Source organism: Leopardus geoffroyi, chromosome C1 (assembly GCF_018350155.1).
Source record: "Leopardus geoffroyi isolate Oge1 chromosome C1, O.geoffroyi_Oge1_pat1.0, whole genome shotgun sequence".
Taxonomy (NCBI): Eukaryota; Metazoa; Chordata; class Mammalia; order Carnivora; family Felidae; genus Leopardus; species Leopardus geoffroyi.
The window spans coordinates 118,143,090-118,204,904 of NC_059328.1; the positions used below are offsets into that span (position 1 = coordinate 118,143,090).

At 53.4% G+C, this 61,815-nt stretch overlaps 1 protein-coding gene and 1 long non-coding RNA gene across 3 annotated transcripts in view; both read right to left on the reverse strand.

The window, feature by feature from the left end:
* Window positions 1-22,382: 22,382 nt before the first annotated feature.
* LOC123596731 lies at window positions 22,383-25,532 on the reverse strand. Of its 2 annotated transcripts, none has more exons than XR_006711832.1 (3): window positions 25,244-25,532; window positions 23,789-23,895; window positions 22,383-22,727 (listed from the first exon to the last, which is right to left on the reverse strand). It is a non-coding gene; the product is annotated as an uncharacterized LOC123596731 (long non-coding RNA). The 2 variants fall into 2 exon arrangements; XR_006711833.1 differs by lacking the exon at window positions 25,244-25,532 and adding an exon at window positions 23,982-25,017.
* A 31,257-nt stretch (window positions 25,533-56,789) lies between these two features.
* The window catches only part of INHBB (inhibin subunit beta B), a 5,832-nt gene continuing 806 nt past the window's right edge, over window positions 56,790-61,815 (reverse strand). Inside the window, exon 2 of the mRNA XM_045479499.1 lies at window positions 56,790-59,567. Coding sequence (XP_045335455.1) covers window positions 58,792-59,567 — 776 coding nt within the window. The 3' untranslated portion in view covers window positions 56,790-58,791. The remainder of the gene's footprint in view (window positions 59,568-61,815) is intronic.

Sequence of the window (61,815 nt, forward strand, 5' to 3'; positions counted from 1 at the left end):
CTGTGATGGGTGGTGGGACTGCATGTCCAGCTTGGAGGGGAGGCATTCTAAGTGGAGATGATATAAGAGTGAAGATGTGGATGTGGAAGTCAGACTAGGCTCAGGGGAGGAACAGTCAGAATCCAGCCAGTCTGGGGAAATCAAGCACATGGAGGTATAATAGCAGGTGATACTGGGTTAACTAAAAAAGCAGGAAAGCACTTAAAACACAAAAAGCACAAGAAAAAAGAATGGTAAATTTAAGAACATTGAAATCAAAGATATTTTAAAAGTGAACAGATAAGCCACAAAGAGAAGATATTTATGATGCATATATCTGACAAAGGATGGGTATCTAGTAATATAATAAACTCTTACAAATAAATTGGAAGAAGGCAGACAACCCAACTGAAAAATGTGCAAGAGATATGAACAGGCAATTTGGAGAAAAGGAAACCTAAGTGGCCAATAAACATGTGAGAAGACATTCAATTTCATTATTAATCATGTTGTATTATGAATAAAATGAAATAAATTAAAACCAGAGTAAATTACTATTTCTCAAAAAATAAAAAAAAAATTAAAAAAAGGAAAAGTCTAACAGTAGTAAGTGTCAGTGAGGATATGGGCAACCAGAAACCCTCACATCATGCCAGTACTTCCACTTGGAAGAACAATTTGACAATACCTGGTCCAGTCGAAGATGCCCATGCCCTACAGTGTAGCTGCTGTGCTCCTGAGTATATAAGTGAGGCAGTTTCTAAGAATCCAAATTACTTGCCACTCTTGTTATCCAGAGGTCGGCTCTATGTTCCTTCCCTTGTAATCTGGATGGGCCTATGAGTACTTCAATCAATGAGTTCAGTGGAAGTGATGTTAGGTGACATTAAAAGTCACATGGCGTCTGCCTTGCTTGCTTGCCCCCTGGGGCCCTGAGCCACCATATAAGAAGTCTGACTACCCAAAGACCGCTATGCAGAAGAGACCAAAGATGGGTTCTCTGGTCAACAGTCCTGCTGAGCTTAGTCTTCCAACCATTCCTACCAAACCACCTTCCAGACCAACTCAGAGTGACTCCATTGAGTGACCCCAGTCAATGCCATGTGGAACAGAAGCATCTCCCAGCTGAGCCCTGCCCCAAATTCCTGGCACACAACGTTGTGACATATAAAATGGTGTTGTTTTAAGCCACTAAGTTTGGGGATAGTTTGTTATGCAGCCACAGATAACGGAACCACATCCAACAGAAATCCATGCACACGTGCACCAAAAGATAGGCATAAGAATGTCTATTGTATCACTGCTTGCAAAAAAAAACCCAAAAAACAAAAAACAAACAAACAAACAAAAAACAATTGGAAATGACCTGAATCTCCATCAAAAGTAGATTTAAAAAATCATGATATATTCATACAATGGAATGCATTTCAGCAGTGAGAATGAACGAATTGAAGCTACATGTGTCAACATAGACCATCTCAAAACAATATTGGGCATAATAGCAGGTTGCAGAAGGGTATGTGCAGCTTGGTAGCATTTATGTAAAGTTTCAAATTATGCAAAACAGTGCAATGCCTTGTTTACAGATACTTACCTATGTAGTAAAAATATAACCACATGCAAGGGAAGGAAGAACAACGAATTCATTATGGTGGAGACGGAGTAGGAAGGGGGTCCATAGGGAGCTTCAATGTTCCCAATTGTTTTATAGAAATAAAGCAAATCTGGAATAAACACAAAAATATGTTCTTCTCTGACAAAGCTGAGAATGGGTCCTACAGGAGGATATTTGAAACGTGTAACAACTCCTAAGAGAGTGGCACCCAGGTGTGCCCCACATCCCACCCCTGGGCTGGGCCAGGCATTAACCCTTTAGTTGCCAGGTGGAAGAGAGGTCCAGGAGGCCCTCGTTTTGGAAAGCAGAGTAACCCAAGGGCTCAGGGTGACAGCTAAGTACCAGCCTGTATGAATGTAGCTCAGTGTTTTAACAACCCGGACATCCCAGCTGAATCGAGCTTGGGATCATGAGTATTCATTACATGAATTAATTACATTATTCTTAACTCTTCTGCCTGTTTGAAATGCTTCGTGCTTTTTTCAAAGAGTGTAGGCAGAAAGGGTACTGACCATCACAGGAGTAGAAGACAGGGAGGCAGAGCCGCCTGGCCGTGGCGGAACAGGAGACATGGCGGGAAGTATGCTCCTGCCCTGAATCCCTTATAGCTCAGGCAAGGAACGTGCCTGTGTGCTGTGGACAAGGGGGTGACAGGGTGCCGGCCACAGGAGGTGGAGCTCTAGACCAGGGAAAAGGGGCGGCTGGGTAAAGGGTGATAAGGGGCCTGTAGGGGTGAATTGCGCCAAGAGGGGGAAAGGCTGAGCAGTGTGATAGGGTGTAGAACACAAAGGGGTGAGGTATGGGAGGGCTCTCCCAGACACCTGCCTTCTTAAAGACAATCAGCAGGCAGAGCAGGGCAGGGCCACCAGTGAACTAGCCTGCCAGCAGCGGAATCAGCGGTTGGGTGAGCCTTGGAGCAGGCATCCGCCAGGGACCTTCCTTTCAATTCTGCCGGCATCTGGGAGCCCGGGAAGACTCTAGCCATCTCTGAGGGGCCTGGGCAGAGCTGCGGGCCCCGTTTTGAGGCATCTGGGGTGTCAACTCAGGCAGGGCACTGCTCACAGCTGGCCCGCAGAGATATGAGGTATCCGCGGCCTGCTTGAGCCTTACCTGGCAGGGCGGAGGCGGGGCGGGAGAAGCCCAGGGGTGTGCAACCCAGAGCTGGGCCCACCACTTGGAGGGCCACCCAGAACATCTTCTCTCATCCCGGCAGTAGGGTCCATCATGCTGCAGTAGTGGGGTACGGGTGGGAGTGTGGATCCTCCACTCTGATCAGCTTCAGCCCAGGGAACCTGGGTCTGTCTGAGAGTATCCGGCTCCTGTCCAGGAGTTGAAAGCAGTCCAGGAAAGCAGGAAGGGATGTGGTGAGGGCTGACTCTCTGCACCCTTGGCCCACCATCCAGGATTTGAGCCTAGATGAATTCACAGCTCTGCCCCGGTTAGGCCTCATCACTTCTTACCTGCCCGCACACACGCGCACGCACGCTCACACACACACACACACACACACACACACACACACACACACTGGCCTTCTTGCCTCCTGAAAAGTCCTGGCCAGTCATGCTCCACTTAGCAGCCACACTGGACCATCTTCTTATCCCACTTTTTTTTTTTTTTTAAGTTTATTTTAAGAAAGAGAGAGCAGGGTAGGGGCAGAAGGGGGCGGGGAGCCAAGAGAGAATCCCAAGCAGCCTCAATAGGACTGTGAGATCGTGACCTGAGCTGAAACCAAGAGTTGGATGCTTAACTGACTGAACCACCCGGGCGCCCCATATACCACTTTATTTTATAGCATTTTTGTACCTCAGGTGCAGAGACCCAAGGTAATCATAATCCTCAGTAGAGCACACACAGATTTTTTTTCTTGTTTCGTTTCATGTGTTTTATTTTCCCTTTTATCCCATCCCCCTCCCATTTCCCTCTTGAATGCCACAGGCACTGACCCAATATATTTGGTCTACAGCCTTGATATGCCTGAAGGATAAAATCTGTAGTGAAACTTTGCGTGTATTTATGTATTGTCAATAAACACTTAATGCAGCAGTTCTCAAAGTGTGGTCTAGAGATCCACAAGGTTAAAACTATTTTCATAATACGAGGATGTTATTTGCCTATTTCCTTTCATTCTCTCATGAATGTACAGTGGAGTTTTCCAGAGTCTACAGGATGTATTATATCACAACAGTGAATCAATCCATAAGCAGATGTAAGAATCTAGCTATTTTTTTTTCATTTTTTAAAATTTATTTACCAGCTATTTTTTATAAAGCCAGATATTTAAGAGATTTACAAACTGTTAAGCAATGGCACTTCTCACTGTATTTCTTCTTTTGGAAAACAAACCCTTTTTTTTTTTTAATAAAATGTTAACATGCAATGGATTTGTCTTTTTAATGAATTCATAAATGGTTTAAAATGTTCAGTTTCTGATTTTGATAAATACAGAGATATAACCCACACAAATATAATCTCTTTGGAGTCTTCAATATTTTTTAAGTATTTGGTTCTGAGACCAAAGTTTGAGGATTGCTGGTATAATGTAATCAGTTGCCTCTTTCCATGATTTTGCACTTGGCACAGGACTCAAGACTCCTCCCTGGGCTGTGTCATTCATTGCTCCTAAGGCTGCTTCTGCTTCCATGGTGGCCCATTGCATTCATGGATCTACTCCCTCTGAATGCACAGCCAGGCTGCTGGTGACTTCTGGCTACCACAGCCAATATCATTGTGAACAACCTCATCCATGCCCCCATTTGAAGAATTTTGCTGGGACATATACCCAGGAGCAGGATCTCTGAGCCAAAGAGCACACACATATTTAATTATAATAAAGAATTTTTTCCAGACTGGCTGTACCTGTTCACACTCCTACACTCCGTGTGCCCAAAGTCCTCAGCTCCCCACACACCTATCCACGCCTGGTATCCATCATCCACCCTTCTAATTTGCCATTCTGATGGGTACAAATGGTAACTCCTGCTTTTGATGTGTTTCACTGGTTGTTGGGGCATCTCCTCACATATTTCGGTCATTTGGTATTCCTCTTCTGAGTATTGCCCGTTCATATTCATCACCCATTTTTGTATTGGGCTTCCTGTTTTTATCTTGTTGATTTGGAGTTCTTTGAATAGTCTTAATCAGTGCTGCTCAAAGAGGGGACCAGTTGCCTGTCTAAGAAATGTTTGTTAAGTCAAGACACTTTGCTTCCTTCATCAAGAAATTCTTGCTATTAAAAGCAAAAATCTCAGCTAAACTAAACAGAGTGCTTAGTGACCATAGTCTATTGACATCTCCTTGCAGACCAGAACTTTTGCATACTGCATTTCTAGATAGAATTCCTTGTTGAGTTTTCTAATCTGCCATTTCTTTTTCAATGTCACTTTGGTGTCCTTTACTGAATAGAAATCTTTAATTTTGATTTTTTTGTCTTATGGTTTGTTCTTTTTAGATCTTGTTTAAAGAGTCTTTGCCATTTGAACTCAAGCTGAATATGAGATAATAATATTGAACAGAGGGGCTGTCATCATTTTTTGTGTGGATATAAAAATTTAAAAAATAAAATAAAAAGGTCTTTTCCCATTCCAGAGGTCACACACACAAAAATTCTTCTACACCTTCTACCATTAACCTTATAAATCTGTCATTCTCATTTAGATCTTCAATTTGTCTAGTCCACTTTCATATATGATTTAGGGTATGGATACAACTTTATCCTTTTCCATATAGTCAGTTGTTCCAGGATGATCTACCAAAGTCTATTCTTTCCTGGTGTTCTGTGTTGCCATCTGTATCACTCTATCTTGTCCCTGTATACTCATGAGACTATTTCTGGGCTCCCTGTTCTGGTCTATTGTCTGTGTGTGTATTCCTGCTCCCATCTTATTACTATAGCTTGTAGTATTCTTATTGTGTGGAGGAAATAATACCCCATCAAATGGGATATTGTTTTGGCTGTTTTCACAAAGATCATAAAGCAAGAGTTTCAGCAAAATAAAAGTTAATTATGTTCTACATAAATTCCTGAGCTGGTAGGCAGTTCTGCACACGGGCACTCAAATTTCCAGGTTCTATCAACTCCGTTGCTCCTCTGTTCCCTTGAAGACGATCCTCATCCATGGGGGGAGAGTGGCTGATTGTTCAAGCATGTGAAAAGGAGAGAGATGTCCTTTTAAGGACATGGCCCCAAAGTTGCTCACATGTGTAGTCACATTTCATTGACCTAAACTTGGTTACAAGCCACATCTAGCTGCAGAGGATTCTGGGAAATATGGTGGCTGACTGGGCAGCCATGTGCTTGGGCTAAAACTGTGGAGTTTTATACTAAGAAAATGTAGAAAGAAATGTAGAAAGAATATGGAGGGAGGGAAAATGTCTTGCTATTTTTTTTTCAAAGTTGATTTACTACTCATGGACCTTTATTTTTCCACATAAACTTTGGAATGAATTTGTTGACTTCTTTGAGAAATCCAGCAAAATTTTGTGTTAAGATTGCTTTTTAATTTACAGAAGACTATGGAGTTTGTTAATATCTTTCCTATGTTAACTCATCTCATTTGTGGATACAGAATATCTCTTTATCTTTTCATGTCTTTTAAAATTTCCTTCAGAAAACAGTCTGTTCTCTCTAAGAAAGTCTTGTTTGTTTTCTGTTAGATTAATTCCTAGATAGTTCTTAGGTCCTATGATGTGAATAGTTATCTCTGTTTTGATTATATGTTCTGGCCACTATTGCAGTGACAGACCAGGGAGTGGCAAACTATGGCCTGCAGCTCAAATCCAGCCTATGGCCTGTTTCTGTATGACCCACGGAGATAATAATTGTTTTCATGCTTTGAAAGCGTTGTTAAGAAAAGAACGAAAAAGAAAAGGAATGTAGGATAGGAACCATCTGTGCCCCGCAAAGCCTAAAATCATTACTATTTGGCTATTTATAGATAGTTTGCCAACCTCCGGTGTAAAGGAATGCTGATATATTTTTTTAAGTTTATTATTTTGAGAGAGAAAGAAAGAGGGAGCAGGGGAGGGGTAGAGAAAGAGAGAATCCCAAGCAGACTCCACACACTCAGTGCAGAGCCCAACGTGGGGCCCAAACTCACAAACTACAAGATCATGACCTGAGCTGAAGTCAAGAGTCGGACACTTAACTGACTGAGCCACTCAGGCACCCCAGGAATGCTGATATTTAAAAAAAAAATTTTTTTTAATCTTTATTTTTGAGAGACAGACAGAGTGTGAGCAGGGGAGGAACAGAGAGAGAGGGAGACACCGAATCTGAAGCAGACTCTGTGCTGACAGCTCAGAGCCTGACGTGGGGCTCGAACTCATGAACCGCGAGTTCATGACCTGAGCCAAAGTCAGGCATTTAACTGACTGAGCCACCCAGGAGCCCCTTTAAGTTAGACATTCATCTTGCCACCTCATGAGTTTCTTACCAGTTCTCATTATTTTTCTGTTGATTTACTTGGGCCTTCCACGCAGTTTATAGTGTCTTCAACAAATGATCGTCTTTTCTCTTCCCTTTCAATCCTTATGTTTTGTTGCCTTTTCTTTGTCTTATAGCATTGGCCATTTGCTGTAATACTATTTAAAAAAAAAAAACACAGTAGTGACAGTGTAAGTATAACTGCCTTGCTCTAAATCTTAATGAAAATGAACCTAAAGTTTCTCCAATAATTATGATTTTGCAGTAGGTTTTTGGGATATAAACTTTATCAAGGAAACCCCTTTCTATTCTTGGTTTTCTTAGAGGTTTCAAAACAGAAATAGCCACTAGAATTTCTCAAGGGCTATTGAAATAATCATACGATTTTGTTCTTTCATTAATAGGAAGAACTGCATGATAGATTTTTCTAATGCTAAACTATCCTCCAATTCCTAGAACACACCCCATGTCTACTATGCTCATAAGTTAAATAAGTCTACAATTTCCTGTACTGTCCTTATCATGTTTCAGAATCTAGCTTATAACCAGCATTATTAAATTAATTGTTATCTTTCCCGCTTTGTCTAATTCTGGAACGAATTTTGTCAGAGAGCAAACTTAATAAAACTCACTTATAAGACAGTCTGGACTTAGACTTTTTTGTAAAAAGAATTGTGTTTTCATTTCAATTTTTTTTTTTAACGTTTATTTATTTTTGAGACAGAGAGAGACAGAGCATGAACGGGGGAGGGGCAGAGAGAGAGGGAGACACAGAACCGGAAGTAGGCTCCAGGCTCTGAGCCATCAGCCCAGAGCCCGATGCGGGGCTCGAACTCACAGACTGCGAGATCGTGACCTGAGCTGAAGTCGGCGCTTAACCGACTGAGCCACCCAGGCGCCCCTCATTTCAATTTTTTAAATAACTATTGACCTGTTCAACATTTTTATTCCTTCTTGAAGGAATTCCGTTGCTCCGTGTTTTCCAGGAATTTAATCATTTTGCTCAGGGGAATCAGTTTATGATCATGTGGCTATTCTTACCATTATTATATTCTTAGACTATCATTTATTTGTAGTAATTTTCATGTTTTATTATATCTTATATTTGTATATTTATTCTATTTTTTTTTTATCAGTCATATTGCTTTATTCGAAGGAGCAACTTTTGGCATTCGGTGCCTTGTCTTTTTTTTTTTTTTTTTTTTTTACCTCAAATTCGTTTCCTCAAATTTCTACCTTCTCAAGCTGAATGCTTAGCGTGTTTGTTTCCTTTTTTCTTGTTTTCTGATAAATGGATCTAAAGCTATATATTTTCCTGCGAGTCTTTTTTTTTTTTTTTTTTTTTTTAACTGTGTCTCAAAATGTGGCCATACAGAATTTTTATGGTCATTCAAGTCTAAGTATTATATAATTCCCCCTGGTGATTTCCTCTTTAATCCGGGTGTAATTTACTAGGATGTTATATAGCTTCCAGACATACAGAATGTTTGCGGTCATTCTTCAGCCCCTGATTTATTATTTTATTGCGTGGTCATCAGAGAACATAGTTTGTATGGAGTTGATTCTAAAGCCTACACAGAGACTTCCTCTGAGGCCCAGAACAAGGATGATTTTTGGAAATCCTCCGTTCATGCTTCGATAAAACTTGCACTCTCTGTTTGTGCAACATGTTATGTGCCTATGTCAACTTCAGTTTATTCATCGTGTCTATCAGGTTTTTTACATCATTTTTGGTCTGCCTGCTCTATGACTCGCTAAGATGTAGTGAAACTGATGATCGCCATCGTTGGTTTACCAAAACTGTCTTTCCAACGCCAAAATCCAACTACATCAGTCCCATTGCTTTCGAAGAAAAAAGAAAGAAAAAGGAAGAAATTCTTGGCGGGGCTTGGGTTCATGCCATGCTCATGCCCCTCTTACCCAGACCCAGCTCACCTCCTTCATCATCGGTTCAACTCTGCTCCATCAACAGCCCCCTCCCGACACATGCCTCACGTTCCCACCCCAGGGAACCCCTTGCTGTGCACAAACAAGAGGGACGCCCTCCTTTCACACCCTGTGCCTGCGCGCTGTGACTCTTCCCCCTGGAATTTTCTCCTGAGGCCTATCTGGCTCCTTATAAATACTCACTTGCCCTTCAAGATTCAGCTCAGGTTTCCCACCACCGTGGCCCCGCAGACACCTGGACTGCAGCCAGGCCTTGCCACCTCCAGCTCCCCTCGGGTGCCATACCCTCTTCTACCTCTGAGCCTCTGCCCAGGTGGCCGCTCCTCCTGGGGAGGCACTTCTCCAGATGCTTCTATGTCTGCCACGTCTTCATGACCTTAGCCTGGCCTCCCTTTCTCTTAAAAAAAATTCCTCCCCCTGTTGCACGTGTTTCCTTCAGCGACATCTTGCAAACATTTATTGGGTGTCCCTCCTCTCTCCCCCCCCCCCATTCTCCCACCTCCCTACCCCCATGTGCTACGCTTGTGGTTGACACTGAGTAAAGGGATAAATGAGACTCCAGGCGCCTCCCTGGAGGAATTTCTACTCTGGAGCCTGGAGTGGCCCAACTCAAACGCCAACGGGCTCCAGGGAGGTACCATAAACCCATCCGCAGCCAGATGGCTATGGCGAGACCCCGTCCCGTGTAAAGGGCACAGCTATGCCTCGGTCACCACCACTGCCAGTGTTTGAAAATGTGGGCCCCGCGTGACCCCGTTGCCCAACGTTTCGAGAAAAGCCATAAACTTGAAGATGTTGCTAACCAACTCAACTGTTTCTGGAAACAGTACTGAGCAAACGGAAGAAGCCTGTGGCCTGTGGCTGCCCAGGCTTCAGCCTCTGGTCTGGAGGCATGGTGAGAGGGCATCTAATCCAGCCAGAAGGGAGGTTCCCAGGGGAGAGGCCACTTGAGCGGGTGCTGGGTGATGAGCAAGAGGAAAGAGTAGAGAGGATCTGGGGAGACTGTTCCCAGAAGAGGGCCAAGAGATCAAATAATAACCTCACCTCGGTGGTTCTGGGCGGCACCCACCTTGCCAGCCAGGAGCAGGGAAGGCCTGACAAGCCTCCCTGGGCGCCTGCGTCTGCCTCCACCTCAGGTTGTACAAAAAGGACCTCCCACGCGGGGGGCCCCCTCATCTGCCTCCACCCCAGACCTGGCCCCCTCCACAGGAATGGTAAAGGGGGAGGAGAAACCAGGGCCCCTTTGCCACGCCTGGGCTGGCACCAGGGGAAGCCGGATTTAGGTACACAAGGCCAGGACAAGACTGAGGCCCGTTAGGGGCGCCTGGGTGGCGCAGTCGGTTAAGCGTCCGACTTCAGCCAGGTCACGATCTCGCGGTTCGTGAGTTCGAGCCCCGCGTCGGGCTCTGGGCTGATGGCTCAGAGCCTGGAGCCTGTTTCCGATTCTGTGTCTCCCTCTCTCTCTGCCCCTCCCCCATTCATGCTCTGTCTCTCTCTGTCCCAAAAATAAATAAACGTTGAAAAAAAAATTAAAAAAAAAAAAAAAAAAAAGACTGAGGCCCGTTTGGTGGAGACGGAGCCCTGGCTTTGGGGGTGGTGATGGGCGGGGCAGGCCCACAGCTTCCAGGTGCCCCCTCCACAGACCCGGCACATCCCTGCTGGAGGACAGCCTCCTCTTTCTCTGTGAGCCAGGCCAGCCCGGGAGACAGGTGGACGGGAGGTTCAAAGAGGGGCGTGCCCTCTCCTTCGGATGGCCCGGCTCCGGCGGGCGCGTACCCCACTGGGTTGTTTTGTCTTTTGTGTTCAGTAGAATTTTCTGTTTTCTGAGGGGGTGGGGAACTATTGGAAGACTTTGTGCCAGAGCCGACAGGAGAGGGGCTCCCAGGTTGTTCTGGCTCAGGGCCGCAGAGGTGAGAACAGGTATGACGAGGCTCCCTGTGCCAGGGGCCCCGCCAGGCCGGCATGCTGCACCCTGCCCCCCACCCCTGTGCCAGTCTGTGAGCGGTGCACGTTCGCTGGGCACCTACTGAAGTGTCTGAGGGTGGAGAGGGTCTGGGGGCCAGGAGGGGCTTCAGGAAAGAACACAGAGCAGGGACGGCAGGCAGGCTGTGTCTTGAGAGGTAAGGAAGTGTTTGCCAAAGTGATAGGGAGAAGGGCACTCCGGGCAGCGGGAAGAGCTTGGCAAAGGCACAGAGTAAGAACATCCCGCAGTATTAGCAAATGCCCGCTGGCTCTTGGATGGGGGCTTATAGTTCAAGGGAATGGGGACCCTGGGGAATGCTGTGGACCCTGAACTTCATCCTGCAGACCGTGGGGACCACTTAGAGAAGCCACCTGGGCAAGGGAGGCGAGGGGCAAGCCCCGTGATGCAGACCGGAAGCTGTGAAGTCTGCTGGAGACAGAGCCGGCGGGACTCGGTGAACAGGTGCCGGGGACGGGGGCGGGCTGAGCAGCCACCCCCGATGCTCAGGGTGTCTGAACTCTGCCAAGAGCCCTTTTTCCCCAGAAGGCAGACCCTGACCCCAGAGAAAGCTTGGTTGAGTGCAAGGTTTCGCCACAGAAGCTCTTTGCGCACTGACCTTTGTGGGGTCACACTCTCCTAAGGCCCAGAGTGGCACATGGCCTCTGTCAGAGCCCCGGGGATTCTGTTCCTGGGACTCTGAAGCCGTGAGTCCTCTTTTGGAGTCTCAGGGCTCTAGAGCCAAGGGACCCGTGGGGCAGTCCAGGATGCACTCTGCAGGGTGCTTTTGGAAGTGAATCCCTGTCCCCAGCAGCAAGGCCAGGGGAGGGGGTGGGCGACTTGGAGTCGAGCTAAGCTGCCATTGAAAGCTAGCTCTCACCTGGAGACAAATGAGACCCTGGCCTGGTCTCTCGCCTGTTTCTTCAAGCCGTATACTGTGCTAAGTGACCTTCTGCTTAATTTCATCCAATCAGCACAAATCTCCAGGGCAGGCACTTTCACTTGGCCTCATTTAATAAATGGGGAGACTGGGGCGCCTGGGTGGCTCGGTCGGTTAAGCGTCTGACTTCAGCTCAGGTCATGGTCTGTGAGTTCGAGCCCCACGTCGGGCTCTGTGCTGACAGCTCAGAGCCTGGAGACTGTTTCAGATTCTGTGTCTCCCTCTCTCTCTGTTTGTCCTCTGTTCATGCTCTGTCTCTCTCTGTTTCAAAAATAAATAAACGCTAAAAAAATTAATAAATTATTAAATAAAAATTAATAAAATAATAAATTTATAGTTATTAATACATTAATAAATAAATTAAAAATTAATAAATTAATAAACACGCTCTGTTTCTTCTTTCTCTCTCTCAAAAATAAATAAATATTTTAAAAATTAAAAAAAAAAAGGTTGTAATCGCCCGAAACCACCCACATCCAGGGCCCGAGTTGCTCAGTATCTGTAGGTCTCCCAACCCTGACTCTGTGCTTCTAGGCCTGGCGAGAGAAGGAGCCAGCCCCTGGGAGACACTTTGCCCTCCCCATCATCTCCCATCCCTACCCTCCTGTGCCCTGGGAAGTTGTCGGTCAGATAGAGTGGCCCTGTCCCAAGTTAGTTTTCCTGTCTTTTTTTTTTTCCTGCCTCAAAGCAGAAGACAACCCCCCAAATTCCTAAAATTCCAGAAACCGTCAAATAAACCTCTTGTGTCTGTACCATGTGACCTTGGGCAGGTCACACAGCCTCTGTGAGTATGGACCACGAGAGGCAGGTGGGGTGGGAAAGCTTCCCAGCAGGGAAGTCGCCCTGCGCCTGCGGGGCTGCTGTCGAAGCTGGTGCAAGTTGTACGGCATGCGGGCTGGCACACACACTTGGACTCATGCACACTTGTGTGCCCGGTCACAGAGCCGAGCAAAGCCTCTGGAGTAAAAGGAGGCAGGAGGGTGTCCTTCCCACATGTCCCCTTCCTTCCAAGGCCGCCTAAGCCTCCAGCCCCTGACGCCACCTTGGGTCAACACATTGGCCAAAGAGGCTTAGCTCCTCTGGCCACCAGCAAAATGCAAAGTGTCCCTGGGACGGTGGGTTTCGGGGCTAGGCCTGCACCCCACCTCCCCCTCAGCCACAACCCCCAGCACCTATCATTGTGGCGCCCGTAAGAGCAGACACATGCCCTCAACAAGTGACTTCTCAACTCTCGGTCCCTGCCAGAAATGTCCTCCCGGGGCCCCGCACCCCTACACCCTCTGCACACACACTCATTAACATACTCCCACAGGCACACGCTGTCGCGTGCACGCACATTTACACACCAGGACGCATGTATGCACACTCACACAGACGCTCACACAAAGCCCAGCAAATCTCAGCACACCCCGTCAGACGCTCTTGCCCACAGCGTGGGGCCGGTACCTGTTAAATTATGCCAACTCCACCAGAAGAAAGGTATTCTCTTTTAAATCGATTCTTTTTCAACAGCTGCTAATTATATCCAGGGGTTTGGGGCTTGCAAGCCTGAACGTCCTTCTAACATTCATTAATCTCTCTTTTTAACAGGGAGCAGACCCCAAGCTCAGAACCATCCCACGGACAACCACACCTAGCTGGAATTAACCATTTTTGTTTCTGTTGCTTCCTGTAAATGGCAGATGTAAGGTTTTCTGTTTGCGGTAGTGGCATGGTTTCCTTTCAGACTGAAGGGTTGTTTTTTCTGATGTGTGTGTGTGTGTTTAGTGCATTAATCTAAAGAAAAATATTACCTAGGTAATGGTGTAGGAAGTTCCAGAAAACAGCACAGGTGGGCAAGATTTGACTGACTCAAGGATCACCTCCAACAAAAGGTCCTTTCTGACCCTCCCCTGTTTGGGGTGCCCCACAGTTGCTATGGTAACCATGTGTTTTTACGTCTGCCGCCCCTGCGGACCCTAAGCGACCTATATCCCCGATGAGCCACCCTGGGCCCAGGGCCGCGGCTCAGCCAGGTCGGTGCTGGGTTTTGTGGAGTGAATGCGTTAGCACGCAGGTCCCGGGCTCTGCCCAGTCTGGCCATCCTGTTCATGCCCTTGCACATTTATGCCATCTTTGGGTCCAGCCCCATCTGATGGATCAGCCTCCAGTCCAGAGGCGCAGTGTTGCCCAAATCTAACCTTATCTCTTTCTGAGAAGGGCTGACCTCTCTCCTGAGGTGGGATTCAGTGTCCCCCCTGCCTGCCAGACCCTCCACTGGGATGTGCCCCCACCTCCATTCCCCCAAACCCACCACCTACCTCCCTCTTCCCCAGACTACACCAGCACCACTACTCAGCTCCAGCCCTGACTCAGTGTCCCCAATGGAAAGTTGTGGTGTCATCTGTCTATCATCCCTTAGGGTCCTCCCGCAGCCAGGGTCACGAGGCCTGAGGGGGCACCTCCCCCACTGCCATTGCTCCTTGAATCAGATTCTGCTCACTGCCTCCCTGAACTGGCACTCTGGCCTTTGAGCACCTCTGCCTTCAAGACCCTCCCTGCACAGTTCAGAGGATGCTGCTCCCTCTTCAGCCCACCATGGCTCCCTATCGCTCACAAAGTGTGAGGAGACTGGCATTTATGGAGCTCCTTCCATGAGCTGTAAACTGGGTGGGGGTTTACACACAGCACCTCACTTAATCTTCATGATAACCTGCCAGATGAGGAAACTGAGGCTCAGAGAGGTGAAGTCAGTTCTTGAAGGACAGAGCGGAAGAAAGACAGTCCATGTGGAGAGAATCATGTACAAAATGGCACAAGGGCATGAGGGTGTTTTGTGAGTTGGGGAAAGGTTGGGTGTGACTAGAAGCAAGCGAGGAGGCCCAGGGAGCTGGCCTCTGACTTCCAGGGAAGTAGGCTGCAGGAACTTTTTTCTTTTTAAGTTAATTTATTTATTTTTGAGAGAGTTGGCGTGCAAGCGGAGAGGAAGGGCAGAGAGAGAGGGAGACACAGAATCGGAAGCAGGCTCCAGGCTCTGAGTTGTCAGTGCAGAGCCTGATGCGGGACGTGAACCCACAAACCGTGAGATCATGACCTGAGCTGAAGTCGGACGCTTAACCGACTGAGCCACCCAGGCACCCCCAGGTCGCAGGGGATTTATACCAAGATTAGCACGAACAGTAGGTGTCTTAGGAAGACAGGATGGACCGGGGGGGGGGGGGGCGGTGAAGTCCAGACCAAGGCAGCAGGACCTCACGAGGAACAGGGACCCACTTGCTAGAATTCGCCAGCTGGGTGTTTCAAGGCCCACGGAGGAGGTCAGAGGTGCTCCGAGGTGTCTGGAACACGGAGACTCGGCACCCTCGCTCTCCTCTTCTTACCCCTCCATGCCACCCGATTCACTGTGCATGGATTTGTCTGGCTGTCATCTCTCCTCACCCCGCCACCACCCACAATCCACAATGTGAATTCCACGAAGGTGGGGACTCTGTCCGTTCTGTCCCCTGCCGAAGCCCCAGTGCCTGGCCCCATGCCTCGTTCCAACGAAAATATGACGAACCAGTGAATGATTCAATGTATTCGCCGAATTTGTACTTGGGAAGGTAGAAAAGGAAATCTGTCCGTGGAAAAAGAAAAACAGCTCCCCTCCCTCCCCCGCTACCCTTTCCCCCACACTCCGCAGGTAATCGATGCTGACCTGGGGGGTGTTTGTTAGCAAATCAGTTGGACTTTCTTTTTCCTCCTCTGAGTCCCTGATCTCTAGCAAGAGCCGGAAGGGCAGGTGTGGAGCTCACACAGCTTTGACTACCCAAGAGGCAGCGGGGATGATGGGTGAGAAGACAAGAGACACAGGAGTTGTCCCCCGCTCCCCCGCCCCCCACACACTGCTGACCCCTGGCTGAATTTCCTCCCTCTTGGCAGTTGCCTGATAAGCCTGCGGGGTGAGAAAGGGGTGATACCTTTTTACCTCCCCCTGGATAGACCAGAGAGGGTGGGGACATCTGTTCTCTGGTGGTCCTGTCTTCTTCTGGGATGGTCAGACTTTAAAGGAGACCCCCCACAGACCCACCGACCTACCCACCTGCCTCTGGACACTGTCTGACCTTGCAGCAAGGCCGGAGAAGGAGGGCCTGTCCCTAGCCTTGGGGCTGCGGTCTCTGGAACACGGCACAGTGCCCAACGCATGGTAGGTGGTCAACCAATATTCTTGAATGAACAAAGGACTGTCACTGAATGACTCATTTTTCCTGGTGTGTAGACGCCTTGACTGCCAGGTAGTAACAATTGCCTTCATACTCTCCATGATCATAATGACCTCAAAAATGGTCACCCACAAGAATGTCACCACGCATTGGTGCAATGCCTTCCTGTGGGCTTCCCTGAGCTGACAGCAGCTCTTTTCGTTAGGATGTAAATCACATGCCCGTCTTACAAGTGGGGACAACTTCGAAGGTCACTGCCAGCCTGGGAGGGGAAGCGGGACATTCTGAGGCCCCATCCTTCTTTGCGCTGCCTCGAGGAACCTCTGATCCTCAGGGTGTGTCGTTGGGGACAGGTTGTGGGGAGATCTGACCTCACCTAAGGGCGGCAGTGAAAGGCTGCTCCGGCGACAGGACATAAAAACTAAGTTTGAAAGCCAAGAGCTCCTGGCATTCCCCTGGTGGGTGGGCGGGTGGCAGGGTGTAAACACTCGCTTAGGCATCCCATTGTTTCTTCTTGAAAAACATCAGGCCGAACCGTGCTTCCCAGATCCTTGTTCCTGGGCCGGCTGACCATAAGCAGTAGAGAGCAGGGACTCCGTGCAATCTGGGGCCCTGGACCGCCCTGGCCTCCCAGGTCATACAGTCCAGCCCTGCCTAGACCTGCTGGCTTCTTAGTGCCCAGCCTGACATCATTCAGGGAAATCTGGGCCTCTCCTGGGAGACTCCAAGCTCCCTAAGGCAAGGTGGGTGTCACTGTGTGCCCTCAGTGTCCCTCCCTAGCTGAGAGAGGGAGAGGGAGAGACCTCACGGTCTCCTGCTTTTGGGAGAAGAACTTGGTGAGTGCCAGGCTTAAACAACGGCTGGCCCTCCTGGGTTTGCCCCCTAACCTCCCTGAAGGCTGGGCTACTGGGGGTCTTCTTGGCTGGCAATGGCCTTAATGGCAGTCGAAGACAGGTGGCTCTCAGGTTCAGGGTCTAGAACCTGTAGAACAAAGACTGGGCCAATCTGAACCGAGGGCTGGGCCGGTTCACGGGGAAAGCCAGAGACAGTAGAGAAAGTCACAAGGTGCTACTAAGACTCCTGTAGGCAGAGGGAGGGGACAGGATCCACACAGAAAAAAGGAAACAGAGACGGGGAGTGTCCCTGACCCAGGAGGGAGAGTACAGGGGAGAGGAGTGGAAGTGAACACAACACCCTCAGCAGTCTTGGTTCTGGAGGCTTCTGGTCCAGGCTGTCCATGTGTACAATTACCCCCTTTTCTTCCAGCAAATGGCAGCATCTCTATCCTCAAAACCAAAGTGGCCCTGCCAGCATGCATCCCCCCCATCCCTCGTCGTATTGGTTTACTCTGCGTTCAGGGGACCTGTGGCCCCCACAGATGGGGCTCCTGACTCCTGCTTCCCACGGGGAATCTGTCTCTCAGCCAGCTGCTGGGAGGCACCGGCGGGGGAAGGAAGCCCGCTTCCCTGTGGGACCCCGGGTTTTGTGATTTTCATCATTATCACATGGCACTTTAAAAATCAGATTTATGCCCCGGACTTCCATCACCCGCAGAGCAGCTTAATGCAATAGGTACTTTGTGCTAGTAGGGTCTTTTAGCCCCATGGCACTGAAGACCTTGTTTCGAGCTACATCCCAGAGTCTACCACAGAATCTGTACTTGACAAATGCTTGTGGCAGTGAATGAATGAATGAATGAATGAATGAATGATAGAAATAGCTAATATTCACTTGCTATACACTGGGCCCTGTTCAGGCTGCTTTTCTACATTATTTCAGTTAATCTTCACAGCCAGCTAAGGGTGAGGCACTGCTATAGTGCCCATTTTACAGATGGGAAACTGAGGCTCCGACAGGTTACATGGTTTGCCCAAGGTCACTCAGGCTAGGCCTTGATCTCACCTCTGGAGTTCTCCTGCTCAGGAGACCTCACCTGCTGTTTTGAGGGATGTCTCACCACCCTAAACGTTTTATAACCAGCACTCAGGGTGTCTGCTGCTCCCCCATCCCAGACTCCTCCTGTCCAGTGAAGTTTTGCCCTGCATACTCCATCCAATCCCACTGGACCGAAGGAAAGAGTAAGTCCTCACATTTGAGCTTGAGTCAGTTGCGCGCAGCTCTCAAGCCAGGCGACCAGCGTCGGGGAGGCAGGTGGGGCCTCTCTGCAGCCGCTTGTCTCCCCTCATGTCCGCCATCCATTTAACATGACGTCCCCGCCCCTCACCAAGTTCCAGCCTATGCCAGGCTCTGAGCAGGGCACTGGGACTGAGGAGAGGAGGGGCCCTAGAGCAACCCACAGGAGTGTCCTGGGGGCCACTGCCCCAGAGAGCCCCCCGGGGGCCCCGGAGAGTAAGACCACCTCGCCAGGCAGTGATCAGAACCACCTGGGTGACATAAATGAACTTGTGGATGATGACTCAGCTGCCGTGCGGGTTAGTAACTATTGTGTCCCTCACAGGCTGGGAACCACGGAGAGAGCCTGCCGGGAGGACATATTGAATTGCCTAGCATTTGTGAGTCTTTGCCCAGGTGACCTTCCTCAGATCCCTCTGTGGGCCAAGGCAAGTATACGGAATGAATCAATTCAAGGGCTGCCCAGGCTCTGTGCCTGAAAATGGCACCCCCGGGGTCAGCAGGGTTTAGAGTAAGCACTGTCATCCCACACGCTGCCACCCCCTAATCCTCACGAGGCTATGGGAGCCTCCTAACGGCTCCAAGACTCCAATGCCCCTCTTGACATGGGGCAGCAGAGGCTGGCTGTGGCCCTCCCATAGCCCCTTGGCCCTCCCTTAGGGTCACCTAAGCTTCTGTGAATAGTTCCCGAGCAGAGCACTGGGATCGCTTCCAGCCAGCAAGGGGTCAGCCCCAACCCTCTGTGCGACCAGGGCCTTCACCAACAGCTGCACCCTGCCAGCCTCGGGACCAGGAGAGGAAGAGGTCCTTCCTCCCCGGCTTCCCTACATCACTCCTGGCCCAGCCAGGGCAGGGGAAGGCAGAGGAGAATTCTTTCCATCTCCATATCCTAAGAAGTATCCTTTACAGAGGGCTCCCTGTGCACAACCCACTCCCGACAACAGCCCTGAGAGGTCAGCAGCCTGGGCCATCAACCCCACTTGACAATTGGGAAAACTGAGGCTAAGGCCACCACAAGGCCGGTGTCAGAGCTGAAAGCAGCCTTCAGAGCTCCAGAACACTCCCCTGCCCTTTCTGTCCCCCCACCCCCCCCCATGGCAACCGTCCCCCATCCGTCACTGACTCCCTGAGAAAGAAAAAGTGGCAGCTGGATGGGACGATCCATAGCTGGGTTGTGAGCCCCTGTCCTCCTCGGTGCCCCCACGGGCGGCAAGGCCTCTCAGAGATGGCTACAAGGAAGACCAGGGAAGGGGTGGTCTGCCCTGCCTCCGATGAGACTGGTTTGGGTCTTGGCGTGGGCACCGACGGGCACAGCAAACTTCTGCGAGTTTAGTCTACACTCTTGAGCACACACGTGCACGCATCCGAGCGTGCGCACACAGCCCCGCCCTCCACCAGCACTCCCCAAGTGCCCCGCGTGTGTGCGTGAGAGAGTGGGTGGGTGCCGGCGTCTCCAGAGCTCGCTCAGAGCCCCCCCTGCTCGTGGCTCTGCGTCAGCTGCAACCTTATGCACGGGCAGCCGCCTCTGGAGAATGATTTGAAGGCTCCCAGAAACATCCTTCCCCTCCCCCAAGCCTGCCAAGGGCCTTCCCAAGACCCCGCTGAGATGCAGGATGGGAGGGGACCCTAGCAGCGGTCTCACGGCGGGCCAGGTGCTGTGCTAAGTGATTTACGCACACCCTTCCTCTGTATCCCCACAACAACCCTGCGAGAGGGCCATTATTTATTTCATGGTTCACCACCCTTTTGGTAGAGCTGAGAAAAGGCAGGCTCGGGGAGGTGGACAGAGTTGTTCAGGTCCCAAACAGAAAGGGGCAGACCCAGCACTGAAACCCAGGTGCCCTGGGTTCCCCATCAGACTAAGAAAAGAGGCCAAGGGACCAGGTCTTTTGGTGACTCTGGCCTGGCTCAGAATAGAGGAGTCTCAGGAGAGAGAGAAGCCCAAGATGGGACGGCACAGGCCACCCTGAAAGAATTTTCTGGATTTGCAATTCAGCCACAGTCGTCCACAGCTCTTTAAAGTAATAAGACCTAAAGGTGGCCAGGGCCGTGCTGTCACCAGATGTGCGTGCACACGTGCACACACACACACACACACACACATGCACGAGCATATACACATCCACACGTGCATCCGTGGCAAGAATGACCCTGAGAAGAAGGAAACATCTGCGGGCTGGGGACGGGGAGAGGGTTCTGGTACCCTGATGCCCGAGGACAGAGATCGATACCTGAGAAAGCCCCCTACACCCCATTCTTCAGCCTCCCCAGACAGTTGCTGCCTGTCTAGCAAACCCCCAAGGGGCCCCTACTTCGAGCTAAACCCTGTGCGGCACACGGCCTGTGTCGGCTCACTGTCCCGACTGTCTCAGACATGGTTAAGCAACATCCCAAGAGGACACAGAGCTGGACTCTGAACCTGGGTCTCTCAGACTCTATAGCTTTGGGTACTTGAGGTGGGGCGGTTTGGGGAATGGAAGGGAGAGGTCAGACGCACACTGGAGCCCAAGGTTCGTTCCAAGAGGGAAGTCGCAAAGGAGATGAAGGCCGCGGACTGCCAGGGACACCTCTTCAGAAAGAATTTTCTAGCCAAGAGGAGGCTCAGAGAAGTTCGAGCCCCACGGTGGGCCCTCGAAAGGGGCAGGTGTCCTTTCAGCCCAGGACCTGTCATCTGGGGAGGGCGGATGCCAGCAACCAGGACCACCGAGCAACAAAGGCTGGGACACCTGTGTTGGTGGTGGGGGTGACACCAGATCCGAGGTCACCCACTGGGGACCTACAGGCAGAATTTGGCCCTCAGGTATGTTGTGCTTGGTCCCTACAATACCGGTCCACAAGTGACGTTTTAAAAATCTTGGGGCGCCTGGGGGGCTCAGTCCTTTGAGCATCCAGCTCTTGATTTCAGCTCAGGTCACGATCCCAGGGTTGTGGGATCAAGCCCCGCATTGGGCTCAGCTCTGAGTGTGAAGCCTACTTGGGAGTCTCTCTCTCTCTCTCTCTCTCTCTCCCTCTGCCCCTCTCTCATGCTCACTCACTCTCTCAAAAATAAAAAAAATATATATTTTTTAATCAAATTAGTTGCCAACATTTAAAAATCAGGAGGTTGTTGGAAATCTAACACCAGGCACCAATCTGCAGGTGAGTAGCAGCTGTCCACCGTAGAGGGGCTTGCACAGCTCCCTGCAGTCCCCACCCCTCCCTAGGGCCCACCCCAGGCTTCTGTGTCCATCCTGCCAGTCCCTGTGGGTCTTCGATTTTGCCAGACCTTGACTGGATGGGGGGGCCTTCTAGAACTTAGATGCCAGGTTCTCAGGCAAGCGGACCTATTTCCAACACCTCCTCAATGTGCCGGGACCTGTAGGGAAGCCCCTAGGTGTCGGAGACATACAACGTGACACGACAGTGTGTGCGAGTAACTTGCCCTCCGGTGGGTGAGCAGAAAATCAAACTCAAGGAGAAGGCCCATCCTAACACTAAGATTCTGGGATGCAACGAATAGATTGGAAGCGGAAAAGGAGGAAAATAGACGTAAAGGGAAAATGTAACCTGGAGGCCTGGTGGTAAGAATAAGGTGGCAAATATGGCTGCCTTTTTAATATTTCAAAGTCTCTGTGATGGCTCCATTTGGTGGATACGAGTGCATCGTTTAGCTAATGATGTGTAACAAACCACCCCGAAACTTAGAGGCTTCAAACAAAAGCCATTTACTCAGCTCGACATCATGCAGGTCAGCAGTTTAAGTCTGGCTTAGCTGGAAGGTTCTTCCGGTCTCGGCAGGCTGGAGGCTGATCTTGGCTGGGTGGTTCATGCATCAGAGATGGGTCAGCGGGGGGCTGGCCGGTCTAGGATGACACCTCTCACGTGTCTGAGGTCAGCTGGTGGTCAGCTAGGACAATGATGGGGACTGAGCCATGCGTCTCTCGTCGTCCAGCAGACCAGCTGTGCAGGGTTCCAAGAAAGTGAGCGGGAGCATGCGAAACTTCCTGGGACCGAGGTCTGGACCCGTTTCACAGTCACTTCTGCCATGTTCTATTGGCCAGAGCAAGTCACAAGGCCAGGCCAGATTCAGATGGTGAGGAAACCAGCTCCGTCTCTGATGGGGGAACTACAAAGTCACTCCGCAAAGAGTGTCTGTATAGGAAGAAATGTATGATCTACATATTTTCGTCATTGATCTACCACAAAGAGAAAACACACACAAGTGGCTTAAACAAGATAGACTTTTACTTTTCTCTCATATAAAGAAGCCCAGCAATGATTGGGAAGCTCCTTAAAGTCCTCAGCAACTCAGACTTCCACCTTTCTGCTCTGCCACTTTGGTGCACCGTCTACCCTTAAGTGGGCCACGTGCTCCAAAATAGCCACTGGAGCTCCAGCCATCAAGTCTTCATTCTGGGCAGGAAGCAGAAAGAATTGCAGTGGAAAGGAGAGACGATGCACTAAAGAGCGTGCCTTCCCACTCAACAACTTTTGTCCAGGTCTCCTTGGTCAATACTGGCTGTAGACGGGGGCAAGGGACGCGGTCCTTGAGTTGGGGACTTTGCCATCTGAGTAAAATCACGTTTCCGTGAGGGAAAAAAAAGATACGGAGAATAAATACGAGGTATGAAACTAGCAGCATCTGCCAAAGGGAAGAGAGGTAGAGGGGAAGAGTTAGAGCCTCTTGGCGTTTTAACTCTCTCGAGAGCAATGAAGAACTCTTTTCCAATTATCTTATTTGTGAGATTATAAAGAAAATAAACTCCCGTGTGCCTAACAGGTAGGAAAGAATGATCAGTCACTACCCCATCAACAGGGCCTACAGACCCAGGACCCGTCCTCAAATCATCCATCCTGGAGAGGCGACACCCCAACATAGTAAGTCTCCCCACAGCACCCCCCTCCCTCCAGCTGAGAAGCCTGGGAGGGACCCCGGCCCCAGGCAGGGCCCGACTCCTATCCGGATCGTGTCTGCAGGGAAAACCTGGGGGCACTGCCATGCCTTGGGTCGGGGACAGCTCCCCTCCACCCTCGGCCCCCCAGACCTGCCGGCTTCAACTGCATCCCCTTCTCTCACAAGACTTGCTGACTCCAGCTGAGCCCTCCAAGGGCCCTAAAGGGGACAATAAACGTCAGAAGAGCCTGACGTCAGAAGGAGGTGATAAAACATAAGAAGCAGACAGAGCTTCTCAAGTCTGGCCCAGACGCACGGGCCCTGACCGTGACTTCCCGCCCAACAGCCATTTCCTCAGACATCTGCGTAGCCGCGACACCTCGCGCGAGAGGCTGGGCCCGGAGCAGAGGACAGAACGGCCTGGGAGCCACAGCCTCAGTGTCAGCCTCTGGGCAAGCAGAGCAGAGTCACGGCTGAGCTGCAGCTCCCTGGGGGCTGTTCCTCCCCCAGCCCAAGGAAGAGCAAAGCCCGTTCCATTTGTCATCCAACGGGGTATTGACCGGACAGCCGCTGGCACCCACGTCCTCTGCCACAGTCATGTGGCCACCTCCGGGCTCGGTGCTCTCAGCTGACGTCAAGCAGAAGGGATCTGAGCCAGCGAGGGCCACCAAGAATTCTATGGCATCGCCTTGCTCACGTGGAATGAATACCCTGTCTCAGGACCCCCGGGCGCACCTGGGGAAGGAAGGGCGTGCTGTGTGGAGACCTCAAAGCTGGTCCATCAAGTATGTTCCTCATCTTTGGCTCCTGCCAAGTATTCCATCTGAAGAAAGGGCTCCCAGCTATGAAGGCACGAACGAGTAGGTGAGTGAATGGTTGACAGCCGTGCACCACGAGAGCATCGTTGGTCTACTCCACACGCACTTACCAAGTGAGTAGTAGGTGTGCCGGGCCAGGGGTACAGGGAGGAGAAGACGGGCCGTGCCCACCGTTCCTGCGCAAGACGGTTCAATGACCCTGCCCCCGTTCATCGCCCGTCTGCCCAGCCTGGTCACGTCCTCCCTCCTACCAGCGCCCTGATCCGGGACCCACGACCCACCACCCCACCAGCTGCCCGGTGTTCCTCCCCCAGGGGTAGCCCCGACTGCCGCCCCCGTCGTGGTGGCATCCGCTCCTGGCTGGTGATCGGATGTGGGTCGCCAAAGCTGGAATAGAGGTTTCTGGGGGCTCCGGGACCACGGTTTCTCTCTCGTCCAGAGAGCGTCCAGGATCGACCCTCTGCCTCCTCTTCCGGCCGCCGTCCTGGAGGGGCGTGAGCCCAGAGCCGTCTCGTTCCCTGCCCAGAGAGGCTGTCTGCCCACAGAGGAAGCAGAGCCAAGATTGCTGTGGAGAACAGGTGCTGAGCCTTCCCCAAAGGCCCCGCCCCTGGGCCTACAGTTCTGTGAGACCCAGATCACCCCACCACTTAAGCCTGCTCGTTTGGGGTTTCCGCATCTTGCAGCTGAAGGCATCCCTGTGACCTGGTCCCATAGGGGCTATGACAGAAGGAACGCTTTTCTGCCTGGGGGAGGGGACATTTGGGCAGAGTGTTAAAAGCGCGAGCTTCAACTGGCCAGAAGGATAAGGAAGGAAGAACATTTCAGGCAAAGGGAATGGCATGAGGAAGAACATGAAAATTTTAAAAAGCATAACTTCCTCAGGGTGTGGGAAGGGAATGGGCTTTGGAGGGACAGAATGACACTTGGGACTCTTCTAAGTAATTAAGCTCATTCAATCCTCATGGTGACCTACCAGGACATACAAATTTGTTCCCCACTTGAGGATGATAATCAGCTTTATCCACATGAGACTGAGGCACAGAGAGGCTAAGTGATATACTCAAGGTCACACAGCTGATGTTAGAGCTGGGATATCCAGTCAAGCGCCTGCCTCCAGCGTCCAGACTCTGAAGCCTGACTGTCGTGTCACCTTGGGCAAGTCATTTAACTCACCCAGCCTGAACAACAGGGATTTAGATCTTTTGTTTGTGTTTCACTGGGGCCCCCTATCCTTTCTCCTGGAGGGAGGCAGTCTCAGGAAACAGGTGGATACCCAGGGCCACAGGCCTGAGCCTACATCCCCCTTTGACCAGTTTCTTCCTAAACAGCTTTGGGCAAGTATCTGGCCTCACAGAAATCTCAGTTTACTCACCTGTAGAATGGGACCAACGGAGCAAATGGAACCTGCGTCATTGGGTGACTGACCAGGTGTCTGTTCGGCGCGCCTGGCCAGCCGCAGGGTGGGGAGGGCGAGGCATCTAGGAACACAGACTCTGTCCCGGGGGGTTTTAAGAGGCGGCAGAGGAAACCATGGGAGCATGCCTGCACCCCAGGAGAGCGCACAGCTAGAGCCCTGGGAACTCCACAAGGAGCTGAGGGGGCACAGCCCACAGAGGCACACGGGAATGGGAACCCGGGAGGTCACCGAATAGCAGCTGTCCAGAGCCCGGACCAGCCAAGGAAGCGGGAGAGCAGGCGGGCAGGGTCAGCCTCCTCAGATGCCACAGAGAAGACAACTGCGATAAGAACCCCCAAGTGCCTGTCAGATCTGGCAATTAGGAGGTCATCAGTGACCTTGGTTGGCAGAGGCTGTGGGGACAGTGGGAGGACAGGAGGCAGGCGCGGAGGGAGTGGAAGCTGGCAAGGCAGGAAAAGCCCTCCCACGAGAGAAGATAAGTAGTAACACCAAACAGTAGCGATAAGGCGGCAGGCTGCGTGGGCCACTAAGTTTTCAGGCTCACCGGCTGGGAGGGGGTGGCCGAGCCCCACCCCCACCCCAGTGAGGACAACCCAAACTCCGCAAAGGGGGGGCAGGGACTTCCAAGGACACACAGGAAGGTGTGGTTTTACGTTTCAAGTCACCAGGGAATCGCCTCGAAGCACAGTCTCCCAGGATGTGGGGCAGATCCGGCTCCAACGTTGATGTTGTAAGTTACCGTAAACACTTGGGAAGATAGATGTGGGCAGACATCCCATATGGATGCGTGCATGGGTGGATGGATGGAGTCCTAATGATACATGAAAATTGCACTATTTCAAAATCTAAACCTAGCTAGCAGCGATTTAGTGACTACTGAAAAGCAGACTTCCTGCTGATGGTGAGTGGATGGAAACACATAAAAGCAATGGCTCCCTCTCCAGCCCCACCCCTCCCACTGGATTATTCAGATGGATGGCTGGCTGGATGGATGGATGGATGAGTGGGTGGGAGGGTGGGTGGGTGGATAGAAAGGTGGAGGGATGGATGGATGAGTGGATGAGTGGATGGGTGGGTGGATAGACGAGTGGATGGATAACTGGATGGATGAAACACTATTGGGGTATACGGGTTGGGTGCATTGGCAACTGACCACCCAGATCGCGGATATATTTGGAAACAAACCAGAGACACAGTATGTTTTCCCATGAATAAAGAAAGTCAGTTAAAACCATCCAGCCTTTTCCTCTAATATGACCATCACTATTTTGGTTACAAAACTCGAGCGTTGTTTCCAATTGCACTCTGGGAATGAGACCATTTTCATTTTATTACTTGCAGGCTCTTGACTTGAAATAACAAAGTAAAATTGTCTCTTATGCTAAGTGTCTGCACCCGGTTGGTTGGATTTAGAGCCCGCGGAATGTAAAGACATTACTTTGCATCTGTAGGACAGGTGTGACAATAGCTATCCCCCACAGCCCAATGGCCTATTAGCCCCAGAGGAGCACCTGGGACAGGGCCCAGCATCCAGTAGTTGCTCAATAAATGCTGGTTCTTATTTTTCTTTTGAGTCAAACTCATCACCCATTTCAGGGAGTCCTGACCAGGTGGTTTTCCCAGGACTAGCATCTTGACAGGCGTTCTGGGAACAACGCTGAACTTCCGTGACAGCATCAGCTTCGCCTAGGCCCCCAGCAAGGCCTCAGATTCTCACTCCTCAGGAGAAGACAGGTCACTCCTCCTCTGAAGCCAGACTGCCTTGCTGCAGGCCCCAGGACAGCTGCCTCCTCCCCCAGGCCCATGGCACATCATCCCTGCAGCCACTGAATCCACTGCTGGCTCTCGTCTTACCAGCTGTGTGACCTCAGGCCAGTGACTTAACCTCTCAGAGCCCCATTCCTCTCATCTGTAGAATGGAGACAATACTAACCCATGGGTGCAAGGATGGTTGGGAGGCTCACATGAAAAAAAAGTGTAAAGCATTTGGCTCTGCACCCAGACAGTGAGACTTTAATAAATGGTAAGATGGTGATAGTCATTTTTATTTTCTCAAATGATGACAATTCACTTTAGGTAGATCATTCAAAATTATGCAAATTAATTGGCCCTCATAATCATGGTGAGACAGGGCAGAGGTTCTCATTCAGATTATATCCATAAGGAAATGCACTGATCAGAAAGGGTAAGAGACCGGCCTGAGGTCACACAGCAAAAAGGCTGACCTCAGGAAGATGCCTCCAGCTCCTGCCCAGGCACCTTCCCGGGGCCCCCCAGAAACCTAGCAAGACATCCCTTCTGACTGCCCAGGGCCAGGCCCTGCTCATCTTTGTCCCATCTTCCCCTCCCCCTTCTCCAGGCTAACATGATTTCATTCAGCCCCAAACGTGTGAGAAGCTTGGGCTGATGCATAATTCATGACGCCAATTTGCATTCTCTCCACCAGGCCTTCAGCCTCCTCCCCCACCGCCCCCAGCCCAGCCCAGCCGCTCCTCCCAGATCTAGCATCTGCGTTCCCAGTGACATTTTTCTAGCAGCAGTGGTCTGGAAGCCCCATCCCAGAGCTGGAAATGCTTCGTGAATCACAAGGCGGTTCCTTCTCCCGTGGACATTGTCAGAGCAATTCAGGGGCCTGCCCTTGGGGATCATGAGACAGGCCTCCTTCTGGAACCTGTGTTGGGCAGGTGGGGCTGGAGGAGAGTATGAACACAGCATTTCAAACAAGGCCATGCTGGGCGGGGGGGGGGGGGGGGGTCTTCTCGTCTTCCCCCTGCAGCCAGGCACACGCATTCCATTTGGGCCCGCCCCCCCAGGGTGCTCAAGTCAGGTTCACTGACCTCCCCCCGTGCCCAGCCCTTGTCAGAGCTTGTCCTTAGATGAGAAGGTGAGTCTGGTTGAGCCCAAACTCCACGCTCCTTCTGTGGCCAGGACTTGGGGGCCCCAGGCCTCTGCAGAAGAGTTGGCTGAGGCCTAGGGAGGATGAGGCTTTGACTCAGTGGCCAGGATGGGACTGAGGGAAAGGGGTATAGTCACGGGGCAGGGGGTGGGGAGGGAGGAACACCCCAGAACTGCCTGATGAGAGACATAGGCCCAGTGCAGAGACCTGCAAGGCCGGCCAGACTCCCCCATCCAGATTCCACCCCCCTCCCAGGGAACCAGGCCCAAGGCCCTCCTAGATGGGGCCCCCAGAATGGACAGACATCAGGACATGGTGGCACCCTCTGGGACATCAAGGAGGCCTGTAAGGCCCACACGGGCGTGGCCACCTCAAACGAGTGTCCTGGTGTGGCAGGTTGTGGGGATGGCCAGATTCCCCCGTGGGGGTAGGGGCCTCTGTGGGTGAGAGCCTTGTCATCTGATATGTCCATCCCTGTTGTGGCCACACAACAGGTGCTCGGCCACAGTAGGGGCTCGGCCTTACCAAATGCTTCCGTGATGGGTGTCTGCTACATGCCAGGCATCCTGCACAGTCACAGTCCTCAATGCCCAACCCTACTGGCATGTGGAAAAAAAACAGGGAGGTGATGTGGTCCATCCAAAGTCACACACTGGGGAAGGACAGCCGGGCCCTCTGCTGCACCCCAGGGCCTCAGGGCAAGGGAGAGGGGTGGAGCACATTCTTAGCAGAGGAGAGCCCCTCCCGCCAGCCCCATGCCAAGGCCAGGCTCCATCCAGGCCCGGGCACTCAGCAGTGAGCGCAGGAGGGAAGAGATAGTTCGCTTACCCTCATCGGGCCTTATCGATCAGTAGACATGACGAGGTCAGTGTGCGGCTCCTCGCCCTTCACCTCAGCCCTGCCCTCCTGGGCCCCTCTGTTGTGTCTCCCAGAGGTGGGTAGACTCAACTGGCCATCTTGCCATCTTTAGGCCAGAGCTGAGGCGTCCCAGATGAACTCGCTGGCAGGCATCTCCAGCCTTGGGGAGCCACAGGAGGTGAGCAGGAGCCCGGAGGCTTGCCCAAGGGGCCCTGGGAGCCCAGTGCCCTTTCTAGAGATGGCCTTTGAGAGCACTCGTTTCACCCAACTTGACCTTGGTCCAGAGGACTTCCTTCCCTTGGTGTTCATGGGTAAAATGAGGCACAGATCAATTACATCTCTTTACAAGTCCCAAGAAAAAAGGCAGCCCCTGGCACATGTCCCATGTCTCCTGATTACCCTCTGTTCCCTTCATTACCTCGTGGAGTCCTCAAAATCATCCCCTGTGATGGGGGCTATCGTCCCGTTTCTCTAGATGGGAGAACCGAGGCCAGTGAAGTTATTTGCCCATGGTCGAAATGCTAGATGAATGATTGGTAGAGCTGGACATCCAGGCCCCAGCTAGCTCCCGAGCTGTGGGACTCTGACCGTGTCATCACCACCTGCTGAGCCTCAGGGTGGTCTGGCAGTTCATGCTGTGCGACTAGAGCCGGGTGCCTGGGTGATAACCCCTAGCAGTGTGAGCTGGCCACATTCTAGTTTGCCTCTCTGTGACACAGGGTCACGGCCACGACTGCCTCACAGGCTGTCCTGGGACAATGCATGGCAGGTGCCCAGGGTGGGACCCAGAAAATGCCCAATACCTATCAGTTACAGCTGTCACTAGCACTATCGCTGGCAAAAGGGGTGGAACAGAGCTTGGAATGTCTAAAACCTTACAGCTCGGTGGTTCTCGAACTTTAGAGCATCAGCATCACCTGGAGCGCTACCCAGCCCCCAGTCTCCGACACAGCAGGTGTGGGGGGTGGGGCCCCAAGGATCTGCATTTGTAGAAATTCCAGGTGAGGCTGAGGCTGCTGGTCCGGGTCCTCTACGGGGACACGGCGTAGATCTTGACGTTGTAAAAATCCACAGAGGGGCGCCTGGGTGGCTCAGTCCGTCGAGCGTCCGGCTTCAGCTCAGGTCATGATCTCACACTTCATGGGTTCAAGCCCCGCGTCGGGCTCCGTGCTGACAGTTTGGAGCCTGGAGCCTGCTTCGGATTCTGTGTCTCCTTCTCTCTCTGCCCCTCCTCTGCTCGTGCTTTGTCTCACTCTGTCTCTCAAAAATAAATAAATGTAAAAAAAAAAAAAAAAAATCCACAGAAAGCCCCACTGACAGGGGTGAAAAATCTGACTGCTGGGCTCAGGGAGACAGCTTGGGGTGGCTCCCTAGAGGCCCAGAAGCAGGAGGGCACAATTAAGTCCATAATTGTGCCCTAATTGTTGAGCGTTTACTAGCCTTATCTCTCTGGGCTGTGATTGTCCCCTATCCCCAGTTGCCAGGCGGCTCTTTTGGGTGGTATTTGCTCTCAGGCCAGAACCTTGGGTGGCAGGTCACAGTCAGTGCTCTTCCCTCTCCCGTCCACAGGCACAGCCAATCAAATGCAGCGGTTTCTCAAATGAAGTACTGGCCTCTGGCAGCTGCCCCCCCACCACCCCTAGCACCCACTGAAGCCTCCCACCAACTGGGAATAGATGCAAACCATCTCCATGGCACAGAGGAAGCACCAAGGCTCAGAGACACCAAGCCACTTGCCCAAGGTCACACAGCTCTAAAGGGGCCAGCCTGGTCACAATCCCACAGCACTTTTCCAGCTGCTCCCCCGTCATCCTCGGAATAGCAGCTCACGTTTCACAGGGCCCTCCCAGACTAGGTCTGAGGCCACCCGCCTGAGCCCCCTTTGTCCTTCATGACACTGACCACAGCCGCAATGAAATCGGTCTGCTTCTGGTTGGGAGCTCATGCCTCTCTCTTACTGGGAGCGCCAGCGCCGTGAAGACAGGGGCTGTGTCTCTCGTTCCTCGCCAAGCCCCCAGAGCTTGGCACCACCCCCCCCGCCCCCAGCACCGCACAAAGTGAGCGCTCCCTCAGCATTATTTCGTGAACGATTGCTGACCCGGGTGGTGCTACAGAGCTGCCCGGGACAGCCAGCTCAGGCGGCAGGCCCTCTGCAGGTAGGGACTCGGAGCTCCTGCCTCCCCCCCGTGGGCCCCTTTCCCGGTGGGGCCCGGGAGCCCAGGGGAGCTGTCTCTCGTTCTCAAAGACTTCTTGATCCGGCCAGCCCCAAAGCACTCAGGCACAGCCCCAGAGCCCACAGCCCACTCGGGGCCAGCTCATTCCTGGGTCCCTGTTTCCACCTCAGGTAGCCTCAGGGAATGGAAAGATCCACGTGGGGCCGACACAGTGCCTGCCCTGGCCTCTGGCATGGACCTCTGGGCTTTTCAAAGCACTCGTCTTACACCAATGGCAGCAGGATTCTTCACCATCTAAAACTGAAGTTTGAGAAACTTGACAGAAAGCCATGGGGGAAGGAAAGGGGGAAAAAATAGATACAAACAGAGAGGGAGGGAGGCAATCCGTAAGAGACTCTTAAATACAGAGAAGGGTTGATGGGAGGCAGGGGGAGAGGGGAAAGTGGGAGATGGGCACTGAGGAGGGCACCTGTTGGGACGAGCACTGGGTGTTGTATGGAAGCCAATTTGGCAATAAATTGTATTCATAAAAAATTTTTTTAAAAATAAAATATAATTGAAGTTTTGCCAATCTTACTTTTTCCACACCTGTGAAATGGGAAAAGGCTTACAGGGTGAGCAGCTGTCCTGGTTTGTCCGAGCCCGAGGTGTTTCTCAAGGCGCAGGACTCTCAGTGCTAAGTGAAGCAGTCCCAGGCCGAAAGGAACGGTTGCTCATGAGAAGTTTGACAAGCACTTGACACGTATTTTGGCTCTCAGGCTGCAGAGGAGAGGTTAAGGGATTCGCCCGTAAGATGGCCCAGCAAGTCAGCTGACCTTGGCAAAGACACCAATCATCGTCCCTGTCTCCTGGGTCCGCTCATCTGCCAGGTGCCCCTGGCACCCATTCTCCGTGGCTCTGGCCGAGGGTCTGCACACGGTTGGCGGGGGGGTGGGGGGGTGGGGAGCTCACCAGGTAGAGAGAACCACCCAGAGGGAGGTTCAGCAGCCTGGGGGGCTGGGGGGGCAGCCCCCTCTGCCCGACTCCCTGCCTCACCTGCCCCTCCCTTCGAAGCATTTTCCTCCGACAAACATCATCAAGTTCAAAACAAACATTACCGTTAAACCCAGCTGCCAGCCATGGCGCAACCACTGTGCAAGAGGCTGGTGGGAGAAATTGTTCGCTCTGCTCGGAGGACTTGGGGGAGGCGCCGAACACCCTGCCAGAAAGGACCTACGCCCGGCTGGGGATCAGTACACTCTGGGAACCCTGCAAGGTCTTCAGATGGGCCAACCCAGGGATCCTGCAGGGCATGGCTCTCCAGAAGCCTAGCCAGCCAGTGTGGCTAAACGGTCAGTCCAGGGGACCGGGGACCAGACGAAGAGGCAGCCGAGAGGCTCAGGTGTCTTGGGACGCTGGCCTTCCTCAGGCCTGGGTTCAAACGCAATCTGTGTCCCTGGGCAAGTGGCTTAACCTCTCTGAACCTGCTTCCTCATCTCGTCTTTCCTGAACAGCCTTCCACGTGCCAGGCGTTGGGCTGGGCACCATATGTGAAGGACGTCACTTATTCCTCAGTGCAACCAGGCAAGGAGGCTGTGCAGAGGTAAAGTAACAAGGCGGAGGTCACGGGCTAGAAAGTCAGCACGGAGGCGCCAGAGGACCATGGCTGGCACGCAGGTTTTTGCCCCAACCGGCAAAAGCACGTGTTTCACCTGTGACACAGAGAGGGAACAACAATGAACGTGGGTTTCTTTTCCTCCACCTTTTTATTTCTGAAACCCCAGTGCCAGGCGAGCATCAGCATACAGGAGGCGTTCAGTGAAGGTCTCTGGAATGAATGAGTGAACTGTTTCCTCCCGTGAGCGACTGTAGCAAAAACGAACGCCCCACGAAACGGGTGCTTTCCTGTGGACAACTCCTCGGGGATCTGGTTCTCCAGGCACGGATGTCTCCATGCCCACGTGCATCCTCAGCAGCTTCTCTGGGAGACCCTGTGGTCGGGCACAACACCTACTGGAAGGTGGATAGACCCGTTGATGGGTTGACGGCACCAGGGACTCGAGGGTGCCTGCCCCCCAGTCGGCTTCTTGCTCTAGCCCCCTCAGACCCATGAGCCCCCACCCTCCCTGCCCACCCGGGACTCTGGCCGTTGCTCCGAATTGCTGACCTTCCTCCGGGGGTACACAACACCCCAGCCCCGCCCCCCGATCTTGCTGCTAACTTACTTTTTGGATTAGCGTTGTGTCTGGATTAGGCATAGCCCAGCGCAGTTTCTAGAGATCAGCTCCTAGGGCAGAAGCCATCCCTGGATAGGCTCAGTGGGTCCTGGGGTTGGCGGCGAACTTTGTGGGGGACGGGGCGGGGGTGGCTTCCCAAAGTGTGCACACCTTCTGGAACATCTTGAAGTGAATCTGCCTACAAGCAGCTTGCGGTAGGGCCCACAGCCACACTGCCAGCCTGGGGTGCACGTATACACCAGCCAGACTAAGAAACAGGAGGCTCAGTGGCCGGTGTGGAGCCCTGGGCCTTGTTCTCTGGGTCTGGACCAGAAGGCAGTCTTGGGCCGCAAGGGCTGGCCCAGCCCAGAGACTCTTGAGTGGGAGAGACTCAGAGTAGGGGAGTAGGCCCAGGCCACAGAAATAGAGCCAGAAGTGCTAGAAGTTTCGAAGTCTGAGTCACCTGCCCCCTTGGGGGGTGCAGAGGCCCGTGCTCTCCCCGACTGACACCCTCTCCCACCATCCCTCCCCCAGCAGCCCACATAGACTCTCCAACCCACCCCCCTCCCCGGCCTTCTGCAGCACAAGCTACTTACCTCTGCCCACCCGAGGCTGCTTTCTCTCTGTCCTGCCCCAGGCTGCAAACCCGCCTGCGGTGATTTTCTGTTGTTTTCCAGATTAAATCTGGAGTCGACAGCTGTGTGACCGTGGGCAAGTCACTTAACCTGAGTCTCGTTTCTGTCACATGTAAGTGGTGGTAAGGACACATGACACCACACGTGTTGAAGGGCCAATATCTTTCCTGCTCTTCCCTCTCCTTCTCCTCGGCTGGTTATTGAAGGCCAGCATCACCTCCCAGCTCCACGTCTACCTTCTTCCCAATGTGGAGCCTTGGCTCATGCTAGCCCAATTTCCTGACTCTGCCCCCGCTTGTACCAAATCACACCCACCCCCTGGCCTTGGCCCACGGGGAGCCCTTCTCCTGTCCCTCCAGTTACCCACACCCCACGCATCATGTCAGGCCTCTCAGCACCCTGGGAGTGACCCTGGAAACCACCCCCACCACCCCCAGTCCTGATCAACCATCCCTCTCTGGTCCCCACTGCCAAGAGAGTCACACGCCAGTGTAGCCGTTGCTCAGACCGGCATGCGGGAGTCCGCCATGTTTTCTCCTGGACCCCTCTTGGAGTGCTGGCTGCTGGGAGGCGGGGGGCATTTTCTGCTTCTTCCACAGAAGCCCTGGGCTGTACACTCAGCGGGCACATTTGCTGGCCTGACATACCTGATCCCCAACCACCACCCACGTCCAGACGCCCTCCCAGACCAAGGGCCCCATTATCATAATGAAAACGATCATTTGTCGCCAGCCCACCATGAGTCAGGCACTTGTACAAATACTGACTTGCTTAATCCTCACGGCTCTGCACGTAAGTACTTATTAGCCCATTTTACGGACAAGGAAGCTAAGGCTCAGAGAGCTTGGGTAAGAGGCCAGAGTCCCCAGCAAGGATACAGCAGGGTGGCAGGCAGACCCAGGCCTGTCAGGTTCCGATGTGTCCACTGCACGGTGGGCAATGCCCAGAACAGCGCCCTATAGCACGTCCTGGCTGGATGATCCCCACCATCTGGGGCCCCCAAAAGGGACAAAGGAATGGGCTTCTGGTTAGACTGAGGTTCTCCCGGACTTAGGAATCTTGCCACAAAGCCTCCGCTGTTCTGCCTGTAAATGGAGTGAGGCCAGACCCACTAAGTCAGGCGAGAGCACAGAGGTGCTGAGGCTGGAGACCACAGGACACGTGGTGGGGCCGAAAGGAAGTGTGTGAGTGTAGCAGCCGCAGGAGCGTCAGAGCAGCGGTGGGACTGGGGCGGGGTGGGGGTGGGGGGGACTAGATGTGGAGCGGGGGGCACAGGCGGGCCCGATGGTGGCGGCCTGGCTGGGAGCCTCTGGAGGCTGCACCTTAGGGCCTCACTCTTCAGTTTATAAATTCCGTCTGTTCACAGTGTGGAGGGCCAGGGAACGAGGGAGTCCCGCTAGGAGGTGTGGCAGGGAAGTGACCGGGGCCTATATGGTAAGGCACCGGCCTGGGGACAGGGAGAAGCAGACAAGCACAGACAAGATGGTTCCAGAAGTAGAATTAATGGTCCTGGCTGGTGGACTGGGTGTGGGGCAGGTGGCAAAGGGAGTCAAGATGAGACCCAGCTTTCTGACAGAAGTGGCTGAGGGATGGGGTGGGGGAGTAGTTGATATTTATTGAGAAGATGGGGAACAAGGGACAACCAAAAACTTGGGTTGGCCCTGATGAGCTTGGGGCGCCTGGGAGGCCCCCAGGTGGAGATGTCAGGTTGGCAGCTGGGGAGGGACTGGGGTGCACCCACCGGGCCTGGAGGGCTCGCCTCACCTCAGGGTATCCCCACAGAGAGGACAGGGCCGAGGACGACGCCCTGCCAGAGGGCGGGAAGGGTGACGAGTGGGCCGCAAAGGAGTCTGATGAAGCAAGATGGGGACGAAGAAGCGGCCACCGGGCCCGGCAGCCTTGGGCTGGAGAGGGCGCGGGTCCGTTTGGAGCAGCTCAGGCTGGAGGTTGCTAGATCTTGTCCCAGGACGGTGGGCCAGCAGAGAGGGGCCCTATAGCCCAAAGTCCTCAAGAAGTCAGGAGGGCTGGGGCCCAGGGCCCAAGAGGAAGTGTGGCCTCAGAGACGAGGGACCCTTCCCCCACTTGCAGCAGGAGATGAGGAGACTGAAGTGTGTGAATTGGGGTCTGAGGAGAGAGACGGGGAGACCGCTGTGCAACGGCTCCTGTTTGCCCAGCATGAGGTGTGGTGAGGACATCACATGGGGGTAAGGGGTCACCGGAGGCGGAGGGGACATGAAGAATGCCCCGATGGGGTGCTAAGGCACAGCAAGGGGCTCCTAGGGCATGGGCAGCACCCCTCCCCGCCCACCGTGCAGCCTCAGGAGTAGCTAGAACAGAAGCCCAACTTCTGGGCTCCTGCAAGGGCCCCCCACTCCTGGGGACAGGGCTGGGTAAGGATGAGGCCACACGGGACAAGAGAGGGGAGGGTCTGGCACCCCACACCCTAGGAGGCCCGCTGCTGAGGGTGTGGGCCCTCGTGCGGGAAGCAGGGGTGGGTGATACACCCTCTGGGACCTGCCCTCCCTCTCACACCTCTGCTCGAAGCAGGGGTAGGGCCAGACTTTGTCGTGCCATGTACAGGCGACACTGGGGAATTCAACCCCAGGGAGAAGAGAACAGGAAAGAGAAGAAACACGCACACCAGGTACAACGTCAGACCCTGCCCAGGTAGGACAGCATCAAATCCCCTTTTGAGGGACATCCTATGCCCCCATTTCACAGACAAACAAACTGAGGCTCAAGGAGGCTGCATCAGCATTGTGGTTCAAAGCTCGGGCTCTGGGGCCAGTGGAGTTGGGTTTAAACTCTGGCCCTAACCAGCTGTGGTTTGGGGCGAGTGACTTAACCAGCTGTGCCTCAACTTCCTTCCCTGTAAAGTAAAAATAACACTTCCTCCCTGCTCAGGTCGCCATGTGGATCACAGGAAGCCCTCTGAGCCCAGTGCTACTGGGCACCCAGGGAGGACTTACAAGGGGGGCCACGGTGAAAACCTAGATGCCAGAGGGGGCCCCAGGGGCGCCCAGCCTGAAGGCCACACCCTGTCCTCCTTCTGGGCTGAAAGGTGCATCTACCTATAAGAGTCTTTCCAAGACGCCATGTCTTTGTGTTGGTTTCTGTTGAAGTCAGTGGACGGCAGGGAGGGAGAAAGGCAGAGGCCACAGGCCCTGGAGGAGACAGGAGAAAGGGAGGGAGTCCCCAGCCTGGTGATAGATCAGAGGGACAGGGGCAGCCACAGCAGGCAGAGGGGAGATTAGAGGCCAGAGAAGGAAGGAATGCCAAGGTCGCCGGGACAGGGCCCGCTGGAGCCACTAAGACCGCCTGAGCCCCGTATCATGGCCTGACCTTCTGGGCTAAGTCACCTATGTGGTGCGACTGGGAGGAGCGGCCCCAGAAAGCCCCTCACCCCTCACTCCTCATGAGAGCTTCTCCTCTGTGGTCCTCACTGTGTCACAGTGCCTCACTTCCAACATTAGTGCTGAAGCCAGTCAGCAATGGAGCCCGGCTCCAAACTCACGTCTGCCCCCAGCGCCCAGGGCTCAGCCACGGCTCTGGCACCCCCACCAGCCGGAGCCCTCCTGCCTTAAATGTGCACCTTTAAGAAAGTCCCTGGGCTGAGTGATTCTGGCCTATCACCCCTGGTGGGAGACTGCAGCTCAGACCAACTTGTCGTGCCAAGGGGGAGTGCAGAGTAGGGTGTGGAGGGAGCTGTGGCTGGCTGGAGGGTGGGCTGGGGTGGGGGGAGGGTCGTTGCACAGGCAAGGACCTCACAGGAAAGGCTCCAAAACCCACCTGCTCCAAACTACCAATTTCCCAGATATTGCAAACTGAAGCCAACCGAGGTGGGGTCGGCCCGGAGCGGGGAGTCCTGCCTGAGACATCACCCAGTCAGGGCTAGACACAGAAAGGTAAGTGGGACCCCTGGGTGCCTGGTCTGTGGTCACGCCGAGCTGTTCCAGCCCTTCCCTGTGGGCCTCAGGAAGGATCTGGGGTGCACTGTGTCCGGTAAGGCAGGGGCGAGAACCAGCCCAGAGGCTGTCCAGAGCCACGCGGGAACAAGAGTAGCCGGGCTTTGGGGTCCCTGGGCGGAAGGCCAGGGCCAGCTGCTTCTCATTCCATCCCGCCATTCCATACAACCCAGGCACTGCCAGGAAGAGCTCAAGGGCCCACATTTCAAATGAGAAAGCATATGCTTAGGGGACATGCAGTGTTTCGGCCCAGAAGGAGGCAACGAAGTCGGTCTGGGGTGCGGGTCCATAGCCAGTCAGCCAGGCTCTTTGGCAGCTCCCGGGGCTCTGCCTGTTCAGACAGATTCAAGAGCTGGTCCTCCAGCGCCTGGGGGTCTGGCAGGATGGCAAGAGGGCAGGGGAGCCGATGCCAAGAGCTGGGGCAAAGGAGAGCTTCAGCCTGCCCTGGACAGCCCCCAGCCAGCAAGACACAACAGCGATAAGGGGCTATCTGGGGTGGCGGGTGGGGCACAGGAGGGCAGCCCGCCTGCAGTCTTCTCCAGCTCCGGGCAACCCCACCTTACCAGCTCCCCAAGGGGTTGGGGTAGTCAGGGGAGCACCTCTCCTTCGGGCGGCCGAGTCAGGGAGGAAGCGATCTAGGGACGTCCCCTTTAGAAGGAGATGCCCCCCGAAAGTTGCACCGGGGACACATTATCCCAGAAACTCACACTGTCCCAATTCTGGGCTCGCTCCCCCCAAGCTCCTCGACAGCTGGAGGGGCAGGTGTCTTAGGCAGAGGAAGAGCTCGGCAGCCAAAAAGAAAGCTTCTGCCTGAGGTACAGCCATAGCCCTAAGTCCATCCTTAGCGCCCCGACCCTACCCAACCCACCTTGGCTGTGCCCTCCCCCACCCTCTGGGTAGCCAGTTTTTTTCTTTAGGGCAAAGGAAAAGTCGCCATTGCCATGCGGACTCTGTTTCCATGAGCATCCAGGCGGGGGTGGGAGGGGGGTTCCTCTCACTCTGGGACCCGCCCTCACACGGGCTTAGCAGGGGCTGGGGCCCGGGAAACGTTCGCATGTTCTAAGTTCATTGTAATAGTTCTGCTTGCCACACTCTGGAAATCGTTCCTTTTTCTTTAAAAAAAAAAAATTGTTCCTTTTGGCACTGTAATTAATTTTGTTGCAAGTAAATTCAGGTAAACCTTATTCTTGTAAAAAAAAGAAAGGAAGGAAGGAAGGAAGGAAGGAAAGGAAGGAAGGAAAGAAGGAAGGAGAGAAAAGAAAAGAAAAGAAAAGAAAAGAAAAGAAAAGAAAAGAAAAGAAAAAAGAAAAGAAAAGAAAAGAAGAAAAGAAAAGAAAAGAAAAACCAACAAAACAAAAACCTAAGCAAGATGTGATGAAAATCCCCTTAGAAATAAAGCCTACTCGAGGACCTTCTGCTTGCCTTCCCCAGGTAGAACCAGAGGAGCCATTCTGATGCCTTTTGTTCCGTCATATACATGGATATGTTTCCACAGGAAGCACATCGAACATGTTGAACACACACGCGTGCCGCAAACTCACACAAATGGCACCACTCCACCCCTTGCTTTTTTTCCCCAAGAATCCAACTTGGACCTCTCCCTGTCTTGACACCTGGTTAGAAATCTTTTTGAGTCCTTGCTCTTTCCCCAGCCATGGGCTCTTCTCCTGACAGCCCACCTGATCCCTGCCTTCTGGTGGTTTCTCCCCTCCTGGGACAGGAGTTGAGCCCAGGGTCCTGCCATGAGGGCAGCATTTCCCGAGGTGAGATACGGGTATCACCAGGCTGAGGAGATGCCATAAGGAAAACACAATCTCCTAGTCGAGTTGACTGGGGGGAAACGTAGTATGTTAGCCCTCTCTTGAAAACTCCCGGGAACATAACAATAGTGGCCCTGAGAAGCCCTGCAACCAAGAAGCTTACTGACTTTTCTTAACCAAGGATGACCCAAGCTTGGGAAACCATGGAAGCCTTCAGGATATTTATATCACACCAGATGATACGCTGAGGAGAGGGGCCCTGGGTAGTTCCTTCCAGGTTCATGATCTCACGGTTCATGGGTTGGAGCCCCGCATCGGACTCTGCGCTGACAGCTCAGAGCCTGGAGCCTGCTTCAGATGCTGTGTCTCCCTCTCTCTCTTCCCCTCCCCTGCACTCTCTCTCTCTCTCTCGAAAATAAATAAACATTAAAAAAAATTTTTTTTAAACACCATCAAGAAAGTGGCGTGGGCGGCGGGGGGGAGGGGAACACAGCATGGGAGAAAATATTTATTTGCCAATCACATATCTTATAAAGAAACTGTATCCCAATATATAAAGAACACTTACCCCTCGATAATAAAAAGACAAATGATCCAATCTAAAAATGGGCAAAAGATCTGAACAGACATTTCTCCAAGGAAGATACGTAAAGAGATGAAAAGATGCTCATCGTCCCTAGCCATCAGGGGAATGCAAACCAAAGCCACAGCGAGATAGCTCTTCATACCCATTGAGATAACTATAATAATAAGTACTGGCAAGAATGCAGAGAACTCGGAACCCTCATACATTGCCGGTAGGAGTGTGAAATGGTGCAGCCACTTTGGAAAATGCTTAGGAAGTTCTTCAAAAGGTTAAACATAGGGTCACCACATGAGCCAGCAGTCCATGCGTTGGCATATACTCAAGAGAACTGAAAATCTGTGTCCACATAAACACACACACACACACACACACACATGCTCACAGCAGCCTTCTCCACAAGAGCCAAGAAGTGGAAACAGCCCAAATGTCTATCAACTGATGAACGGATAAGCAGAACGTGGTATATCCATGCAATGGAATGTTACTTAGCCATAAAAAGGACTGAGATACTGATGCGTGCTATGACGTGGATGAGCCTTGAAAACATTATGCTGAGCCAAAGAAGCCGCACACAAAAGGCTTCTTCTGTACTGCATGATTTCATTTATGTGAACTGTCCGTAATAGGTAGACCTACAGAGGCAGAGAGGAGGTTAGTGATTGCCTAGGGCTCGGGGTGGGGGCAGAGGAAAAAGGGGAGTGACTGCTAATGGGTGTGGGGTGGGGCTTGGGGGGGTGACGAAAATGTTCTAAAATTGGTGGTGCTAATGATTGCCCAAGTCCGTGACTGTACTGAAAACCACTGAATCGCATACCTTAAAGAGGTGAATTGTATGATATGTGAATTCTATCCCAGTAATACTCCTACAATTAAAAAAAAAAAAACCAGCAGCTATGGATTCATAAAGGCCTGGCACCGGGGTTGGGGGTCGTGGGCACAAACCCTCCTCGCTTGTGCACTCTCCGTCCTGGCTCCTGCCAATGGACCTGACTCTTCCTCGAGCATTCCTTCCTGCGCCCCTCCCCCCGCCCTTCTCCTTCAGTCACCCCAGGGGACCTCACCTTCTTGCACCTGTCACATCCAGGTGCCCTTGATGTGAGGCGTGCTCTTGGCCCCCTCGCTCTGTTCAGGAGCTGTCGTCTGAGCTGCTGGGTGCTGAACCCATGTCCCTCTCTCCTGATTAGAATGACAGCGACAATTACCACAGCAATGGTAATAGCTGTAACACTTACAGGGCCATTATTGTGCACTAAGCACCTTGGCTGCACCGAAGCCCTGAATCCCCCCGCCCCCACCCCCGGGGCTTCGCGTGCCCATGAGGCTGGCCCGTTCAGGCCCTTGGTGCTCCCTGGGCTCATGGAGCGGGCTCCCGATGGCAGAAATGACTCAGGCCCACCCACTGATGCCCAGCTCTGTTCCAGGAACAGCATTTTAAACAAAGTGACTCAGGGCCCAGATGAGTAAAGCAGATATTCAGCCCAACAGACAGACAGACAGACAGACAGAACATTGCAGTTGGTGTGCGTGGCCTCTAGTCCGTAGGCGCCTCGGGCCCTCTGTAGGACCTGTCTGAGCTCACACACTCAGGAATTGGGTTCAGAGGACAGGGCCTGCTCCTGGCAGGCCTGCCCCCTGGGGCCCGTGAAATACCCCCAGGGCTGGCCCGCCCCAATCCCAGCTGCGGAGAGGAGCCCCCAGCCTACCTGCCTGCTGACAGGATCACTTCTTTTCTGTGCCAAGCACAGCCCTTCCCCAGGGCTCTGTGATCTAGTTTTCCTTTTCCTACCTTAGAAATAGCTCATCGCAAGTTTACCCACAAGCCCTTCGGAGGGCAGAGGGCCCCGCACCCCCAGGAGGAGACACTCACAGATTAGGAATTTCTGAGGGCACAGCCGGCCTTGTAGTGATATTCAAATAATTTTTTTCTTGAGTGACAAGAAAGGGAGATGAGAGAAAGGGAGGACAGGAGGGAGGGAAGGGAGATGCTGGGCACCCCGGGTTCACGGAGTGTCCTTGAATTTGCCTACCGGGTTTACTCTTGCCTCTTGCTGGTCTTCCAGTCACTGTGTGACCTTGGGGAAGTCACAGGGTGTCTCTGGGCCTCCTTCCACCAGTAGTCAGAGAGGAGGTAATAGATTAGGCCACTACCTACCTGCTGAGCTGCTGTGATGTGATTCCAGGCATGGGGCCTTTGCCGGGCCTCCCCAGTGCTCGGAGCTGGCTTGCGTGGGTCTTGCCTCCACGGCCCATCTCCTTCCCTCACCCGTCAACACCTACCTGGGGCCTTGCTTGGCAGCCGGGCTGCCTGGCATGTGCTACACGAAGTGAATCAAGCAGGTCGGCAGCGCTGGCTAGAGACAGAAGTGAGCCCCTCTGGGAGAATGGCTTGGAGCACACACACCCCTCGGGCCCTGGGACATGTGGGGAAACACGGCTGGAACTGTCTGTTTCCTAACCAGTTTACATCCAGATGACCTCCCCTGTTTCCGCCCCCCGCCCCCAATGACGTGTGGCTCCCTGTCACTGCATTCCCACTGAGCCCCAAGCTACTGGAGGGTAGACTTCGGCCCCTTGACCATGGCCTGGGCACAGGAACCACTCATCATTCTATGAGTCTGGAAACTGTCCTGATGCCTGGCCGGGGGGGGGGGGGGGGAGCGGGGGCCGGGGCTCATCTGGGAAAGAATCTCAAAAGCCCTGCCCAACCTTCCACCCGCCTCCTGCCCCTCCTTCCAACAGTCCCAGCATATGGCTGCCCCCTCCCATGCAGAGCCCCCCAAAGCCACCGTCCACACGTGTGCACGCACGCACGCAGACACACGCACGCACACGCCAACCCCACCTCTCAGCCCCACCGCTGCCCTGGAATTCTGCCCGAGCGAAGGTTCTCTCCTCCTTCACAAGAAACAAGGTTGGGGGAGGTTGGAACGGAAATGTAGCCTGCTGAGTCCACTTGGTGAGAGATGGGGGACTGTCCCCCATCTCCCAGCCCACAGGACAGGGGAGCACCACCGCAAAGATAGAACACCTCAGCTTGTTCTGCGGCAAGGCTGCGGGGCGGCTTCGGCAGAGGGCGAAGTCAGGACCGCGAGGGCAGGTCCCACCTGGCGTCCTGGAGGGCAGCAACCACAGCCTCGTACCTGCCCTCCTGCCCTCTCCACACTGACACCCCGCACTCCCTCCCTGCCCATCACCGAGCCCTGCCTGTCCTGCCTTCAGAGTCCCACCTGAGCGCCGCCTTTTCTGCGGACTTTCTCACCACCACCTGGTCCCAGCTCCCATGGGAGCCTCCCGGCTGGGCTCCCTTCACCTCCTTGCCCTGTGAAGGTCCATTCTCCACACAGCAGCTGGGACGGCCTTTTGAAAACCTAAGTCGGGCCACCCCACGCCCTTGCCAAAGACCCCCAGCCCACCCCCCACCCCGGCGCTCCACTGCACACGGGCCAGCATGGCCGGGCCCCTGCCCCTGACTTCCGCTGCTCACCTCACTTTGTCTCTTCTAGGCTTCTTCCTGTTTCTCCAACATGCCAAACCCTTTGCTGCTTCAGGGCCTTTGCACATGCTGTCTCCCCGTCTGGACTGCTCCTCCCACCCCCCCCACCCCCCCCCCCACCCCCGACACACCGCTTCCCAGATCAGCTCCTTCCCGGGCACTCAGCTGAACTGTCTCCTCTGAAGTGTGTTCACCTCGTGGGAAGCAGGCCTCCCCGGCGCCAGCCTATGAGGGGCGTTTGTTATCATTTACATGTATTTGTCGCTATTTATGCACTCACATCTTTCACCCTCACTGGACAGCGGGCTCTGGAAGGACGGGCACCACAGCCACCTGTTGCGGCCCCTGCCACAGCTCCAGCACTTGTGGACGCTCGTAAGAAGCTGTAAAATGAAGAGAGGGCTTCACAGATGGGCCTGAGGACACTGGAGGGGTGAAACAACAGGGAAAGTCAGAACGGAGACGGCTCCACCGGTGCCCCTGATCTCAGTCCCCCAACTGCCCACTCCACTGAGGGGGAAATGAGGGACCTCTATGGGCCCAAGGGGCTGAAGAGGAGTGACCCAGCCCAGTGTTGGCTGGCCACATGAGAGCTTTGGGGACCCCCAAGGGTGACTGAGTGTCACAGACCTCCGGGCACCTCTGGAAGAGCCATTGCAAAGGTGCAGGGTAGAGACCATGACTGCAAACCTGCCTGGGACCCACAGGAGACCCCCCCCCCCATAGGGCCTGGGCTTCCCCAAGTGCCCAGGACAGAGGAGAAGTCCCGATTAGCTAAAGTCCCTCCCCGGAGCCCATCCCTGGCTGGTGGTGGCCTCGTAGGAACACCTCAAAGAGGCCTCGATGCTCAAAGCACCCCTTTCACCTGGGAGCAACTTAGAGCCTGCTTGGGATTCACTCCCTCTCTCTCTGCCCCTCCCCCGTTTGTGCGTGCACACAAGAGCGCTCCCTCTCTCTCTCTCTCTCTCTCTCAAAAATCAATAAATAGGGGTGCCTGGGTGGCGCAGTCGGTTAAGCGTCCGACTTCAGCCAGGTCACGATCTCGCGGTCCGTGAGTTCGAGCCCCGCGTCGGGCTCTGGGCTGATGGCTCAGAGCCTGGAGCCTGTTTCCGATTCTGTGTCTCCCTCTCTCTCTGCCCCTCCCCCGTTCATGCTCTGTCTCTCTCTGTCTCAAAAATAAATAAACGTTAAAAAAAAATTTTTTTAAATCAATAAATAAACATTTTTTTAAAAAAAGAAAAGCCAGCTTAGACCAGCATACAGACATATACAGCATAGTGTGTACATGTGTGATTATTGAGATTGTGGTGATTTTTTTTTTTATGTTTCCTTTTCCTTTTACATGTTTTCCTAATGGTCCCAGTGAACATGCTTTACGACAATGATAACGAAACCACCAGGAAATGACACTCTTTTTTAAACAAGAAAATGTGATGATTCCTTTCAAGAAGCACCTTGCATCGATTTATTCTGCCGAAGGGCCTGACGCATAAGGTTTTGGGACATTGCCTGAGGCGAAGCCCTGAGGAGGGACTGTGGGAGGAGGGGAGGTCGTGAAGGGGGTGTGAGAGGCAAGGGTGTCATGGGCACCTCCCCTGGGCAGGTTGGCCTTCCAAGGGCTCAGCTAGGGCTGAGGGAAGCCTGGGGGAGGGGGGGGGAGGGGGTGCTAAAGGCCAAAGCCACCCACTCCGGAGCCTTTTCCCTTCCTACAACTACTTTCTTTCTTTCTTTTTTTTTTTTTTTTTTTTAATTTTCATTTATTTATTTTGAGAGAGAGAGAGAGAGTACGCAAGCAGGGGAGGGGCAGAGAGAGAGGGAGACAGAATCCCAAGCAGGCTCTACACCGTCAGCACGGAGCCCAACGCGGGGCTTGAACCCACAAACCATGAGATCATGACCTGAGCCAAAATCAAGAGTCAGAGGCTTAACAACTGAGCCACCCAGGTGGCCTCCTACGTTTGCTTCCCTTTCCTTTTAACCCTCTTCCCTGGCCAACAAGACCTGGCTCAGGGACCGCTTCCTCCAGGAAGACTTCCCTGATAACCCCAGGGCTCTGGGCAAGGTTAGGTGCTTTCCTATGGGCTCCTACAGGAGCTTCTTGGGTCCCAGACCCAAGACGTGTGAAGACGTGATGGAAGATGTTTCACGCGTCCATTCCTGACCACGACCAGCACCCAGAAAGTCCTCGGTAAACAGCCGCCATGCAGGCCCCAGATCCCCTCCTTATTCCCAGCTCACCCAGATTCCCCTGTGTGAGTGTCCACTGATCTTCCAGCTATCTGCTCTGGCCTAGGCACAGCCCCCTCCTTTGGGTTCTGCGTACCAGTTGCTAAGGGCCTTCACGTAAGACCTGAGGCAGAGCAGTTTTACGAAAGCATTTAGAGGCGGATGCCAAGCGTTTCTGGCAGGTCCTGGTGCCGGTCAAACCCTTCCTCAGCCCCTGGGTCTCAGAGCCCCACTTGGCAAGTGTCCAGGCTCCAAGCCTTTCCGAATCCCCTCAAGCCTGGGGTCTTGAGGCAACTGACGGGCAGGCAGGAACTCTGGTGCCTACGTCTCATTGAGTAATTGTAGAATGAAGTGACACGCGAAAGTCCCCCTCCGGTGCTGGGCAGAGACAACGTGCTCAGAGACTGCAAATTCTCATCTCCCTCCGGACCCATAAGGGGAAGGTAGTGGCGATTCTAGACGGGGTGCAGGTGAGGCTCTGAGTCCTAAAGACTCTACCCAACCAGCTGGCCTGGGCCAGGCTATTCTTTGAGACGGCCCCACTTTAGGCGGACGTGGCATCCGCAGTGGGAACATCGGCCTTCTCTGGAGAGGATCCTTGGGCAACCCACTCCCTCAGGGATCACCCTTGGCACCATTTCCAGGGTTTCTTGGGCTGGTTGTGACATCTGCTTCTGGATTCTGCTCCAGGTGAGATCTGACATCTGAAGGCGCAGGTCGTATCCACCCACTCACTCACCTATGGAGAGAACTCCATAGGTGCAAAAGGCCGAGACAATGTGGGCCTTTGCGCATCCGGCCCCTGGAAAGGGGGCGAGGTCAGCGGGCAGGACACACTGATGTCTGTTGCCAAGGAGGCCATAAACGAGGCTGCCCACAGGGATTTGTTGGGGGTTTTTTTTTTTAATTAAAAAAAAATGTAATTGTAAAATATATGTAACATACAATTTACCACCTTAACCATTTGTAAATGTACCGCTCGGTGGCAATTAATTCGCATTGTGGTGCAACCATCCCCACCGTCAATCCCCAGAGCTTTTTCATCTTCCCTCTGAAACTCTACCCATTAAACGCTAACTCCCCATTCCTCAGCCCCCAGCCCCCGGCACCCACCCTTCTTTCTGCCTCCATGACTTCGACTCTAGGAATCTGACTATTCTAGGCACCTCCTAGACGTTGAGTTCTCCGGTATTTGTCTTTCTGAGACTGGCTCGTTTCACATCGCATAACGTCCTCCAGGCTCACCCACGTTGTGGCGCGTGTCATGAGGAGGGCTCTGAAAAATCAGAGTGCCCTCCAGGGCCCTTCATTCTAAATGTTGAGGACAGACACGCTCACTGTGAATTCCAGCATCCAGCTGACTGTGACTGTCTTGACCACAGTCGTGTGTCCTTTTCTGCCCGCATCAACACTAGGAAGGTCCTGGAAGTGTCGTGGCCTCTCAGGAGGGGCTCCCAGAAGAAGGAGAGAAGGGGACACTACAGTGGCCTCCTGGGACATCTGCCCAGCCAAAGAAGTGTCTCTATCAGGGGTCGGCGAACTTTTCCTGTAAAGGGTCAGGCTCAGTATTTTAGGCTTTGCAGGCCATATGGGTCTCCGTCATAACTAATATATAAACGAATGAGATAGCTGTCTGCCAATAAAACTTTATTTACAGCCACTAAATTTGGATCTCCCATTTTCATGTCATGCATTATTCTTGCTTTGATTTCTTTTCAGCCATTTAAAACTGTAAACACCAGGGGTTCCTGGGTGGCTCACTCGGTTAAGTGTCCCAACTTTCAGCTCAGGTCATGATCTCACTGTCCGGGAGTTCGAGCCCCGCGTCGGGCTCTGTGCTGACAGCTTTGGATTCTGTGTCTCCTTCTCTCTGCACCTCCCCTGCTCATGCTCCGTTTCTCCCTCGAAAATAAATAAACATACAAAAAACTTTTTAAAAAATAAATTACATTAAATTAAAATGTAAAAACCAGGGGCGCCTGGGTGGCGCAGTCGGTTAACGTCCGACTTCAGCCAGGTCACGATCTCGCGGTCCGTGAGTTCGAGCCCCGCGTCAGGCTCTGGGCTGATGGCTCAGAGCCTGGAGCCTGTTTCCAATTTTGTGTCTCCCTCTCTCTCTGCCCCTCCCCCGTTCATGCTCTGTCTCTCTCTGTCCCAAAAATAAATAAAGGTTGAAAAAAAAAATTAAAAAAAAATAAATTAATTAATTAAATAAAATGTAAAAACCATTCAGAGCTTGTGGATTTGGCTGGCTGGCTGCAATCTACCAACCCCCGTTCTGGAATTAAGGTGGCATTGTGAGGGCACGCGGCCCTGTTCCACCCACAGGGCAGGACCTTCCTCCAGCTCTCCTCAAGGGTCAGGCAGCCCCGGGGAACCTGGTTCCCTGACGCACGGCTTCAATAGTGAGCTGTGCAGGCGTTGGCCCTCGGGATGTGTTAGCATTGCATCCCAATCCATGCCTGGCTCCATGCCCCTGTTGATGGCCGCAGCAATCGGAGGGCATCTGCTGAAGTTCGAGAAGTCTTGCGACCAAAGATAGGGAATAAGATACCACAAACTACTGAGGAAATGGTGTGGGAGTGCTTGCTTCCTATTTCTTAAAACAACCTCAGAACTGATCTCAGCTTCAGCCTGGAAGGAGGGTCACAGTCATCGGCCTGGGCTCTCGAAGCCCTAAGACAGGCAGGGGAAGAGGGGAAGTTTGCCCCATTCCCCAGAATGAGCCAACTAGACAAGGCCGGCAGGGTGCAGACCCCATAGGCCAGAGCCCCGTGTCCTGGGACCTGAGATTTCATTTCAGATCTTCCCATCAGACTATGCGACCCTGGGCAAGTCACTTAGGCCCCCTACACTCCGGCTTCTCCACCTGTGTAATAGAAATAATGATACTCCCTAGAGCTATGGCGGATTAGTTGGGAGAAAATATATCAAGGGTTTAGAAGAGTTCTAGGCACATTATGAGCACTCAGTCAGTGGTAGCTATTATTATTATTATCTCATCATTCCACACAATAAGCCTATGTGGTAGACACTACTATTAGCCTCCTTGTATGATGAGGGGAACTGAGACACAGAGAGGTTAAGTAACTAGCCCTAGGGCACACAGCTAGGACTGGGTGGGGCTGGAGTGTGGAAAGCCTCACCACAGTCTATGAAGCTTTTAGCCCCTGGCCTATGTGCCCTCTTGGGAAACCACAGGAGCTGAGAGCCCTGGGTCCAGGGAGGACCCTGCAGGAAGGTGCCTGGAGGTGACGCGGCCAAGACCTGCCTCCTCTGGAATGCCTCTCTTTGTGCTCCCATAGCCTCACCGCTTGCCTTTGGGAACCATGTGCACATTCCTGTACATCACAGGCCAGGTGAGGCTCACATCTGCTTAGGAGAGACCCTGCACCTTGTGCACACACACACAGAAGCCCTGGGAAAGGGTCTGGGCTGCTAAGCGGAGCTCCATTAGCTTGGGGGCCTCAGGCAAGTCTGTACCCTCTTTGCACCTCAGTTGTCCCTCTGCAGAAGGAGAGGTTGGATGGGCTTCTCTGCAGTTCTATGATCTAATCAGCTTCTGACACATCTTCTGCTTTTAGCAACCTGCCCCACCCCCCATCTCCCAAAACACTAAATCTTGGGGCCTGCCTTCCCATGACTCACGGAAGAACAAGAGCTTTTTTTTTCCCCCTCTCATGGGGAGACCACCAGCCTTTCCCACACCAAACCAGCACATGTTTTGACTGACCCAGCCAGCCATCCCTCCCTGCCCACCCTAGATGGGCACTAGGTAAGAGCCCATCTCAGCCTGGTACTCAAACGAGGCAAAATACTGTGTGAAGCCAACATTCTGTCCTGTCTTTAGGACAGGCTTTAGCCATGGTGTCCCCAGCCACCAAAGGCCATAGAATAATCCCGCAAGTGGATGTCAGGGGCATGCCTGCTCTCTGCTTGGGAGCTGAAGTTCACGTGAAGTTCATGTGAAGTTGGTTCAGGATAACCTGCCCCTCTGAATGCCATCCCAGAAAGAACCCTGGGACCTTGCCTCTCCCAAGGGAACGGCTGCTGGCCAGGGCAGGCGCCTATGGGTGCTGTAGGTAACTGTCCTCAAGAAGAAAGCATTAGTGTTGGCATATAAGAGGCACTTATGAATAACCAAGGAATTACAGGAAATGAATGAATGAATGAACCATCTCGTCTAATCCAATTTCAAATGAGGAAAATGCAGGCTAGAGAGGGCAGACAGCTTGCCTGAGATCCCATGACTGAGTGGCAGTGCCCACATAGGGCAGTCAGCCAGCAGGGATTTACTGAGCACCTGTTATGTGCTGGGTGGTGGTCCTGGCATTGCAGATTCAGCAGTACACGAGCGGACGGGGCCCCTGCCCTGGTGAGGCTTACAGTCTGCCTCCACAGTCCAGTCCCCTGACCCCTCTTCCAGGCACCTTTCTCACGCTGAAATAGCCAAGGGGACACTCTGCCCTAGGGCCTTGCTCAGACCCCCGTGGGGAGACAGTGAACCCCAGCGGGTGATGGGCTGGCCCGTGGAGCTGACTGTGCACTTTCCGCGCCTTCTCAACACGCTTGGAGCATTATTTTTTTTTTAATTTTTTTTTTAACGTTTTATTTATTTTTTGAGACAGGGAGAGACAGAGCATGAACAGGGGAGGGTCAGAGAGAGGGAGACACAGAATCTGAAACAGGCTCCAGGCTCTGAGCTGTCAGCACAGAGCCCGACGCAGGGCTCGAACTCACGGACCGCGAGATCATGACCTGAGCCGAAGTCGGCCGCTTAACCGACTGAGCCACGCAGGCGCCCCGAGAGCATTAATTATTAATGCTGAAATAATTGACACTCATTCACGCGCCAGTCACCCATGGGGGAGCGGGGCCCACATTAACCAATTCATCTCTCAGTGATTGATTAATTAAAGCTGAGCTTTTATAAGACACCCTCGGGTGGCAAACCACACTTTCCCGGGAGTGGAAGTCCAAGGGCAGGGAGGGATGGGCCTTCTTCGGGGTGCCATGAGCCCCAGGGAGGAACCAGGAAGCCAACGTGGACACTTTACTGGAGCCTGGGCACTTGGTTGCCAGCCGGGCAGGTGGGCATTGCCTTTGCCCATGGCAACAGCAGAAGTTCGTGTGGCCTGAACACTCAGGGCAAATTGCAGGCTTTTGAAATGCTATCACATGAGTCACCTGTGCGCTCGGGGGCACGGGGCGCTCTTAAAAGGGAGAAAAATAACCAAGGCGTGGTCAGGAGTGCCAGTCCGGCCAGAAGAAGCACTAGCTTTTGGTCTTAGCCGCTTGAGCCTCTCCCCGGGTCCTGCTGGTCCCCTTAGCCTCAGTTGCTCCATCAGGGAAATGGGTGAGCAGGGTCAGCCCTCGCCCTGAGCGTGTGTTCCTTCATTTAACAATTGTGTGTTGAGCATTAATCCTTCCCAGCCTCAGGAAGGTGGAGTGGTGAACAAGGCAGACCCCAGCTCCCCTAGAGTCCAGGCTTGCTGCCTCAAATCAGTGACGATACAGGTAAGACTGCGAGAGGAGCTTCCTAAGCCTTGGGAGTCAGCACTCCTACTCCAGAGCCCCAAAGGGTAAAAGCACAGTTACCCAAGTAGAGAGGAGGAGAAAGGAGGCAAGAAAGGGCATTTGGAGGCACAGAGGTGAAGGTGGGGAGCTGCAGACAGGAAGGAAACCTGGGTGGGGAACGCAAGGTGGGGACTGCGGGCTCCGGGGTGGGAGGGGAGGTGGTAAGCGGCAGGCTCGGGGCCCTGGGGAGCTCACTAGCCACCAGACTTCTTCCTAGGGCCGTGGGGTCCTGGAAGAATTCTATACAGGAGAGTGACAGGGTCCACCACCAAGTTTTCCTTAAAACGTTACCCAGGAAGGGTAGGAGAACGCCACGGGTACGTTTCAAAAACAAGATCTGTGGTCCCCAACTGCAGTGCTGGCCTGTGGCTGCCACCACCAAATAGGTGAAGGACAAGGACACAGCCTTAGGCCCTCTGGGCCAGCCCCTTCCTGGTTCCCACTGCTGGCCATCCCCCAAAGAAAGGTACACCTTACCTGTGATGGATCTGATGTGTCACAGCCCCCAGGGATCAATGCACCTGAAGGACAGGGAGCAGCTCCAGGGCCGGGATCTGCCAAGGCCACTCGTGCTATTAGAGCTAAGAAGAGTCACTGAACCTGCTCTCAGGAAGGGAAGGGAGGTGGCCTGGAAGGAGCCACAGGGGGTCCTCAGGGCCTGGCCCATAGCAGGGAAGTTAGGAAGCTGTCCCAGAGCCAGTGTGGAGTGCTTACCTGCCCAGGGAGCTGGGAAGTGGCCCCGTGACCTCATCTGTGGAGGGGGTGACCAGCAATGACTTACCTCCCTCACTGTGTTCCTGTGGGAAGCCAGAAGATGCCCCAAAGCCCCAACACAGAACCAGACTGCCTTCAGAATGTCCCCTGAGGCTGAGGGTGGGACTCCTAGTGGGTAAATGAGGGCTCCCAAGTAGCCTAAAAACCAGGGCTCTTTCCTTGAGGCTCAGAGCTCCCTGGGCTGTGGGGATGTCTATCAGATTCACACACACACACACACACACACACACACACACACACGCATGCACATACACATCCATCCATCCAAACCGCCTTCTCCACCACTGCGGGACCCAGAGGCAAGGCCGCCGGCTTCCAGCCACGCCCCCCCAACTCTGCTTTGTTCAATTCATAATCTGTTTTCCAAGAATTGGGCCCAGCAGCCATCTTACCCACCTAACCACGGAGGGAGTGGGGATGGACCATGGATGGCAGTCCCCATGGGCAGAGAGAACATCTCAACGCACAGATGCCATTAATATGTCAGGCTTGGGCAGGACTTTCAGGCATGAGCAGGAGCAGAGAAAACCCTGAGCCCCAGCCTCTCCTGTCTTCCAGGTAGGCCCCAGAACAGCTCTGTCTTCCCTTACCCCTCCTCCTAGACAGCCCAGTGGCTATAGGTTACTTTGGAAACAGCTCCTGGGGGGCAAATCCCAGCTCTGCCACTTATGAGCTGAGCCATCAGCGAATGGCTTTCCCAGCCTTAATTTTCTCATCTGGAAAGTGGGGATAATAATACCTGTTCCCACTCTGACCCCGGATTGTCACGAGGTCTTTGTCAAACTGAGATGATCTTACCTGCTGATTCCCCAGCACATCAGAACAGGCACCCAGAAAACGATTGGCCAGATTGTACCATTCTACTTTTAAAGTGATCCTGCCTGGGTGGCGCAGTCGGTTAAGTGTCCGACTTCAGCCAGGTCACGATCTCGCGGTCCGTGTGTTCGAGCCCCGCGTCAGGCTCTGGGCTGATGGCTCAGAGCCTGGAGCCTGTTTCCGATTCTGTGTCTCCCTCTCTCTCTGCCCCTCCCCCGTTCATGCTCTGTCTCTCTCTGTCCCAAAAATAAATAAACGTTGAAAAAAAAAAGTGTCATAAAGTGATCCGGCTTCAGGGCTGCGGGGACACCATGGTGACCCCCCCACCCCCACCCCAGCCATTGAGTGGCCAGGGCAGGGCAGAAGGGGCTGTGACACCACACCGTGGGCAACCACAGGGGCCACAGAAATCATGCCTGTGCCCCCTGGCCCAACCCGCCCAGCACCTGCCCAATATGGGGGTGATCTAGTCTCCAGCTGTAAGGGGGGGTGCCAGCAACAGGCCACATTTACAAACAGAGCCACCCCAATCACAAAGCATATAACCGGCCGGGTGCATTGCCTCATGATGAGGAAAAACATGAAAATGGCACGAAATACACACAACCAACCATGCTCCCACCCTCCACAGTCGCAGTCTCAAACCCCACATGGTCTCACGCTCAACCACGCACATACACGCTCGCCCACACAGCCTCAGAGACAGCCAACCACACGCCCCAAGCTCACGCCCATGCCTCACCTACAACAGGCTCAGCTCCTTGTGCGAGGCCCACGGGTAACATCATTTGCTCAAACATCCCGTTGAAAGCTGAATATGGGCCGGGTTCCTCCTGGAGCCTCTGCCCGCAAGGAGGGGCCTCGGCTTTCTGCTTCTTTGCCCACACAGGCATGCTTTCTTTCCCCGTAGCAGTCTTCATGGCTTGCTGGCAGCCTATGCCCACCACCCCTGACCTTGAAGGAGGTCAAGGCTGCTGTATAGGGATTCTCTGCCAGGCTCCTTGTGGGGTCCCCAGCAAGAATCCCCAGGGTCTGCAGGGGGCATGCTAGTCATGTGCTGGGCAAGCCTGGATTCCAGGTGGGGCAGGGGCCCAGTCACAGAGCAAAAGATGCCGAGTCCCCTTCCCAGACCCTTGTCTGCACTGAGTGGGGACCCTTGGCCTTTGCACCGGGTGGCAGTGGTGCCACACCCAGTAGCTGGAACAGGCACAAAAGCTCTGACACATAATGGGCCCTCCTCAGTGCTGCCTCCACACTGGACTGGGCCGCAGGGGACGCACCGTGTGCCCCACTCTGAACCAAACTGAGAAGGCGGAGAGAGAAAACAGACATGGGACACCCCGGAGCCTCTGCTGAGTGGACCCTCAGTGTGCCCATCTGGGAAATAGGGGAAAACAGAGGGCTGGTAGGCGTGGCGCCGTCTGCACAGGGGATCTCCTCACCCCAGCGCTCTCCCGATCCCCGCACCCCCAGACTTGGCTCCACTGGGTCACTGAGCACTCAGGGCACGTCTGAAGGTCCGCCAAGGATGAATCTGACATAGCGGGAGCTCACGAATGACAGCGGATAGGGGGTGGAGACATTTGAGGCAGGTAGGGAAGCAGCCTCTGGCTCTAGCTGGCCCCGTGTGACCCATTTGTCCTTTGAGAGGCTAACAGCCTGGTGGCCAGAAGAAGGAAGAGAGGCACACGGGGGAAGGAAGAGGAACCTTAAAGCAGTGCAGGAGGGCTCAGGGTCACAGGCGCTGGACTTGCTGAGCGGTGTGGGAGGCTTGCTCTCTGGGCCTGTGCTGTGGGGTTCCAAGGGCGTCGCCAGGGAGAGGTGGGGCCCTCAGGCCAGGCCCACTGGGAAGATAAGGGCAGAGAATGGGAAAAAGCAGTAGGCAGAAAAGGACTAAGGACTGAATGAGGAAGAAGGAACAGGGGAGCCAATTGGCCACAGAAGCACAGGAAGGAAGATGTGCATCCCTACTGGAGAAAGAACACTCAGCCCTGGGACAGAGGAGGCATGCCTGTCCTGACGGCGCCTGTCAGGAAAAGTAATTGCCAACTACCGTTGCCCCAGGGGGACCGGAGTGCACAGGCACGTATGCCTGCAAAGAGCAGCAGAGTACCACTCAGAGACCATCTCCCAGCCCGCTGGCCTCATGACCTCAGAGTCCCAGACCCTTCCTGGGACTAACGGTGGGATCCATGGACCACCCTGTAAAGCTCAGCCCCAGAGGTAGGTCCCAGGAGATGCTCAATATCCAAACAGTGTGGGACCCTGGTGACTTACACTGCCCCTCCTAGAGGCTGCCGGCGAAAGTTCCTGGGCCAGGGGTGGGCAGGGGCTGGATCAAGGGCCTGGAGCAGCCAGCAGCAGGTGGATGCAGCCCACTGCAGAGCAGGGAAGCGGCTGGATCCTGACTTACACCCCAAATGCCCAGGCCAGGCCTTTTTAAATGAAATTTTCCTCTTCACCCCTATTAACTTGTATACCGTCTGAAGACTTTGCAGATCAATAAATCCACCCCTTAGGACAAACCGCTGGAGGAGCAGTAGCTCTCTTGGATAGGCAAAGGATGGGAAAAGAGGCCAGAGACTGCCTCCTGCTACCAGATGGCTGTGTAAATTGAGATATGTCCCTCCTGCTGCCCAGGGCCTCCCTCAGTTTCCCCACTGTTACCTTCACGGGGTTAAATCAATCTGTAAGGTCCCACCTGCTCAACTGTCCTGAGATTTTCTGGGAAGACCACATGTGACCCAAAGACCAAGGCGCAGCCCCATGGCTCTGCAGGGCCTCGGATGAAGGCGAGGCTTTAGGGCTGCCGTCCTCCCAGAGAACAGGTGGCCCGGCCACGGCACCTGGGCTCAAGCGCCCAGGGTGCCTGTGCCAGCTGTGTTGACCTCGGGCAAGCTCTGAACCTTTCCACACCTCAGATTCCCGACTCTGGAAAATGGTGAAATCGCTTCCCCAAAGAGCACGACATAGAACGGCACTTTGTGGGTATCTCAAGTCAGACCTGCCATCGCAGTTGGACATCTGTCACTACTAAAACCACCACCACCACCTACTCCAGTTCAAATCCCCACAGGCAAGGACAGTTAGCATACTCACGGCCTCCTTTCTGTTCACCCTTCTGTTCCCAAGGCCCTAGCCTCTTCTGGGTTACGGTCACCTAGATCAGTAAATACATGGCACGGAGGTCAGCTGCACTTCAACCTTCCAGGTTTTACATTTCCTTCCAGGGATGGGGGCTCAAACCGGCACTTTCAAGCGGTAACAGATGCGCCTTTAGTAAAACATAATTAGTCTCGGGAGAAGGAGGGTAAACAAACGTGTAATTCCTGGATTTGCTAACTGTCCTTCATGTTGATCTTCTGCCATTTTTCCTAGCCTCTCCCACTCACATCCGTGCTCGTGGCAAGGACTGAGAGTGCCGGGAGCGGGCCGCGGAGGCAACCAGCGTCAAAGCTGGACGCCTGGCCGCGCCCTCCTCCCCGCCGCCGCCGCCTCCGCCTCCAGCCCAGACCCCACCGCCCCACACACCACACCAGGCAGGAAGCCTGTGGCACTCGATCTTTTATTTTCTTAAACTGTACACAGATGTAAAATACTTTAACAGCAAGTCTATGGGAAAATTGTTTGGTTTTAAATTATTATGAAACAGAACCTAAGGGGAGCTTTATTAAATAAACATAAAGGTGGGGAATTAAGGACGCACACCTGCATTCTACCATAGTCATTTTTACTGTACCTTCTGGGTGTGTAAAGGTAGAAAAGACACATCAAACTGAATAAACAAAATCCATTTATACCCTGAAACGTTGGCAGGCCACTCACGGGATTGTTCAGAACGTCTACCTCACAGAAGATGGCCTCACCATCTAATAAAAATTAAAACTGATCTGTTGGCCTCTTTGGTTCCAAAATTATGTATAATACATTTAACTGTATTTTTTTTTTTTTGCTGCTATAAAAATAACTTCTTTTTTCAAATGGCAGTTTCTGACTAATCATGCAACTAAATCAGTGCAAACATTAAAAGCAATCATTCGCTTAAAAAAGAAGCAAAGGATTTCATTTCAAGTATAAAAAATATAAAAAGAGTCGTACGAGTCCAGTTTCGTCTAGTGTGGGTCAACCCTTTAAATTGCATAGTTCACGTGGCACTTGGACATCTGGGGGTGAGCGAGTTCAGTGATATGCCAAGGGCCACTTCTGGACACACGCAGATGGGCAAGTGCTATATCGTGTGCGTTCAGGCAAGTCGGCAAGTGCTAGGAGGGGCAGGCGGGCAGGCGAGCAGGCTGGGGCCACGTCCATGGCCGGCCCTGGTGGCCGGGACCCACACGGGCAACTTCTGTAAAGCAGCTGAAAGCCTTCCCCATCTCTCCAAGACCGGCTAAACTGCTCCCCTCCCACAACCCCGCTGGGGGAGGAGGCACCCCCCACCCCCCAACACCAGCATTTCCAGAATGCCTCCACTGCACCATTTCCTCCTCGGGGCTCATTCCCCTGCCTCGGGGGTCATTTCCACCCCTCCCCAATAAGTCCTAGAGGAACATCCCCAGTGAAGGGCACAGATTGCAACTTTTAGTTTTCTTCCCGTGTAAAACGATTCAAATTTTAACTTAAAAGGTCATACCTGGTTAAAAAAAAAAAAATAATCCCTTTTCAATTATACAACTGGAATGAATGACCTGTCAACTGCTAGTGATCAGTTAAAGCATCAAATTAAGACCCTCCTCCTCTCCCTCCCTCCCTACCCCAAAACAAACACACACAGAAGTCACGCCAGGGACCCAAGCAACAGTCAAACGGTCATTGCCACTGCTCCACGGTCTCTGGCAGGTTGTGTCCTTTCTGGGCCTCTTTCTCTCCACAAGGGTGGGAAAAGACAGGCCCCCCTGGTCCTGCAGCATGAAGGATCCCAGGCAGGGAAGGAAGCCAACACGTCTGAGCCAGGAGATGCTGAGGTATGGCAGGCTTTGCACACAAGCAAAGGGGGCCATGCAGCCCTCCCGCCTGTCCGCACGCTCCCCACCCCCGCATCTGCTTTTCCTGTCTGTGGCTCCCGTGCGCTCTCTCTCGTTCTCTCTCTCTCTCTCTCTCTCTCTCTCTCTCTGCGTCTCTGTCTTTGTGCTTTTATGTGTGCTCGGAAGGCGCGATTCAGAGTGGCCGGGCCAGCTGGTGGGAACGGTGGCTGTTCACCCCATTCTCTCCGACTGACAGGCATTTGTAGCTAAGCTGCCATTTGTCACCGCATCCATTTGCTGGTATCCTGGAGGCTGCTGTGTGGGTGGCAGGATGCGTCTGGCTGTGCGTGTCTACGTGTGCATCTGAAAGTATTTCATGTCAGTTGAGGGTTCTTGCTCTGGCTTTGACTGATTGCTCGATGAAGTAGTAGAAAAATATTTCAGGCCTCGCCCCGGCACCTCCCGGGCAGCCCAACGGAAGGACCAGAAGGACCGCGCTCAGCCGGCTGGGCCCCCGGTTCCCACAGGGGCTGGCAGGAGACCCTCTGGGACTGCCCTCGCGCCCCGCCGCCGCAGCCCCGCCGCGGTCAGGCGCAGCCACACTCCTCCACAATCATGTTGGGCACGTCCCGCTTGACGATGTTGTACTCGTCGTCGAAGTAGAGCATGGACATGGTGCTCAGCTTGGTGGGGATACAGCAGGAGTTCACCGTGCCGGGGTTCAGGCCCCGCATGCGGTACTGGTTCACCACGGCCGTGTGGAAGGAGGAGGCGGAGCCGGGGACCCCTGCCAGGTAGGCCGGGCAGCTGCCCTCACAGTAGTTCCCGTAGTAGCCGGTGGGCGCGATGATCCAGTCGTTCCAGCCGATGAGGCGGAAGTCGATGAAGAACTGTTGCCTGCAACAGAGGTTGGTCCGGCCATCGCACTCCAGGCCCCGCTTGCGGATGCGGTGCCTGCTGTCACCCAGCCGCGCCTGCACCACCACAAAGGGCCGGTGCGACTCCTCACCGGGGTCCACGAACACCGGCACCACGGCCAGCTCCTGGCAGCCGTCACACTGCACGTCCAGGTTGAGCCGGCGCTCGCCCCGCTCGAACAACGACTGGATGGCCTCGGTGAGCGGGAAGGTGTGCCAGCCGCTGCGCTTGAGGTCCACCTTCTTCTCCACCACGTTCCACCGCTCGCCGTGACCCTGCTCCTGGAAGTACACCTTGACCCGCACCTTCCTCCGACTGCCCTTCTCCAGGACGTAGGGCAGGAGCTTCAGGTAAAGCCACAGGCTGGCCTGCACCACAAACAGGTTCTGGTTGCCTTCGTTGGAGATGAAGAAGTACAGGCGGACCCGGGAGGAGGCAAGACCATCTGCGGAGAAGTGGGAGAGCAGGCCAAGTTAATTCAAGGAGAACACGAGGCAACGCGGAAAGACACTGCTGCCTGATGCTGGAATGTGAACTTGCCACGCAGCTGGAAAACGTTATTGACCAGAAATGCCGCTTCTGGGGCCAGGGCCTCTCACTGGAACCTGGGAGAGGCAGGGAAAAATCATTTTCCATTGAGGAACCCGGACCGACTTGGAGCTGGAGGGTCCGGGCCTATAAAATCCTGCCTCACCTCTCCCAGGCCAGGGCTCCCTGGAGACAGGCTGTCAGGCCTCAAAGCTCAACAGAGGAACTTGTCAAGAGGCCAAGATCTTAACAAGTTGTTATGGGTATCTGTGAAATCTGGAAAACAAAACCAGGATCGCACCGAGGATTTTGGGGTGGGTTGTTTCAGTAGAGAATTTTTTTTTTTTTTTTTTTTTTGGTTAACTCCGGGCATTGCAAAATCAAGCTGAGCCACCTACTGCCTCTTCCTAGTGTTTACCTAAGCATGATCTGATCCAACCCCCAGTGGATCCTCCACTGCAAACAAGCGAGCTCTGCTCAGATTTCTGACACGGGAACCTGTGCTTTGCAGGCTGCAAAGCGCAGCCCTCGTTTCTGATGGGTTCCAAGGGACAGGACCTTCAGCCTTGAAACTTGAGGTCCACTCCTTTCGTGAGACACCGGCTCCCCGTTAATGGCGCGTTCAAAATCTCCGAGGAAAAGGGGAACTGGCTTGTTAAGTTTCCTCCATAATTCAGCTCAACAAGAAGAGAAACCATGCCAACCGAGATACAACTACACACGCTCATCCTACATTTTTCAGTGACTCTTCTGACAATTTGTACTTTTTTCTTTTTCTTTTTCTTTCTCTCTCTCTCTCTCTTTTTTTTTTTTTTTTTTTTTTTTTTTTTTTTTTGGCAGGAAGAACAAATAAGGCAACTGTGTGGCCATAGCTGGTTTTATCAAACCTCCTACCACCGCCCTGCAGCCCCCTCCTCAGGCTTCGCCTGGCTCCTCTAATAACACTGACATCTGACTTTGAAATGGGGGAAAGTGCAGCCTTAAAAGCTGGTCTTGGACGAGCTGCCTGTGACCTGAATCTGTTATTTATAAGTCAAAGAGCTGGCTCCGTGAAACGGACCAGAAATATACCAGCCCCCGCTGTCATTTTGTGCCACCGGGACCAAAAGGCCTCCTCGACCTTCCAGAATCACATTTCTACTCTGGGCCCCAAAGCACCTTTTAATCCAAGCTCTCTAATTGCATGTCGAGCTTTCCCTGACTCGGTCGGACAGCTAAAACGGCAATGCATTTCTTTCTAAGCACAAACCAGCCCGATTGTCTCTGCTTTTCTCCACACTCGGCCATGCAAAACTTTTCATCCCTTTTCATCCCCAGGCGGCACCAGCACCGTCTGCCTGCTGCCTGGAAGAGTGGGGGGCATTTTCAGCCTGGTGACACAACCGCTCCCCCCTCCCACAAGCTCCCTGCCCACCCCAGCCCAGCCCGCACCAGGGCTTCCCCCTCTGCGACCTTCTCCGCAGTCCCCTCGGCACAAATGGGGCTGAGCTCCAGGCACAAAAGCCAGCCTGGCTCATTCAAGTCCTGAAAAGGACAGCGGAGTGGAAAGCACTTGCAGCATTTCCGCGCGGGCACATTTTCCTTCTTCTTTTAAAGTTCCAAAAGATTTTCTCTATTATTATATTTAGACAGTGGTAGAAATTTGCAATCCAGGGCCGGAAGAAAATTCCCAAAAGGACTCCTACCCTTTGTTAACTACGAACTCTGCGGCTCTAAAGTGAGGGGGCTGCTGCCGCTGCCAGGCAAGCCTAGAGGCACGGGGCTGCCCCCGAGCCGCGTCTTTCTCTGCGTAAATGATGGGACCTGTTGAGAAGCCTGCCTTCCGCCCGATTCCGGTGCCCACACAATCGGAAGAGAGGTTGCCTAGCTCTCCCCAGTGAGGCTTCAGCAATCCTGGCAAGCCCACGCTGCCCGGCGATGGAAGCGGCCCCGGGGCCTCTCACGCAGGCACAGGCGCGCGCGCACACACACACACACACACACACACACACACACACTTACTTCTCCGGCCCACGGATATCAACAAGCACACACATCTCCAACCACACTGCTAAGGCTACACTCCGATCGTGGGAAACAAAAACATTAAGCAATCACCAAGCAAGTGCCCGCGGAGCCAGGGCCGCACGCATCTGCCGGGAGGGGGATGCGCGCCCAGAGGCGCT